Source organism: Herpailurus yagouaroundi, unplaced genomic scaffold, assembly GCF_014898765.1.
Source record: "Herpailurus yagouaroundi ecotype Mexico unplaced genomic scaffold, PumYag 28, whole genome shotgun sequence".
In the NCBI taxonomy this organism is placed as follows: domain Eukaryota; kingdom Metazoa; phylum Chordata; class Mammalia; order Carnivora; family Felidae; genus Herpailurus; species Herpailurus yagouaroundi.
In genome coordinates, this window is record NW_024412376.1 from 136,422,757 (window position 1) to 136,494,845 (window position 72,089).

A 72,089-nucleotide genomic window follows, 5' to 3' on the forward strand; every position below is an offset into this window, starting at 1 on the left:
CCAGCTTTTGAGGTAGGAAGATGAGGATTAAAGGTGGTGAGCTATTCATAAATTTCCTTCAAGAAATATAACAGCTTAGAAATGGTGAATGTAGGGCAAGTAGTTCCATGCAGGAAGCAGATTTGGGTTTATCCTTCTGGATATTTCTACCGTTTGCAATGAATTCTTTAATATAACAGTAATGATAACAACAATAGATGGTAAACATCTGTGCAAACGTTAAATGAATTCACCCGGTTGGAGGTAATGTCTTTGGCTCAAGGGATTTCAAGTAAATTAGGACAAATTAAAATTCTTTTAAATTTTAAAAGATTCTTATTTTGACTACTTACATCTGCTCCTTGAGCCATGGAAGAAAGTATATTTCTTCAAACCTTCCAGGCCACTAATGAGGTCTGAGTTTCACAGTCTTAAACAGCCAAATAAAGAGTAAAAGGATGAAAACATAGCCACCAGCTAGGCGACTTTAAAGCTTTTGTTTACGGAGTGCATTTGTCCTTAATTTAATTAAGTCTCACAACATCTATTAGTTCTCTGGTCTCTAAAATTTGACCTGGAGTGACATATAGGGCAAATGCAAGTATTGTTTTCCAGAAAGTCTCAAGTAAAAGGTGCCTGTCCTTTAACTATTCTCCATAAATAAAATGTCTGGTAAAAAGACCATCACCTTAGCAACTGTCAACTGAATCAGCTTTATGAAGGCAAAGTAAAACTGCAACTAAACCTGCAGAGAGAGCCTGGGTAATTTTTTTTTACCGTTAATGAAAGTGAAATTAAAAAAAAAAAAAAAAAGCCTGACTTCTGACCAGGCTTTGAGAAAAATTAGACTAGGTAAATTTATTTTATTTTTATTTTTGGGACAGAGAGACAGAGCATGAACGGGGGAGGGGCATAGAGAGAGGGAGACACAGAATCGGAAACAGGCTCCAGGCTCTGAGCCATCAGCCCAGAGCCCGACGCCGGGCTCGAACTCACGGACTGCGAGATCGTGACCTGGCTGAAGTCGGACACTTAACCGACTGCGCCACCCAGGCGCCCCTAGACTAGGTAAATTTAAAGGAAACACAGTTTAATTTTAAGAAAAAAAAAAAAGGATTTTTTCCCTGAAAGGCAAAAATTGAAATTGACAATGGTCTACAGTTTCTTTCCATTTATGATTTGGTTGAATATCTATTTTTTCCCCTTGTTAAACTGCTTACACCTCAAAAACCTTTTCCTCTTTCTATAAGTGTCACTGTTAAAGTAGAAGCAGTCAGTGCATTTAGTGAATTCCAGACTGTGGGATTTTGGGGGGTTTTGGTAGTGTTTTGCTCCTTTGATAGGATTGTCATTAGCATGCTCGTGGGTATGTGGGGTTGGGGATTGCCAATCCTTTTACCTACTACAGCTTAAGTATCTAGGACAGGACTTTCAAAGGCAAACCGTAATGATTTTAGAAAAGTATAAACAGTGTGGGTAATTGGCCAATGATCAAATGTTGGTAATAAAAGTATAAATCTAACATATGATTGACTTAAAATAATATTTTTTTGAGTCTCATATTACAGGGGTGATATAGTTCAGATATCAGGGTATGATGGTTAGGAGAAAATGAGGTAGATTCCACCTTAGAATATTGGATATTGTCTAAGAACAAAAAACTACAGTAGGAAACATCAAATCATTTTTTTGCACCCATCCACAAGATATGTATACATGGAAGAAAATCTGAAGGAACTGCCCCCAAACTGTGTTTAACTGTGATCATCTCTGAGTTGTTCTTATTTGGGGGCAATTCTCCATTGTGTTTAGTTTTGGTAGAGTGCCTTGTCTTAGTTGCCTGTAGAAGCTGAAAGGGGAGTGCTTTCTTGCTCACTGCATAGCAACCAGGGTTGTGGTCATATGAACTAGGCTTGGACACTGAAGGCTCCCAGGCTTCCAACTGGAACTTCAAAACTTGGGCGTGTGATACAGAACCTGGCAAGTGAGCGAGGCATCTAAGGTGCTAGGGTGTAAAATTTAAGGAGGCATTCATTTTCAGAGTCATGCAGGGGCCAATCGGCATGACGCTGAGAGTATGTGCCTCCTTAAATTTTGTATGACGCTGAGAGTATGTGCCTCCTTAAATTTTACGCCCTAGCCTCCTGACTTGCCTTCTCAAGTCCCAACTGTGGTATGACACTTGGACAGTCAGAAAGCAGATCATCATAGTGGGGGTGGAGGTGATGACAGTGGAAGAATGGTGGTGGCAGTGGTTATGGTGCTGTTGACGCCAATGGTGGCACCATGTAGATTGGGATGAGGTTGGTTCCAGATCCCCTGGGAAAGACTCCTGGTTCTCCTTCCTTTGGTTTTGTCAGCCCCTTTCAATCCCTCCAATGTGTTCCTTTTGTACTTAAGTGAATCAGAGTTGGTTTCTATTGCTTGCAACCAAGAATCCTGACAGATACAATGCAATTATGAGCAATTTATTTTTTGTTCTTTTTTATCCTTTCCTTTGTTTTTTATTTTTCACATATTTATAACCAGATTCCTTTTTCATGAAAGGCCAAATATTTTCCTAAACTAGTTCTGTCACCAAGTAGACCAAAGTGTATAGGGTGGGCTCCAGACTCAGTTAATTCAGCAATTCAGTGATGTTAATGCCAAGGACCCAGATTCTTTCCATATCTCCACTGTTCCATGGTTAATGTTGGCTTTATCCTCAGGTTAGTGGCAGCCTGGCTATCGCAATTCCAAGAGCTATATGCAGAAATGACAATGCCTAGAGGAAGAAGGGAAATAATTACTTCCTCCGATGCTTTTTCAAGAATGAGAAACAATTTTCCAAGTATTTTCCAGTATTTTCCTTAGACAGTCAGACCCATTCCTAGAACTGGGGTTAGTTTCAGCTGAGGCACATGCTGGTCTAAGGAAGAGGAGAGTAACTGAATACAATTGGAATTCTCTTAAAGATGAAAGGGCCCATGGAGTTTGCAGAGTCCCCTGCAGGGCCCATAATGTCTTTTGTTTACCTTTTGAATGCTTTGTTCACTTTGGGGTGTGTGGCTATAGGCTACAGCTTGAGTGTTAATGTATACGTATTTTCTCAAGCAACTGTTAATCTTATCTTCTGCTACCAGTTTTTAAATGCTGACTAGAGCAGAGTGGAACTGTGCAGCCACTGTGGAGAGCAGTATGGCAGTTCCTCAAAACATCAAATAGAATTATCATATGATAAAGTAATTCCTCTTCTAGGTATTCAAAGGAATTGAATGCAGGATCTCCAAAAGATATATGCACACTTATGTTCATAGCAGCATGATTCACAATAACCAAGAGGGAGCAGCAACCCAAGTGGCCATCGACAGATGAATGGAGAAACAAAATGTGGTTCATACATACAGTTGCACATTAGTTAGCTTTAAAAAAGAAGGGCATTTTGGGGCACCTGGATGGCTCAGTCAGTTAAATGTCTGACTCTTGATTTCAGCTCAGGTCATGATCTCACAGTTCATGAGACTGAGCCCTGGGTTGAGCTCTGTGCCAACAACACAGAGCCTGCTTGGGATTCTCTCTCCCTCCCTCTCTCTCTCCCTCTCTCTATCCTTCCCCCTACTCTCAAAATAAGTAAACAAGCATTAAAAAAAAAAAAAAAGAAGGGTGTTCTGATACAAGCTAAAACGTGGATGAACCTTGAAGACACCTTGAAGTGAAATGAGCCAGTGACAAAGGGAAACATTCTGTATGATTCCACTCCTGTGTAGTACTTAGAGTAGTTGAATTTGTAGGGCCAGAGTAGAATGGCGGTTGCCAAGGGCTAGAGAGAAAGGAGAATGGGGAGTTATTGTTAAATGGGTCCAAGTTTCAGTCTGGCAAGATGAAAAGAGTTCTGTACAGCAATGTGAATGTGCTTAATGTCACTGAACTATACACTTAAAAATGGTTAAAATGGGAAATTTTATGCCATGTATATTTTACCACAATTTAAAAAAACCATAAATTAAAACAAAACATCCCATTGCGAGGGTTAATTTTATGCGTCAATTTGGCAAGGCTATGTATGGCGCCAGTTGTATGGTCAAACACCAGTCTCGGTGTCGCTATGAAGGCATTTTTAGATCTGATTAACATTTAAATCGGTAGCTTTTGGTTCTGTTTCTCTGGGGAAACCTGACTAATACAGCGATGTTTTTTGTTTTTCTGTTTTTGTTTTCATAAACATTATGTGGTATTTACAGAAATTTTATAATTAAACACCTTCCTTTCTTTATGATTAGAGAATGGGAGAAACCTGAAGACCCAAAGTTGGAAATCACAGCAGCCCTGGACCAAATGTCTGTGGGATGGATGGAAGTCGTGCAGGAGTAGATGAGGAAGTGTGTGGGTCGGGAAAACCCCACAGAGCTTTCCCCTTGGCCTGGAATTCCCTTTCCTTACATAGTCCCCTATTGTATTCTTTCTGAAACCACTCAAAACAATAGGCGGTATGACAAGCACTCAAAAAATGTTAGAGGCATTTATTATTATTTTAGGGGAAGATACGTCTTCCCCCATTCATAGTATTTCCTTTTATGTGGAGGCAACTCTGCTAGGGGAATGATCTAGGCTGTACCCGCTTCTCTCTGCTCCCAGATGGCTGTGTTTAGGACAAGAAACAGAGTGTATTAGTCTCTTAGGGCTGCAGTAACAAATGGGCACACAGAGTGCCTTAAAATTATAGAAATGTGTACGTTTACAGTTCTGGACACCAGAAGTCCAAAATCAAGGTGTGGACAGGGTTGGTTCCTTTCTGAGGCTCTGAGGAAGTGTCTGTCCCATGCCTCTTTCCCTGCTTCTGGTGATTGCCTGTAGTCTTTGGTGTTCCTTGGCTTGTCGATGCATCCCACTAGGCTCTGCCTTCATCTTCACATGGCCTTTTCCTATATTTCTTCTGTTGTCCTCTTCTAAGGACAACTGCCGTTTGATTTAGGTCCCACCTAAACCCAGGATGATCTCATCCCAAGATCCTTAACTTAGTTACATCTGCAAAGCTTTTTTTTTTTTTTTTTTTTTTAACAAATGAGGTCACAGTTACAGATTCTGGGTGGGACCACCATTCAACCTACTACATCAACCCTGTGTATTCTAGCCTCTTCATCCCTTTTTCTTCTTGGGGTGAGCCTGCCTGCTAAAGATATGTCTTCTGCTCTGAGTCTCTCATGGACCACACGTTGTAGGTTTTACAAGGGTCTTGCCCTCTGTCAGGAAGTCTGCCTCTGCTGTGCAATCCTGTGACTGCATGGATAAATCTGTGTAATTCTGGGTTCAGAATTGGAAACCTGCTTACCTGCAGCCATAAGCCATATATATGTATATATACATTTTTTGAGAGAAGGTGCAAGTAAGCAAGGGGCAGAGGGGGAGGGAGAAAGAAAGGGGGGGGGGGAGAATCCCAGGAGGGGCAGAGAGAGAGAAGGGGAGTAAGAGAGAGAGAGAAGCAGGGCCTGTGCTCACCCAAGGTGGGGCTCAAGCTCAGCTGATATGGGACTCGAATTCACGGACTGTGAGATCATGACCTAATTCAAAATCAGATGCTTCACAACTGAGCCACCCAGCCTCCCAAGCCTTATTCTTCAATATCAACCATATCAAGTAAAGGTGATAGTTTGGTTTCCCATCTGCCTAATCCCTCTATATTATTTTTCAATTAGTTCAGAATCTAGGAAGGGAAGAAATGTGCCCTTTTCCTGGCTCCCTTGAAAAGTCGATTACTATTACTTAAGGCTCAGCTCAAACGCCACTCAGTTTCTAAACTCTTCCCTCACTCTCACAGGCAAACTCGGCCATCTTTTCTGGGCCTCCACGTTCTTTCGTATTATCTTGTTAGTACTTTTTTCCCATTGGAGTACAGTTGTTCACAGACTGTCTCCCATTCTGCACCTCCTGAACCCCATTCCATTGTGGTCCATGAACATGTGATCAGGATGAGCAAGGACTACGTTTTGCTATGTATGATAGCAAACACACGACATCCTTCCAAGAATACAACACAGAATGCATGGTCAGCCAACATGTATCCTGTTACCCTGCTGTACTCTTGACTTCACTGTCATCTTGGTTTTCTCTGCTGTTAGGCATTGTGCATAAGAAAGAAGACCTCGCTTTCTTTTCTGAAAGTGGGATCCAAAGTATCTTGTACTTCTTGTCAAACCAACATGGGGGCTTTGCCTACTAAGAAAGGGTGCCATTTATACTGCTTTATGTATCTTAAAATTGAGGATTTTTCTTTTGCCTTTGAAAGGTTGGGAAATACAAAAAATGCATACAAATGTAAAACTCGTATATCATCTCACCATGCCAAGCCCCCCTCACCTTGTCTTTCCAGTTTATTCTCTCTCAACTCTGTAAGTGAGTGTATAATTATCTCACTAATAATACTATATAACTTGTGTGTGCTGATTTTTATTTAACATTATATCAATAAGCATTTTCTCTTGCCATGATATATCCTCCAAATTTACGATTCTCTTAGAAGGTTGTATAATATTCCTTCTTATAAATATAATTTGTCCAACTATTTTTTTTCTTTCGGGGGATTCAAGTTGTGTTTAACTTTCAGCTATTTAAAATAACTTTTAAAAGTCTATTTCAAAAATCGATTATAACTGACATTATTTGCAGCAAAGCGGAACAGTTGACATAAACTCAATATGGCAAACAATATACTGTGCTGTACTGGAACACTGTACTGGAGGAGGGTCAAATGATAAGATTGCCAGCCTCAGCTACAACCCTCTTGTGATGCAAGCGGCTGCAGACCGTGCTGTCTGCACATGAGGTAAACCTCAGCCCCGCTTCCTTGGCTACAGCAGATTGAACTGAGAATTGACGCCTGACCCAAAGGCAACCATTCATGGAATATCCAAGTAGCCAATGAAATGGGCTGATGCAAGAGCTCCGCCCCCGGTGGTCAGTTTCCTAGACGTGACCGGCCAGTGGAACAGAACCTCTTTCACGCAATTAGAATTTGGGACGTATTGGGTGTGGGAGAGGGGGAAGTAATGAAACGGTAGGGTGGAAATGGGCAGACACCCTGAGAACCGTCAGAAAGCCCTGTCCACATGGCGCTGGGAGCCACGACAAAACAGGAACAACGGCGTGGAGGAAAAGAAGTGCAGAGAGGGTTTGGCAGCGTGAGCAGAGAAAAGCAGAGGCAGAGCGCAGCTGAGTCACTATACTGGCAGAGCATTAGAGAGGGAGCAACAGATGCCTACTGCTGAAGCAATGTCAAGAAAAACAGGTGGCTGGAGGTATACTGTGTCCTGAACGACATTCCCAGCTCCGCCAGGCAGCTGTTAAAACTGCTTCCTGCTCTTCCCCACTTCCTCCGGTATCCTTGCAATGAACCACGTTAACCCGAGTCACCAGAGCACATCTCTCTTCCTGGCAACCTGAAAAAGCCTGATCAACGCCATGTAATATTCATATCTCTATTATGGCACGTATCAGGTGGCGTTATGATGATTTGTTTTTATGATTCTCCCTGACTACACTCCTTAAGGTCAAGAACTGTGTTCAGTGCCTTCTTAAAACATCCTCAGCAACCGGATAGTATACCAGCACATAGGAGGTGCTGGCGAATCGTTGGATGAATGACTGGAGAAAAGTGTGAGTGTGCATGTGGCCAAAAGAGCCACGGGAAGTTCAGTTAGCATTCCTCTAAAGGAGGTAAGTTTTTGGTTTTTGATTTTGTCTGCCATTCATTTGGGGGTACAAAACCATTTAATGTCATGAATTTTATTTGACACGACGGCTAGGCAAAAATTCCGCTTTAACTTTGTTGTAAATGAGCCACATTAATTTTTTAAATGTATTTATTTACTGAGCATTCATTGAGTCCTGCCTCATATCAGACATTATACTAAGCTCTTAGTATACATTATACTGTGCTATATGAGGAGAAAGCATGCAATGAGACAGAGTCCCAGCCTTATGGAGCTTTTCAGTCTAGGAAGGAAATAATGTCATCCACACCAAGAAAAATAAAATAATGTAGCATGGCTGCAGTGGGGCAAAATACTAGGGAAACGTTGCTGAATGCCATTTTAGAGAAGACACTGGAAAGCTACATAGAAAAGGCTATCTATTGGGGCGCCTGGGTGGCGCAGTCGGTTGAGCGTCCGACTTCAGCCAGGCCACCATCTCGTGGTCTGTGAGTTCGAGCCCCGCGTCAGGCTCTGGGCTGATGGCTCAGAGCCTGGAGCCTGTTTCCGATTCTGTTTCTCCCTCTCTCTCTGCCCCTCCCCCGTTCATGCTCTGTCTCTCTCTGTCCCCCCCCAAAAAATAAATAAATAAACGTTGAAAACAAAAAAAAAGGCTAGCTATTAAGGATGTAGCCGTATCTTTTAAAACAGTGGTTAATAATACTCTCTATATTGTCAGTTTAGTAAGACATGATCATTAAACCAAACTTTTCTTTTCTCTTCTTTTCTTCCTTTCTTTTCTTTTCTCTTTTAATTCCTTTCCTTTCCTTTTTTCTTAAGTTTATTTATTTTGAGAGAGAGAGAGCACAAGCGGAAAAAAAGGCACAGAGAGAGTGAGAGAATCCCAAGCAGGATGCACACCATTAGCACAGAGCCTGACATGGGGCTCCATCCCATGAATCATGAGACCATCACCTGAGCAGAAATCAAGAGTCAGACACTTAACTGACTGAGCCACCCAGGCACCCCAAACCTAACTTTTCAACATTACTTAGAGTATAATAGGTTGTGAGCTCCCAAATTTACTTTTTTTCTGGTAATAGTTATCCCCAGTGTCAGAGCAAGGTGTTATTATTACTATTTCAACTGAGATGAGAAATCAATATTTTCTTCAAAAGGAAACTTTGCAAAATAGGACTCTGATATAAGAGTTACATTACTGGCTGATTTTTTTTTTAATTTTTTTTTTCAACGTTTATTTATTTTTGGGACAGAGAGAGACAGAGCATGAACGGGGGAGGGGCAGAGAGAGAGGGAGACACAGAATCGGAAACAGGCTCCAGGCTCTGAGCCATCAGCCCAGAGCCCGACGCGGGGCTCGAACTCACGGACCGCGAGATCGTGACCTGGCTGAAGTCGGACACTTAACCGACTGCGCCACCCAGGCGCCCCCTTTTTTTTTTTTTTAATGTTGATTTTTGAGAGAGCGCAAGCAGGGGAGGGGCAGAGAGAAGAGGACAGAGGATCGGAAGCAGCTCTGAGCGCTAAAGTCAATGAGCCGGATGTGGGGCTTGAGTTCTCCAACCAGGAGATCACAACCTGGGTTGAAGTCCCTCACACAACCTACCGACTAAGCCACCCAGGCACGCCAATGGCTGATGTTTATTAATAAGCCGAATGTGTCCAATTTGGCAATGTGGGGTTATAATATCACTGTGCTTCCTTGCTGATAACATGTCAGCAGTTTGGTTGAAACTTCAAATTGTGACTCCAATAGCAAAACAACATGTATTTTACTGTATTCAAACTTTGAAGCTTAGTTACTCAGATATTGGAGTTAAAAAAAATGATACTGTTGAATTTATCATCATATATTACACTTATATTTGAGAAGCATCTTCCTGGAGAACACTCAGATTAGCAAAGGAGCCTCTTCATGGTTTCTGAAATTAAACTTTGAAATAGAATTTCCTGTTACTCAAACTTTCGGTCTACTTTCAACTCTGGCACAAATCTAACTGAAGAGTATCCTGGGTGTTCCAGGCATGCTGTCTAAAAAACGGTTACTATTTGCAACCACTCCCTTATGTGAATCAGGATTTTCTCAATACTGTGCAAATAAAATACAGAAGCAAACTGAGTATTAAGACTGATATAAGCCTGTAATTGACATCCCTTATCCCTGATTTAAAGTTTTCACGTTATATTTGTACAACAGAGTCAACTGTGTTGTTTTTACCTGCTGGGCATCCCTCCTTCCTTCTGGTAGCAGCACCTCTGCTTCCCTCTGAGGCACCACCTGCCTCCACACTCAGTCCGTGGGGACCCTGGGCTTACGCAGGACCCCCCAGGGCCGCTCAGTAGGCACCATTGCCAGACCACAGTGACAGGTGAAGGGATAGGCATGTGAGCCAGGCCAGGCCACTGAGGCTTCATTCTGAGACTGTGTTGGGCTCTCATAGGAAGGAGATTGCAACTGTAAGCTCAGAGCTGCTGGGGCCCATCACCGGGAGGAAGCCCTTCTTGAGAATTGAGCAGCCAGTAGAGAGGGTGCTGAACTGCATGACAATGGGCAAAAAGCTTTGATCTCTTCCTTTAGCCTCTCCTGAATCCCAGAACCACTTCGACTCAGGTCATGATCTTGAGTTTGAGCCTCGTGTCAGGCTCTGCGCTGACGGCTCAGACCCTGGAGCCTGCTTCGGATTCTGTCTCTCTCTCTCTCTCTCTCTCTCTCTGACCCTCCCCTGCTTGTGGTCTGTTACTCTCTCTCTCAAAAATAAACATTAAAAATTTTTTTCTTAAAAGTAAATAAATCTTTCTCATGCCCTACTTTTTGTTTCTTCCCTGAGTTAGTTGAGATCGGATTTTCTGTCACTTGCACTCGGAAAAAAATCTTCACTAATGTGCAGGCAATGATCATTTTTCCCATTGGTTAATTTAAGAAGAAGCAAAATGTAATAAAGCTGAGATTATAAAAGTAAGTTTGTACCAATAAATCATCACTTCTCTTGGTTGTATACATTCAGTTTCATGCAGGGATCACTTGACCAAAGTTCTGTTGAACTATAAAAATTTAAAAACAAATGTAAAATGCAAAAATATAACATGTGTACAACCCCCTGGCCTGCAAAACTAAGGTCAAGTCCATGCATAGTAAGTCATTCCAGACCATTTGCCCCCCAGCCTGACCTACCTTTCCAGCCTCAGGCCTTATACCCCCTCCTTGCTGGAATTCTAGCACTCTCTCTAGCTGCCTTTGCCCCTCAGCTCTTCAAAGTCTTGCTTAGCTTGTGTCTGCTCAGAATACCATGCTTTTCTATTGTTGGTTCTTTTACTCCTTCGTTATGGTTCAGTTAAATAGCACCTTTGCAAAGTCTTCCAGAATCTCCCCATGTAAAACGAATTGCTCTTCCTTCTGGTTGGCCGCCATCACAGTCTGACCTATGTTGTTGCGGGGCGTACATAAATGCCTTTGTTCTAATCCAGAGTCTCATGAGCAGGGTCTACTTCTTATTCATATGTGTATCCTTCTTGTTTCAACTCTGGCACCTACTCGATGCTCAATGCATATTTGTCAAATGAAATGTCAATGCTGGGGCTTGGAGTAGCTCATACTCTTATTGCTCTCCTGGGTGCTACAGACCCTTCTCATCTAGGGTTCCGAGGGACCTGTATACACATAGTAGCAGTACCATCAACATTCAAAGTCACCAAATACCATAAATGACCTGTGTGCCACCCATTCAAAGAGTCCCAGTCCAAGGATGACTTTTATTAGCTCTATTTATTGGTCCAAACATAAACTGCTTGGTTTTAATGGGGCCTTGAGCCAAATATAATACTGCACAGATCAAAGAACCTCCAAGGCTATTCATTGCTGTGGATGCCACCATTCTCCATCAATTTGTATTTTGGCTTAGTGGTCTAGTAGTTTTCCCTGACTTGTCTCTATTTATCACAGGAATGGGAGATGCTTATCCAAGGAATTTACAAGTATTTCACAACACATTCAACTGTCAGGAGGCTTGCTTCATATCCAGCCATGCTGGGTGTGTCACCATCTTGGGGCATCACTCATGCTTCGTGTCACCTTCATTGGACTGCTTAATTGACTTGTGTGTTTTAGGCCATCTGAGCTGACAGTGACTTCCCATGCTGCTTTCGTGAATATTAACCACTCTCAACTTAAGTTGGACTTGTTGGGCAGCATGAAATGTCCTGAAACTGTCCTTCTCCTTTTCTGGATGGACTTTCTTGGGGATCAAGCACCCTGCCCCACTACCTGTTGAGGGAAGACTATGACAATGGACACTTTACCCTGTATCACAGTCAAGCCATCCTCATGCTTGGAAGGGAATGCTTGTCTAGCAGAATTCATTTGTCTAACTGGTGGGTAATTGGTTTTGATAGCCCAGTTCCTACTGAATGATTAAGAATGTTTTCTTTGTGAAAACAGCCTTGCCAGAGGAGTAACAATAGACATGCTAGGGTTGTTGGGATGCCCCAGGGCCAGTCCAGACTCATCAACACCAAACTCCTACCTTTGGGGCTGAATTCTGCTGGATTGTCAGTGGGAGTAGGGAGGAGGCAAGGGAGGTGACAAGGTTCTATTCCCTTGGGCATTCCTACTTTGTTGGACAATGCAAGCAACTTGCAGGCTGGAGAACACTATTTGGGACATGTGCTAACATAAGCACCCTGATTTTCCAGTAGTCAACACATCTGAAATCATTTTATTTTCAAATTGATCTTTTTTTGTTGATTTGGCCATCTGTTGGTAACCCTCTCTGGGTTTACCCAGTTACCCCCTTCCTGGCAGTTGTGACCAGGGAAACATTACAGGAATCATAAAATCAAAGAGGGAGAGGGATGCTTAGAGTACATGTGTTGCTTTTTGGGATTAAAACCTAAAACATTCAGAAAAAAAAAAATTTCCCTCCCATTCTCTTTAGATCTTTTGTTGTTGTTTTACTGAAAATGTACAATTACACCTGTTTTAGAATGTGGAATGAAATAACTAAGAAAATATGATCATAAATGGCTACTCTGTGATCTTGGGAATCCATTCAGGGCATTCTATTGTTAAGAAAAGGGCAGGAGTTGGGGGTGCCTGGCTGGCTCCGTCCATAGAGCATGCAACTCTTGATCTTGGGGTTGTGTATTCAAGCCCCACATTGGGTATAGAGGTTATGAAGAAAGAAAGAAAGAAAGAAAGAAAGAAAGAAAGAAAGAAAGAAAGAAAAAGGCAGGAGTGTTGGAGTCTGCTGCGCATGGGTTCGAATCCTATCACTGCCAGGCTGAGAGACAGAATATGTATCCAAGTACACAGTTCCTAAGAGTGTTGTTTTTTGTACTCAAAGAACATTTTAAAATGTGAAACTAAATAAAGAATATTATTCTTGAGCCCTTGCTACGTATATACACTATGCAGGAGTAAACTGCTTACTATCCCCAGAGATTCTACCATCTTTGTAAGAGAAGGCAGTGGTCCGCAGCTCCCTCCTTTGCTTGCGGACTTCCCCTTGTTGCATTTCGATCTTGAGATTGGTGGATGTCTTCCCGTATCCTCAAAGGACTTATGGTTTAGTGGACACTGAGAGTAGCATCCACTTGTTCCTGCAGAGATTTGAAACAAGGGGCTTATTGGCCATCTCACTCAAAAGGCCCTAGACAGAGAGAAGGAGAAGGAGGAAGTCAAGAGATTTGGGAGTTGGAAGGAGATGAGTACTCTCTGTATCTGCCTGGCAGAGGAAAAGCTCCTAAGTGCAGAAAACATAATGACTGCCTTTGTTTGCTGGAAGGTTGCTGGTGTCTCTGGTTTTCAAGTTTTTGCCTGCTTCTATGAAGCAGGCAGAAAGCAAAAGATGTTGGATTCCCTTGAGTCCAGCAATTTGTAGTGCCATGATATTAAAAAATTATTTTCATTTGTTGGAATGCAAATTCAAGAGGGAAATGTGGGATTGTTGCGTAAATGCGTGGTATTTTTAAGCCTGGTAAGTCAAAAGCGTTATAACGTTGTAAGAAAGCCACAAAGTGTGAAACATTTTCATGCTATTAGCCTCATAGAGTCATCTTAATCATGTAATGCGCACTCAAAATATCGCAGGCGTTTCTCCTCCCGCCCCTTTTCCATTTCGAGTCGGGGAGGGCAAAAGAAAAGTCTTTTCCTCCCCTTATGCTTCAAAAAATGTTAGTAGCTACCTTTGTGTAATTGATTTTCATACGGAGGTAAAGGCACGGATTCCGCTTTGGCTTGAATGCCAGCTCCACCTTTTAGTAGAAGCCTCTTAACCTTGCAGTGATGTGGTTTCGTATAAAATGGCGTTTTTGTGAAGATTCAGTGAGGGCATGTGTGAAGTGTTGGCAATGGAAGCCTTCTGTGACTGTAATCCATTCTTCTTCTATTCCATCAGTTCATCCTCACAAACATTTTATGAGGAAGATAAAGCAGGCGTCGTTAATGTCCTGGTGGGGAAGAGAAAGCTCAAAATGACACAGTACCTTTCCTGGGAGCACATATTTCGTAAGTTACAGAAGTGGGATTCAAATTCAAGTGTTCTGGCTTTCCACCACATCTCCCCGAATCTCAGGAAATTCCACATTTTTTATATTCTCCTTAATGCTCAGGGAGTGAATTGAGTTCACCTATTGGCAGAATAGGGCTTCTTCACAAATATGTAATTATTGGTTGAATAGAACTAAGAAGCAGGTTTTTACCTAAAGTAGTATTTGGTCAACATTCCCTGATACGATATCACAGACATTCAAGCATTTTACAAGAATATTTTTCCCTTTTAGAGGCACCTGCTTGGCTTAGTCTGAAGAGTGTGCCGCTCTGGATCTTGGGGTTGTGAGTTCGAGCCCCATGTTGGGTGTAGAGATTACTCAAAAATACAAAAATTGGGGCGCCTGGGTGGCTCAGTCGGTTAAGCATCCGACTTCGCTCAGGTCATGATCTTGCGGTTCATGAGTTCGAGCCCCGCGTCGGGCTCTGTGCTGACAGCTCAGAGCCTGGAGCCTGTTTCAGATTCTGTGTCTCCCTTTCTCTCTCTGCCCCTCCCCCGTTCATGTTCTGTCTCTCTCTGTCTCAAAAATAAATAAATGTTAAAAAAAAATTTTTTTTTTTAAAATACAAAAATTAAAAAAAATATATTTTCCCTTTTAGAGTAACCAAGTGTTTTATTATTATCTTTTAGGTTAGATTAAATAAAGACCACTGGTGCTTGAAACACTATTATGCCAAATCCACCAACTAAGTGTGAACAGGTTCACATGCCCGATGATAGAACACAAAAGCCACATTACAAATGATGCAGTCATTGAAAATGAAGCATTTGTACAATCTGAAAGTATGATTAATCTTGTAGCAGATTGATTTCCATATCTCTTGTCCATAATGTAGTTATTCTCACTTTACATCAAAAAACTGAAGCCTGAATCGCCCTCCTAGGGCCTGAAGAAGAGCATCTACGACAGGAAACTAAACCTTGGAAGACATCTCTTCATTTTGTTGAAACCTTGGAAGCCCTCAAAGGGGGTGGGGAGGTGGGGGGAGTGATGGGGAGTGAGGGAGAAGGAGGTAGTCAAAACCGGCTGCAGCCTGGAAGGACAAAGCTGAGGGACAGGAGCTGCGGGGACAGAGTGCTTGTCAGGAATAGATAAGGTTGCCGTGAGGAAAGTTTGTACTATTTCTTTTAAGTTTTAAGGAAACATTTCCAAGTTGATTTCACAGAATTTTATCACTGGGAGAAAATTTAGAACTTATGAGCCATTTTTTTTTCACTTTTTTTTTTTTTTTTTTTTGGTGGATTGAGACCCAGAAGGATCAGTAGTTTCCCCAATGTCATAGTGCAAGTAAAACATGGCCAAGTCAAGACTAGGTCTTTTGACTCCCTTTTTGATTGAATCCTGAACTTGGTACATTGTTGATACTCCACAAATACTGGAAAGAAGGAAGGAGGGAAGAAGGGAAAGAAAAGGAGGGAAGGAAGGAAGCAAGGAAGGAAGGAAGGAATGGTTTTTTCATTTGTGGACCTCAGTTTTGTACCCCAAATTAAGAAAAAGGCAAAAGACATTGTGGTGGGCTTTGTAGTTGGGCACAGAAATTTAGAAAGCCAAGTTTCTAGTTACGGTACAGATTGAGAAATATCAGAGAAATGACCGCACTTCTTTTTTAATTTTTCCATTTACCAAGGGATAATCATTCATCATCGATGTGTTTGATCAGAAGGTCAGGTTCTGAAGCCAGCCACAAGATGAAGGCCACAGATAATCAAAACTGCCCTTGAAACTCTCTTAGGGAGGAGCCGTGCCAGAAACTGGTATACTGTTTCTCAGCCAACACCTCCCCCCATCCCTGTCTCTCTCTCTCTCTCTCATATAATCAAACTTACAAAAGTTAAATGCATGTAAAATTTGCCTTCACTGTTCTACCTAGTCTACAGGGAAGACTGAACTAAGCACTAATAAAATATTCTAGAATCAAGATCTATATTAAGGGTATTTATTTAATTTGGTGGAGCATCTTAGTTAAAGAAGAGATGACTAGCGTCTAGAATCAGATAATTTTTTATTTATTTATTTATTTATTTTTTGCTGTGGAGGCTTCAAAAGGGGGAATTTTTGTATGAATGTCCCTGAGAAAAGGAAAATGAATTTTATGACTACTGAATTTAGGGAAATTTAAATGCAAAAGGAAATCAATCTCTGCTGCCCTTGCCCTCCTCTCCCCCTCCCTTAAACAACAAAAACAAAATTCCTGGTTTTCTCCAACTTCCTCTTCAAGACTTGATTCAGGCATCAAAGCCTTCTATGGCGACCAGTTTCCTCAACAAACTGCTTGGTGCTCTTTCTGCCTCCCTCTTCCTCTTCCTTTCCCTTCCTCCTACCCACTTCTCCTCCTAAATCTCCATCCCACTCTTGTTTGTGTAGCAGCTCACAGTGGATACAAACCATCGTCTTAGGGAGGCCTTGGTAAAAATTTATTAAAAATTAATCAACTCCCGTAGACACTACAGAGGACTTTGGACAGAGATCTAGCTGATTTCCTGGAGCAGTACCTGGGGAATAATTTTTTTGGCTCCAAAAGGATGATATTTTAAGTTGTTATATATTTGCTGATCTTGGGGAGATTGTTGGAACCATCCAGTGTGCACAGGAAGCTTGGGCTCTTGGCCCAGTCGGCTCAGAGTCTAAATATTTGGAGGATGAATACTTGGAAGTGCATTTAAACATTTAAAGCATTTTATTTGTTTTTCCAGTAAGTTTCATTGTTAGTGTGATATAATTCTGCAGTAAGACTCTATCTGCTGAAGGCATAGGCCTCCTGGACAAGTCCAGGCCCAGGCTCCACCTTGAGTCTTGACTCAAAGCCAGAGGTGTATGTCTACTGGCCAACGTCCATGCCCCTGAAGTGGGTTATTATTACAGTCATTCACCATCAATGCCCATGTTCTAAAGCCATGTTAAGGGTCTGACCCAACTCTCCACTGAAACCAAGAATGGAACTTACACACACACACACACACACACACACACACACACACGCACACACACACACATCATTTTCCAAACCAAATGCTGTAGTGGTTCCTTACTTTTGTCAGTACTGGATCTTTACTACTATTGCCAACTTTCAGCTCTACCCTGATGATCATCTGTGGTCAGTTTTCCTCTCCAGCCTACCAGGCAACATACCTCTGGACTGGTAAATGCTTAGAGAATACAAATTAATATGAACGCATTAGATTATGTAAAATGTAATTAGGGAAGCAAATTTGCTGTAAAAGCAGCCTATGTGTTTATAGAACTCTGAAGCAATTGTAAGCAATTGGAGGATTGTCCATGTTTTTTAGACCCACAGATATACTCTAGAACCTAAATTACATGAATCGTTTGCCCATCCCAATCAAATTATCTAGATAATTGCTAAATACCTACTTTGCTGTGCTATAGAGTCACAAGCTCTTGTTGTCTCAATGGGATGGGAGCGAGCATCGAGTTCATTTCTGAAATTTGAAGTAGAAAGGGGTGGGGTGGGGTGAGTGTGGGTGTGCACCTGGTCTGTTCATTGCCACGGCAAGGTGTCTTAGACAACACGGTAATAACCGTCTTGATAGAATTGGGGATGTGATAGCAACAGTAAAAATTATATTAAACTGGGCCTAATGCCAGACTGTCAGCCTCAGATAAACAAAGTACAAGAGAAACATTTCAAAAGGGACTTTTGTGAATCAAGGAAGCAAAACAGGCCACAGAGGTACTCGCTTGAAGGGACAATGCTTTCACCTCTTTGCAAAAGCTTTGCCCGACCTAATTAAAATGCCCAATCTAATTAAAAATCTAACCGTAATCCCTCTGGAAGCCTCTTGCTCCACCCCTTTCCATTGTCAAGATGCTCAGTAGGGCATCCCACAGCTGAAAACTTATTGAACCGGAGTCTATTTGAGCACACACATATAATTCCTAGCCGACTGAGTTGGAGCAAGGACGCTGGTGATTCGTCCAGTGGATGGTGGTGTCTCACTCAGCAATGATGTATGACGTGGATTCGTACAGAGTGGCCATCTGCCATCGGGGAGGGCGGTAGACAGAATCTGTTCCACTGTGGCAGATGATTCCCCAGTGCTGGCCAGCTGGCTTCAAGTGGACAAAGTTGGACAGGCCAAGTGATGCCCCAGCAACCCTCTGGGGAAATAAGTCAAGGGCTTCTTCCTTATGTGCCTAAATTTATTTCCGTCTTCTTCACTCAAACACGTACCCCACGGAGCTGACATGAAACAATATAATTTGGAATGTGGGGAAGAGAGAGGAGGCATGTGCCCATCATGAGGGCTAGCATTTGCTGGTCTTAATAGGAGAGGTAACACTGAGTTTCCTGGTAGCCTGGGCAAAGAGGAGACCTGATAAATCATAGTTCATGTTATCTGAGAAAAGAAGCAAAATCATTTCTTGGAAGAAATAAAGCTTCTGAACACAGTTGTCAAATCTATTTTTGACATTTGACTTGATAGAGCGGAGAAGATAAATTTTTCAGAGTATATGTAACAAAATGTCAAACTACTTGAATGCTCAGCCTTCTGGCAGGGAAAGGACCAGAACACAATGAATAATGAGAAGTAGGCAGCATTCAGCAGTTCTGAGATTGGTTGATTTAACTTTGCCCTCTAACACTTGCCTCTCAAATTCTATGTCAAAGAAGTATCTGCACCCCTATGTTCATTGCAGCCAAATTTTTTAAAGTGTTTTTTTTTCAGATACAAATTTAACACTGCAATTAAAACCAAGTCTTGAATGTCTTCATATTCAAAACACAGGGCACTTACTTTTCTCTGCATTGTTAGGCAAAAACATAAAAAATATAAATATTTGTTTCTACTCAGGAAGGAAGACAATCAATAGAAATATTTTCTTTTTTAATAGAAATATTTTCTAGGGCGCCTGGGTGGCTCAGTTGGTTAAGCATCTGACTTCAGGTCAGGTCATGATCTCATAGTTCGTGAGTTCAAGTCTCACACTGGGTGAGCTCCAGCCCTACTCAGGGTCAACACAAGCCCCGCTTTGGGTGAGCCCCGCTTCTCTCTCTCTCTCTCTCTCTCTGTCTCTCTGCCTTCTACTCACTTCTGCCCTCTCTCTCCCTCTTTCCAAAAAAAAAAAAGAAATATTTTCTAATTTATTCTTCATTGCATACCCACATATATACTTACTTGCACAAATTCACATTCACCAAAAAGAACCCCCCGCAATAAAAACAAAAATAACAAAATAATCCTTCAAATCATATCTACACTTTGCATTTCAGCAAACAAACAAAGATCCTGGGAGTAAGTGCAAAATGCAAAGCTCATTGAAAGAAAAATGGTGAACAACATTATTAATATACTAAGTATTAATAGATGGTGTTCTCTGCTTCTCTAGAACTTTGGAACCATATTTGTGGCCACATTATTTACAATTACAAAGACATGGAAATAATCTGAGTGTCCATCAATGGGTGAATTGCATGAGAAAATATGGAGTATATATGCAATGGAATATTATTCAGCCATGAGAAAGAAGGAAATCCTGCCATTTGCAACGGCAAATGGACCTGGAGGGCATGATGCTAAGTGACATAAGTCAGACAGAGAAAGACAAATACTGTCTGATGTCCCTTATATGTTGAATCACAAAGGAAGGAAGGGAGGGAAGGAGGAAGGCAGAAAGGGAGGGAGGGAGGGAGAAAAAAGAGAAAGAAAAAACAGAAATTCATAGAAAAAGAGACCAGACTTGTGGTTACTAGAAGCCAGGGATGCTGGGTAGGGAAATTGGAGGAAGGTAGTCAAAAGGTACAAACTTCCAGTTATAAGATAAATAAGTCCTAGGGATGTGATGTACTAAATAATGACTAGAGTTAACATTGCTCTATAGTATGTAGGAAAGTTGTTAATAAAGTCCTAATAGTTGTCATCTCAAGGAAAAAAAAAAAAACCAAACATTTTTTTTTCTTTTTTTCTTTTCTATCTGTAGGAGACGATCAACATGAACTAAACTTATTGTGGCTATCATTTCATGTCAATCAAATCATTACACCATACACCTTGACCTTATACAGTGCTGTATATCTATTCTATACCAATAACACTGAAAAAAAAAACCCAACCTAATAAAATATTGATTTTTTACCTTTTTCTCTTTGTGTATCTGTATTTTCTACAATTTTCCCACAGTGAAGGCAGAGGGCATTGTCATGCAAACGTGCTGGTTCTGAGTATCTTGGACCTGAGATCCTTTCCTCGCCCTTTCTCCCCTGGCTTGGATTCAGGGCGCCTGACGCTCCAGGCTCACGTTCTCAGGCCCCTTGTCAGCCGGCTCCTAACCGGGTTTGGCCCACAGGAGGGTCTGGTGGGCGTGTGGAGAGCAGGAGGAAGGGGAAGTCGGGGTGTTTCTCCCTCTCCCGCTGTACTGAGGTGGCGTCTCTGGCAGCTGCTGCCTCTCTCCCTTGGCTCCAGCTCCCGGCCGGCCGGAAGCCTGTCATAGTCCCAGCTTCCTCTGGGCAATCCCGGGCCCTGGGCTTGGGTGGCACCACCTCCTCCCTTTGTCTCTCCAGCCCAGGAGCGGCGGCAAGTTCCTGCTGTGGCTGGTCTCTGGATTGCCTCACAATCCCTTGTTTGGCTTCTCCATTTCTTTCATCTCCTCGCATTAAATTTCCTCTGTTTTAAATATTCAGAGTGGTTCCTGTCTTCCTAGCTGGGCTCTGACACAAAGAAACAAAAATGTGTTTGAAACACAAGTGAACGGGGCAAAGGATGTGGAAGAATTTGAGTCGGAGAAGGTCAAGAGGCATGTCCAATCGCGGTGCGCCAATTGGAAAGGGCTTCTGGTAACCTAAGGACTTTTTTAGGCACATTTATACACACACACACACACACACACACACACACAGCAGTTTTAGTTAGAGTTGTCGGCGCTGGGAGTAAAGGATAACAGTACGTAAGATCCAGGGGAAAACAAAAACAAAACCAAACCAAAAACTGAACAAACCCAAAGGATTCAGAGTTCTAAGTCATGAATTCAAGTTCCGACGTGTGGCGGGTATTGTGGTCGACTCTGTAGCACCCATTCCACCCCTCCCTCGCGGCATAGCAACCGTGGGGTTGGGAGGAGACCGATCCAATCCCCAGCCCTGGGCAGTGGCCTCGATCGACGTGGTCATTGGCTCACGCATGGATATGTATCCCATCCTAAGCCAATCAGCATGTGGCATTCCCTTGGCCCCTGATGTGATTGGATAAAGAAGTCCTTTCTCCTTAGTGTGGCAGGACCTGAACCGGCTTCAGCATTTGCTACTAAATGGAAAAAGAGCCTGAGGACAAAGCTGACACACAAAAAAAGGGTGAATCCAAGAGAGTCAGAATAAAACAGAGCAGGATTTCTAATCAAACTGTGCCAGAAGCCCACTGCCCCACAAGACTTTTTCTGTTACAGGAATTTCTATAGTTCCTTTAGTGTTGAGTTCATTTTGGCTTGTGTTTTCTGTTACTTGCAGCCAAAAGCATGCCAGTGGATACATAGAAATGTTGTCTCATTGGCTGTGTGTCCTTGGGCCAGTCACTTGATCTTTCTGGTCCTCAGTGTTCTCATTTATAAAATGGAACTAGTAAGACAGTTTACCTCAAGGGATTTTTGTGAGGATTAAGTGAGGTAATAAATGAGAAAGTGCTTTGGCAATTGTAAGCAGTTATTTAAATCTTTTTGTTATCACATAAAATTTTACACATAACACATTATCACACATAATGTGTTTTGCTAATATATGATTTATTTCCATTGTTAACATCGTTTTACCTCCCTCCTACATATACAGAACTTATTTTATCGAGCATATAGTTGTATAATACCTGCTTTATTGCTGTATCGCAAGGGTGCATCAGGATTAATCAGCAATAACCATTATTTCACTCTACGGCTCTAAATCATTTACTTTTGAAGTCCCAGGTGACCCATGGAAGCTCGAGAGGGCTTACCTCAAAACTCTCAGCCACGCGGAAATGAATTGAGTAACCCTTTGTGTGACCCCCCCTCGGCACTCACTTGTAAACGTGCGGTTTTGTCATTGCCGTCTGGAGCGGAGCGTGCAAGCGGGCGCGTGACATTCCGCCCCACGTATAAAAGTTTAGGTGCGTCCGAGAAGGACCAGCTGGTCACTTCTGCCCTTGCATTTTCGTGGAGCTGCTGCCCCGAGGATGTTGGGAACGTGAAGGGTAGTTTAGGCATGAACCTTCAAGAGGGCTGTAAAACCAAGAATTCCCAGGAAAGCAGCACACGGGTGTGTAGATTTTTGTAATAACAAAATATGAAGGGCAATTAATTTATCAAGGCTAATTAGATAAGCTCTCTAACAATTAGGGCAATGAAAATAAAGCCACAAAAGGAGTATGCTTTATGTGTGTTTTCCCTCCAATAATTGGCGTATTTTAGGACAAGACCCAGTGTGGCCTTGTGAACGTGACAGGTCAGGGCAGGCAGGAAGTGACTGGGTCTGAGAACTGGGGCGGGGACAAGCCAAGGGGACCGGAGCTGGTCTTGGTCGCCCAGCACGGCTGGTGTAACTTGCAAATGGACCTCCAGCTCCCCCTTCTCCGTCTGCCTTCCCAGTGAGCCAGCTCTGGTCCCCATCCTGTTTCATTGGTGCTAGTCTCTCTGCCCCCAGGCTCACATCCTCACTGCCCCCAACTCGCCTCTAGTCTTCATCCCGCTGTAATGTTAACAGTCATTTTTAAAAATTATACTATGCTGCCTACCCCCACCCTCCCTTAAAACTTTCACTAGCTCCTTGGGGCGCCTGGGTGGCGCAGTCGGTTGGGCGTCCGACTTCAGCCAGGTCACGATCTCACGGTCCGTGAGTTCGAGCCCCGCGTCGGGCTCTGGGCTGATGGCCCGGAGCCTGGAGCCTGTTTCCGATTCTGTGTCTCCCTCTCTCTCTGCCCCTCCCCCGTTCATGCTCTGTCTCTCTCTGTCCCAAAAATAAATAAACGTTGAAAAAAAAATTAATAAAAAAAAAAACTTTCACTGGCTCCCTATGGCTTGTCCTATAAAGCCCAGCCTCCGAAGCATGGCCAGACATTGTAGGGTGTGACTCCTCTGAACAACCAACCCGGCTTCTCTCCCACCCACCCTTTCTCACCCTCCCCAACTTCCTTCCAAACCAAATCAGAGATGGTCAGAACTCTTTAAGGCCAGTGGTTATCACATTTTTATGGTCATATGAATTACTAGTTTAAATTTTTTTTTCAACGTTTTTATTTATTTTTGGGACAGAGAGAGACAGAGCATGAATGGGGGAGGGCCAGAGAGAGAGGGAGACACAGAATCGGAAACAGGCTCCAGGCTCTGAGCCATCAGCCCAGAGCCTGACGCGGGGCTCGAACTCCCGGACCGCGAGATCGTGACCTGGCTGAAGTCGGACGCTTAACCGACTGCGCCACCCAGGCGCCCCGAATTACTAGTTTAAAATACAGTTTCCTGGGCCACATCCTCACAGGATTATTATCCAGAGGACTGGGCCCGAGAATTTGAAATTTCCTAAGAACTTTGGCCAAGCCAGGTTCCGGTGGCCCTTGGACCGCCTTTGGAGAAACATTGTATGATATCACTTGACACATGGGTAGACCACTTCTTCCCTCCTACATCTGCCTCCACTAGAAGTGCTTGTGCCAGGGGGGAAGGCACTGGGAGGGGGCAGGCTTCAGGTCTTTTGAGCTGTTTCCCCAGGATCTGACACAGTGCTCGGCATGCATGAATCTCCTGATGTGTGCTAAGCGAATAAATGAACCCCAGCAGAACCAGTATCTTGAAAATAAGAAACGGATAGGAATCAGGGACCAGGGCACTCCGGAAATGTTGGAGATGCGAGGGTGCATTGGAGGAGTTGTGAATAAACAACACTGGTCCCTGGGCACCAGGTGGAAGGAGGGTCCTGCTCTGTGGTGGTGGAAGGGAGGGGGTTAACAATGGCATATTAAGGCGGGGAATCTGGCACAAGGAAGGACAATAGGACTGTTAGCCTGGGAGGGGTCTGGAAGACTATACAGTCAGCCTCAGGCTAGAAAAGGGTGGTTTGGTTCTGGGTTCCAGATGATTGCTCTAGAAAGCAGCAGTTGGCAATTTTGTCTGCCAATTAGGTTGACCTGGAGCAGTGTGTTTGGAACCACTTGAAGAAACAAAATTCAGATTTTCACGCTCCAACCCAGAGTCACTGAGTGAGACTGCACATGTGTGGAGGGGACAGCAAAATCTTTATACCAGGCGTTCTGAAACTTTACCATCATGTGTCTGTGTTCGAGGTTTTCCCCCCATAATTATCCTGGTTGTCACCCGGTGGGCCATTTCTATTTAAAGAATCACATTTGTTTTGTTGTTTTTTTAGCTCAAGGAAACGTTTTCTATTATTATTCCTTTGCTTATCTCTTCAGCTCCGCCTCTGTTCTCTTTGTCTGTAACTTCTATTAGGTGGATGATGGAATTTCTGGGTGTAACTTCTAAAATCTCCTGAATCTTATTTTACTATTTTGATTTCTCTTTTCTTTTTTTTTTTTTTTTAATTTTTTAAAATGTTTATTTATTTTTGAGAGAGACAGAGACAGAATGCGAGTGGGTTGGGACAGAGAGAGAGGGAGACACAGAATCTGAAACAGGCTCCAGGCTCTGAGCTGTCAGCACAGAGCCCGATGCGGGGCTCGAACTCTCGAGCTGCGAGATCATGACCTGAGCTGAAGTCGGACCTCAACTGACTGAGCCACCCAGGCGCCCCTCTCTTTTCTTTAGTACAGTGTTCTGGAACAATTTCTCAGCCCACTCTGCTAGCTAAGGGTTACATCCTGCTGGGTCTTTTCTGTTATTCAGCACATCTACTGAGATTTATATTTCGATAATGTATTATTCATTTTTACAATCTCTAAATACTTATCATCACAATAGCCTTTTCTTGCTTAGGGAACATATTATCATTTCTTAGTTCTTTATAATATTCCATGTACAGTACTTCTTTCAAAATTTTCTTCTGCTTATTTTATTTATACTGTTTCTTCAGGTGTTGGTTTTTAGATTTGTTTAGTTTGGTTTTCTTTCATAATTTTGGTTTTCCTCAAATATTTGGTGATTCTGGATTGTGCACGCATTTTTGTATTTGATAACCTTATGTTTCTTCTAGATCAGGGCCAGCAAACTATGACCCATGGGCCAAATCTGGCTGCTGCTTGTTTTGAAAATAAAGGTTTTTTTCAACACAGACACGCTCATTCATTTACATATCATCTTTTATGCCAGGATGGCACTGAACAGTCCACAAAGCCTAGAATATTATCAGGCCCCTTACAAAAATAGTTTACCAGTGCTGCTGGATCTAACCATCACTTTATAGGAAATATAAGTCAGAGAGGAACATAGCAATCAATGTTGATACATCAACCAAAGCAGACTATAAGTTATTTTATAAGATGAAAGACGCAGTTTCTTCACAAATAAATTACATAAAAATGAAAAAGGAAAAGAAAATTAATGTGAATTAAACAGTATTTAATAGAAATATCAGCCAAAAGGAATGTGTGACCCTTGTTTGGATCCTAATTTGAATAGGTGAAACATAAAGCACATTCTGAAATACTGGGGGGTTGGGGGGGGAATTTGAACATGAACTAGGGTTTCTGATTTTTACTTATATGAAACAAATGACCTTATCACTTAACGGTATAAAACAACCACCACGTTATGTTCGTAGGTTCCGTGGATCAGAAATTTGGACAGGGCACAGAAGAGACGTCTTCTCTCCTCCACCATGTCTGGAGCTTTGACTGGGAAGCCTTGAAAGGCTGGGCTCAGCTGGAGATGAGCGGACACGTACAGACGGCCCATCATGCGGCTGAATTCTGAGAGGGGCCATCTTGAGAGGGAGTTTCTAGATTAAATACTGCAAGAGGACCAGGTGGGATTAGGAGACCTTTCTGACCTGGCCTTCGGAGCCGGGCAGCATTTCCACTGTCATAGTCCATCGCTCCAGTGAGTGACTAAAGCCGGGCCTGGAGTCAAGAGGAGGAGATTTAGACTCCCGCTCGGGATGGGGGCCTGGCAAGTTCATCCTGCAGAAGATGGGAGCCGTTGCTGCATTGTGTTTGGAAAATACAATCTGCCACAACTGGCTGTTAGCTGATATTAATGTTATTGCCTTTTTTCTCCGGGGGTTGGTAATGTTTCCATGGATTTGTTTTTTAAAAAGTTCTCTATAGGTTAGAGTCACACGGTATTTTTTTTTTCATTTGTTTTACATTTATTTATGTTTGAGAGACAGAGAGACAGAGCACAAGTGGGGAGGGGCAGAGAGAGAAGGAAACAGAATCCGAAGCAGGCTCCAGGCCCTGAGCTGTCAGCACAGAGCCGGACGTGGGGCTCGAACTCACAAACCGTGAGATCATGACCTGAGCTGAAGTTGGACGCTCAACCAACTGAGCCACCCAGGCGCCCCAAGACTCACACAATATTTATGAGCGAATGATATGGTACTTGGGATTTGCTTCAAAATACTCCAGAAAGAAAAAAAAGAAGAAGAAGAAGAAGGGTATTGGTGTTAGTGCCATACATATAACAGGAATGACAGAATGTTTGTGGTTGTTGAAGCCAGAAGCCAGGCAGTGAGTACAGTTTGTTTGTAGCATTCTCTTTAATTTGTGTATGTTTGAAATTTTCCTATGTGACAAAAAGGAAGAAAAATCTGGTTTTGCCTGTTTCTGGATGTTCTCTCTTTCTACCTTTGGCAGTTGGGGGTGAGTCAGTGCCTTGGTGCTGAGTGGGGAACACCATTCACTCATCCTCCAGGGCTAGGGGCTCCCTGTTCCTTCTGGGTATTGCCAACACCCTGAGGCCTTTTCCTGCCTCTTCCATCTAAGTGCTTACCCTCACTGTTCTAGCCTGAGGCAACAACCCTACAGGCCTACTTCTTGGCACACTTTAGTGGTGGGAGGCACCTACCAGCCTGGTGACCTCGACTGGGTTATTATGATCTCCCCATGTCTGCCCCAGAGCTCCCTCCCTTTCATTGCATCTGTTTCCTCTGGGTCTGGAGCAAGCCACTCCTAGAGGCAGGAGGATCTCCCCCGAACGTGGTTTCAGCTATAATTTGCTTTGTCAATTCAGTCTTCTCTGCTTTCCATATTTCAAGGGTTACTTAAAAGTTCTGATTTGATAGTAGCATGCTCATTAGAGCATTATTAAGGTTTGAACTTACCTCCCCCCCACCCTCTCCATTTCCCCCAAGCCTCACTCACCTGTCAGTTTTTAGAGATATTGGTCGGAATGGAAAAATATTCATGAGCACTGAGTTGGCCATTTTGATTCGTATTCCAAGCTTTTTTTTTTTCTTTGAATTTATTTATTTTGAAAGAGAGAGCGTGCATGAGTGGAGATGGGGCAGAGAGAGAGAATCCCAAGCAGGCTCTGCACTGTCAGTGAGATCATGACCTGAGCCAAAATCAAGAGTCTGGACATTGAACTGACTGAGCCACCAAGGAGCTCCTCCCCAAATCCCCAAGCTTTTGTAATTCATTATAACCAAACTACTTATCTATCTATATAATTTTGCATCTTGTGGGTTTTAAAATCTTACATTAGAATTAAATATATTCTATTTTATTAAAAATTATTTGCAGGGGTGCCTGGGTGGCTCAGTTGGTTAAGCATCTGACACTTGATCCCAGCTCAGGTCATGATCTCATGGTATGTGGGACTGAGTCCTGCATCAGGCTCTGTGCCCACAGCGTGGACCCTGCTTGGGATTTCCTCTCTCTCTCTCTTTGTCTAATCTGTTATTAAACCCAAGTTCTTAATTTTGATCATTGTATTATAATTTTTATTTATTTGATTTTCAAATCTGCAGTGTCATTTTTGTAGTTTATAGATTTTTGCTAAAACTTTAAAACTTGTCTTTTATCTTTTGAACACAGTAAACATAGTTTTTTTAATTATCTGTATTATATCTGTTTGAATCTGGAATATCTCTGTGTCTGTTTCTGTTGTCTATTATTTCTGCTGGTTCTTGCTCATAGTGTTTCGTCTTTTTGTGTGACTAGTTACTTTTGATTGTGTTCTAAACATCATATTTTAAAAATTTGCAGAAATCATATGAGGTCTGAAATAGTATTATCTTCATCATGAGACAAATTTTTTTGTTTGGTTTTTGGGTTTTTTTGTTTGTTTGTTTGTTTGCATCACATGAGTGTATTAAACAATCTGCAATCACCTCGATCAAGTATGTATTAACAGAAATTTGTTCCCCCATGGATGATATGAAACTGGGCAGAAGTCTGTGTGAGGACTGATTTACTTCCAGTTTACCTTTCCCCCAGGGTATGTAGTCCTTCGGGGTCCTAACTCCAAGTAGGGGTGGACGATGTACTTTATCAGAGAACTGGGATGGCCTTGTTTGATTTTTTTCCCTCCTCATCCCTGAGAGGCTGTCAGTAACACACTCATCGTCTCAGCCTTATTTTCCAAGTTGGCGAATGTTTCTTCCACAGAAGTGGCACCCGTGCCAGACTCACTTCTCTGGATTCATGTCTTCTTCTGGATCTCAGTACTTGAAGTAGAAGTTGCTCTTTCTGATCAACTCAAGATAAGCTTTACTGTGCCAAAAGAAAATTAAACCTCCCTATGAAACCTCTTTATGGGAACTCCCTATGCAAAGGATTCCAAACCTGGCTGATTAACAGAATCACTTGAGGAGCCTTTAAAGTGACCCAGTCCTGGGAGATGTGTTCCTTGGCAGGTGAGGACTTTCTCAGGCTCTGTGACCATAAGTGGTTTTAAGATAATCTCCAGACTCCCAATGTCCACAGATACTTTTTCCTAAGAAATCACTTGTGTGTATGTATCCCCTTTTTTACAGAGCCCTTTCCTACTAATAGCTACCTGGGCAGACACTGAAACCAAACTAGCCAATTGAGGTACACAGTCCTCTTGGCTTGAGTGGTTTCAGTATGTCAACGTAACTGAATCAAGAAAAATCAGAATCTTGTGTTGGATTTGTTTTCAAAAGCCCCCAGGAAAGATTTGTACCTTCCACTGTGGTTACCAAGGCAGGGAGATTTGGGTCTAGTTTTGCTGATGGCTGTCTGTCTCATAGATAAAGGAAGGAAGAGAGAGAAACATTTCTGACAACACGATGAAGGCTCTGGATATTGTGCTGGACACTAGCTGTACCCCTGGACTTTGTAGTTAACCGAGCCAATACATATTCTTTCTGGTTCAGCTAATTTGAGCTGAGTTTGTATTACTGGCAAACAACGAATACTCTGTCTCTCCATTCTAGAGAGACTCTCCATTCTAGAGTCCATCCATGGAGAGAGGTCTCTCCGTTCTGTGACGAGGCAGGTTGTCAGACAAGAACTCAGGCCCAGGGGAAGAAGGCAGATGCTTAGCTGTGAAACCTGGGGTATCATCTGGTCTGGTAGGACCAGAAGATAATATTGGACCGGGAACACCAAATAGAGCCAGCACATGGACTGACCATCCTCGTTCTGCACTTGTAGAAGACATCAGTGACCAATCACTGCTTTCTTTCCTACAATGTCAAGACAAACCATTGCAACCTTACTCTTCTTAACACACAGCTCCAGGCCACCACTATCATTGATTTGACTTTGTGTGTATTTCCCATTCTGGACTAAATACCTGAAGACTGAGATGCATTTGTCTAGGACCTAGGGTTGAGCTTGGAGGTTAGCCCAGTTTTATTTGGGATTTCTTCCTTGTGGATATTTTCAGAGTGCTGACTAGTCAATTTATTATTACTGAAAATATTACGAATATGAATAATGGTAAATTATTGTGATTTATTTTTATACATTTTAAATACTTTACATGTAACTGTGATTCCTGACTTCATAGCTTTCCATTGGTATCTTTGTTTCTCTTAGTTGTTCCAGAATAATGATATTTTTGGTTGGTTCTGAGCATTGTCAAACACTGCTATTTTGGGAGTTGTCTCTCTGTCATTTAAGAGAATACCCAGGAGATCTTGGAGCTGACACAATGGCACGTCACTGGGCAGTTACAGATTTTCCTCTCTCAGTAGAACAATGCTTCCTTTTGCTAACTGCCTTAATTTCCTGCCTGTATCAATCAAAAATCAATGATAATAGCCTATTCTGTGGATTTTCATTTAACCTTTTATGTTTAAGTGTAACGTTTCCCCACAATCAGCCAACAGATGTCCTACTCAAGTGATTCAAGTACAATTGCTAAGAGAATTTATAACAAATAGTTTTATGGGCTTTAGCGATCAGTCAGGAGAGCCAAATACCATTTAAACCTCTACCTATTTCCAACTCTTCGGAAAATCCATTGCATATTACAAAAGGAATGTCAATCATGTTATTGTTGTAGAAATAGTAACCCTTTTGTCTCAGGATCTTAACTTACCCATAGGTCAAATTTAAGATGTCTTAGAAGAAATAGGAAAATCATCCAATACTTTTAAAAATGATGATATATCAGAAAGATCACCATAAAATGTCCAATGGCAGGGTTGAAAGTGCATTCACGTTGACCAATTACATTAGTTCCTAGACCATCAACATCAGGTCTAATAGCTAACATTTATTTAGCATTTACTTGTGCCAGATAATGTACAAAGTGCTTTACTTGCATTATTAGATTTCATCCTAGCATAAGAAGCATATATGTTTATTCATCCTATTTTACAAATTAGCAAACTGAGAGGTAACTTACCCAGTATTATAACTATTAACTAATTAATCAATGCACAGCCTGCATTCATATCTGATTTGTATGAGTCCAGAGACTGTTTAGATGAAGTACGACTCTAAACGCTCGCCTATATATTCATTAGGATCAGAGGCAAGACAGAGGAGCAGAAAAATTCAAAAGGATAGCAGGTTATTTTATCCATTCCCTTGTGTTTAGGGGGTCTGAAGAGAGTCAGTCCAAAGCTGGTTTGGCATTCCACAGTATTAGGGATTCCAGCTTCAATTATCTTGTTGTTCTGCCAATGGGTGGCTTCTATTTCTGGAGTCACTTTCTGGCTCAGTATAGCTGCTGGAGCACCAGTCATCACATCTGCATTCTAGGAAGTAGGAATTCACATACTAGTTCTATTTTATACCTTTGGTTTGAAGTTAGTCATGAGGTCACACCAAGCTTCAAGGAAGCCTACAATAGGTAGTCCTCATTCTGGGCAGCAGTGTGCTCGGCTGAAACTGGGAAGGGGGGGGAAATAAATATGGAAAGGTGTTCAACAGCACTCTCTACTGATGTCATATTTTCTGCTGCTTTTCCGTAGTTTTTGTGACTAGAAGAATCTTACATTTTTGCATCCAGTGATGGTAACATCATTATTTTATTTTTTTTATTTTTATTTTTTATTAAAAAAAATTTTTTTTCAACGTTTATTTATTTTTGGGACAGAGAGAGACAGAGCATGAACGGGGGAGGGGCAGAGAGAGAGGGAGACACAAAATCGGAAACAGGCTCCAGGCTCTGAGCCATCAGCCCAGAGCCTGACGTGGGGCTCGAACTCCCAGACCGCGAGATCGTGACCTGGCTGAAGTCGGACGCTCAACCGACTGCACCACCCAGGCGCCCCAGTAACATCATTATTTTAAAACATCAACTCAGAAGAATTTCACGGAAATGTTGCCTATATACAGTCATTTCACAAATTAGACCCCTGAATCTAACATCAATAAAGCAGAAGTTTGGCATCATCATTTGTCTGCCACACTGAGGTCAGTCCTGCCTTTAATACTAACATGAGAAGAGGATTTTGCTATCAAGGAATATTCTTACTGGCGTGCTTTTATGCTGTCTTGGTAATGATTTTCTTGCTTAACTATTAACTACAAGCCATGAGAGAACAAGTTCCCTAGCTTCTGGTTCTCTCCTTTATACTGTGGCAAAATCTAAGCTGGAATGTGTATAAATTCATTTGTACAATAAAAAATTCCATGTGCTGTTGTGGGTATCTCATTAGTAACACTAATACTCTTATAATTCTATGCTCTTGTTTACTCGTCAAAGGTTTTACGTGCATGCCATTGCTTACATACTCATCCCTGGGAATATAAATGTACATAATCATAGAAGTCCTGAAGGAATGGTGGAGCATTTTTTTCATCTGACAAAGTATTCAGTAAGTCCTCAATCTATTCTAGGCACTGGTTAGACGTGCAGAGAAGAGATTGGATAAAGAACACGTCTTTTCATTGCTTCGGTTCAAGACCAACTCAGAGATAAAATAAAGGAGTAGAGCAAATGAAGATGAAAATTACTGGTGAAGGCTGGGTTAGGATGTGGCTTAGGTATAGGGCGATAGTGGGCTTCCTAATACTGGATCCTCAAGTTGGGCAATCTTCACAGCCAATCTCAGGCAGCACTAATAACCAGGTGGTCAACACAAGGCCTGCCCCTGTAACACCTGCGAGACAAAGGAGCAAGCTAATAGACTGGATTAGGAGAGATTTGCTTTACCTCGTAGAGGGAGGCTGCAGCTATACCAAGGGGTGTGTCTCCCCATGAAGATGTCAGGAATGAGTAATAAGGTTCTCTTGTCTATCTCTGCCCCCACAGAGATCAATCTAGAATCACAGGGGAGGCTCCCTATAATCTGCAGAGGAATTTTTCCCTGTCTCTTCAGCTTTTTTCTTCACCATCTCCAGTTCCTCTGATGAAGGCAGAGGCTTCCTAGAAGCGGAAGTCCTCTCTTTTGCCTTCCGGTACATCAGCTCTGTGGCTCTCTCTACTGGTCAGCTGACCAATCCCCTTCCACCATCCTTCTCCCCGACCACCTTCCAGGGAGAGGTGGCCATGTGACATTTTTGGTTTTGGATGAAATGTAGGTGAAAGTTCCTGGGGAGCATGCCATTCCCAATCTAAAAGGCAGAGCTATTCTAAAAGAGAAAATATTTTTGGTTCTTTGTTCTTCTTTTATCTTCCTGCCTGGAGTATGAAGATGGGGCCCAGAGGAGCAGTAGCCATCTTGCCGTGAGAAGACAACACATTCAGGGATGAAAAAGGACCACCTGCTAAGAATGCAGCACTGCTGGAAAGTTCTTGGATCCCTGATGACATTGTGGAGTGCCTTAATGGGATCAGGATCATTTGTCTCAAAGATCCATAAATGAGGTGTGGTTCTTGTTGTGTGCTGTAGTCTGAGTGCTTGTGTCCCCTAGATTCATGGGCTGGAATCCAAACCCCAAGGTGATGGTATTAGGGGCTGGGACCTTTGGAAAGTGAATGGGATTAGCATTCTTATGAAACAAGTCCTAGAAACTAGCTCTATTGCCCCTTTCCCCATGTGAGGACACAATGAAAAGCCAGCTATCTATGACCTAGGAAGCTTATTCTCACAAGACACCGAATCTTGAACATTTCAGCCTCCAGAACTGTAAGAAATCAGTTTCCATTGTTTATAAGTCACTTAGTCTATGGCATTTTGTTATAGCCGCCCAAAGGGACTAAGGCACTGTGTATCAAAACCCTAAAATATTGAATTTTGGTTATCAGGAGCTATAGTTTATGTATATTGTGTATATTAACTATACTATAAAGCTATACTTTATGTATATTATGTGTATTAACACATATTAAAGATTAAATGGTGGGGCACCTGGGTGTCTCAGTCCATTGGGTGTCCGACTTCAGCTCAGGTCATGATCTCACAATTCACAATTCGTGGATTTGAGCCCCGCGTCGGACTCTGTGCTGACAGCTCAGAGCCTGGAGCCTGCTTCAGATTCGGTGTCTCCCTCTTTCTCTGCCCCTCCCCTGCTGGTGCTGTCTGTCTCTCTCAAAAATAAATAAACAAAAAAAAAATTTTTTAAGATAAAAAAAAAAAAAAGTTAAATGGGAGTGTGGGAGGGAACGGGCTGGAAGACTGAGAACAGGTTGAAGAATGGACCTCTGTATCCAGCACCTCACTATTCCTAATGTCCAAGCTAGAAGGGAACTCAGGGAGCTTCTAATCCAGGGGTTCTCAGACTGTGTCTTCCCAGGAGTGCTTCTAGGGGGATATAGGAAAGGTGAGTAGAGGGGCTCCAGCCCCATCCTGGTTTTGCCAAGGACACCTTCACTTTGCCCTGTGCTCTCCCCTGGAATTCCTTGTCACAATTAATTCACATTGTCAAATGAAGTTTAAAACTACGTGTTTAGTCAAAATTAAGTTTAAAAACCACTTATCTTTCCCAATATACTTATTTTATTAAAAGGGAAGGTGACATCCAGCAAAGTTCCAATGACTTGATCAAGTGACAGACTACAACTGAGTTCCCCAATACCCTCCCTTTCTGTTCCCAGTATATTGTTATTCCTGACTCCATGCTTGATTTCCATAGATTATGAAAGAGGGAATTTCCTCCAAATTTTCATCTCTGCAAGGCCGGATTTCTTTGGAACAGCTTCCTACCTATAAGACTCATAAAAGGTATGATTCAAGGCTACTAACTCCAGTCACAGAGGAAAAGGACATAATGCAAGTGAGAATTCCAGGGGTAGATGGTCTTTAGGTTCTATTTGATCAGGGTTATCATTCCGTAAGTTCAGCTCCCCGTAGGCTAACCCAGTCTGGTTTCTGACATGGTGGTTGTCTGAGGGGACAAGCATGAAGATCCTGAAATCATGAAATAATCTTGACCTTTGCTGTGATCAGCCCACCTATGAACCAATAACTGTAGCAAGCTGTCCTTGTCTCTAAGGACAGCTGTCTTGTGTTCCTGATGACTACTGAATGTTCTCTTTACCATGCCTGTGCTTATTCACAGTTTAAAAATATCTCTTTAACTTAATTATCTTGTATGATCTTGTGACAAATTTCCTTATTTTTTCCATTCTTCCTTTTCTGGTGAAGCATTACCTGAGATGTTTTCTTCCTAGTGTCTTATGACTGTGGGCTTCCGTATCATGTTTCCTTGGTGCTGGCTTCGTCCAACCTGAAAATCTGAGTGGAATTGCAAAGGGCTCGCACCTTTCACCATCAAAGTGATCTGGAGAGTGGTCTGTTCATTTTCTCTAATCGATGGGGTTGAGTGGATGTTCTCTGCAGCATTTCTTGCCTGTCTGTGGAGATAACTGGTATGTGAGACTGGGGTCTAAGAAAAGGTGGCAAGCATCATAGTGAGCTGAGGTTGCTCAGGGACGCTAATGTCACCAGATCTCTCTGGCTTCAAACACTGCATTTGCAGCCACTCGACTTCCTCATCCAGGAGTGGAGAATTGGGACTGGTGCTGTGGGTTATGTCCCAGACTCTGAATTTTTGGAACATCCCTGTGCTTTGGATTTGGCCTGCCTGGGTTAGCAGCAAATCCCTTAAATCAGTGTGACCTGCATCTTTGTTCCTAAGAACAATGAAAGAGAATAAAGTTACCTTGGGATAAAGGAGCCCCAAAACATGAGTGGGGGATGATGGGAGACCAGAAAAATTAAAAAAAAAAAAAGGTGGGGGGATGAGAGTGAGGCCTCTTCAGAAGATTTAGGAGTGGAAGGCCTGGATCCTGGACAGAGAGTTCTTGCTCCCAAAGGTATACAGTAGGACGATAACGGAGATAGTTGGGGGCTTCTCTGAGATTTTGAAGATGATCTCAGTCAAAACACTCTTGTAATTTTATTTGCAGAGGTAGTTATAGCTTCACTTATAATGTTATTTACAGAAAGGTAATTAAACAATATATCAAAAGAAGAAAAATGCCATTTGAGCAATGGTTTTTATGGCAGCATATATCTATATCTATATCTATATCTATATCTATATCTACATATATATAACTGTACATGATAGTATATCTGCTATAACAGTAAAAATGAAAAGCGTTTCAGAGAATTGACAAAAATAAACCAAGATATCAATACAATGAATATTACATATCACGGTAAGAAACAGGTATTATGACTCTAGAATTGTGTTGGCCAATCCTAGCGTCACTAGCTTTACATGGATGTTTACATTTGCATTTAAATGGATTAAGATTAAATACGAAATTCAGTTCCTCAGTTACTCTTGTCCCACTTCAAGTGCTCAAGGGGCACATGCGCCTGGTGGCTACCATCAAAATGCAGGTTTTGAACACTGTCATTTTCTTAGGAAGTTCTACTGGAAAGTTCTATTGAAGTTCTATCATAGAAAGTGCTGCTCTAGAAAGCTGGAAGTGTTTATACACGACTGTCCAAGTGAACCAAAAGTAGCCAGAGAAACATGTGCTCTGATTATACCAACAGAAAAATGATATGCATGCGTGGATACGGATCAGTCAAGACAAGGAAGCATTACAATCATTTCTCCCAGGGAAATAAATGCAGCAGGTGGGTTTAAAGGTTACCTTTGAGAGTGGTCTAGAGTTCAATTTCTAATGCAAGGAATTGATGAAAACTCCCTTTGGAAAACCAATCGTACCTGCTTCTCCTGAACTAGACACAGAGAAGCCGGAGAGGTGGCGTCAGGAGACGGAAGAGTAAGGGTCTTAAGTTGACTTCGTGATGTCGTGAAAGTCACTGTGATGTCTGGAAGTCACTGCAAATCTGCTGGCTGGCCTCTGTCATCACACAACCTCCCAGGTCTCTTCCAGCTTAGAGGAACGTTTGTGCTCATCCCCTTCCAGGGGCCCATTACCCCGGGCCTCAGGGGGCCATAGGAATGGAGAGACAGGAGGAAGTTATCAGGTGGTGGGGGAGTTTAGCAGAGTCTGGTGATAACTGCAGATCCCAGGGACAACGGAGGAGAAGTAGAAGGGATTCCTAAGGATGGAGAAGCTGGTCAGTGACAAGCAGAGGGATCTGTATTCTAGACACTGAAGGGCTGTAAGAAAAAAATGTGTCTGTTTTTATGAAATGCTAGAGATGACTTGGAACAGAACCTAAGTGAAACTGCAAGCGCAGCTGAGAAAATCCCAGTTCTGTCTGGTTCCTCAGAAGCTCCACCCCCTCCTCTTCCGGCTGGCTCTCCAGTTACAAGTGCCTCACCAGACACCCTCCCGTTGGCTCCTTGGTAACACTCCCGAGTAGGGCCATTCTTCCCTTGGTTCGACTACTTCTATGTCAGATCCTAAAATGAGACTTCTTGAAAATCACTTATTCTTGAACATTTCCTGTCTGAATTGATTTTACAGTTGTAACATTTTATCTAAATCATTTCACACTTCTTTTTAGAGTTCGAAGATATGTAGCGTTTAATCCCATCTCCCTCCTTATGTATTTTTCTGTTAAGCATCACATGGAGAAATGCTTCTACTAAGTAACTGATGTTATCATCTACCTTTATGATTTTTTGATGCATAATAACTACTCATTCACATGCCTTTAATATGTCTCATGTACACTATGGTGTGCTTTCCTGTGTGTACTTTTATTGTACATTTAAACAAAGCAAACTGCCTGTAAAACCCTTTAATGGTGCAAAAACTATGCATGAGTTGGTGTGTTTCCATGTGTGTATATGATCTACACATTCATCGAATAATGATGAGCCACTTACAAAATGCTATGTGCTATGGGAGATCAAAGTTGAAAACGCATAGTCTTATCTGCCAAGAAGCTTGTGATCCAGTGGACATGTGCTTTGGTCATTTCTGGACCGCCCCAAATTAGAAAAAATATTGGGTTCCAAAAGTATATTTTAATGCCAATGGTTCAGAACCCAAAGTTTTTTTTCCTTATAAAATGTATATATGTTTAATAGTTTTCAAGTTCAGTCTCCCTAAAATGACTTAATAATATACCCTGGGTATAATTACTGTTAGTGTAATTTAATTCAATCTATCAATACATTTACTGCCTACCTTGTAAGAAATGAGAATACAAAGATGAATAAGATACATTTCTTGGGGGCACCTGGGTGACTCCTTCAGTTGAGCCTCCAACTCTTGGTTTCAGCTCAGGTCATGATCTCATGGTTTTGTGAGTTGGAGCCCACATCCAGCTCTGCACTGGCAGCATGGAGCCTGCTTGGGATTCTCTCTCTCTCCCTCTCTTTCTCTCTGCCCTCCCCCACTTGCACTGTCTCTGTCTCTCTCAAAATAAATAAATAAAACTTAAAACAAACAAAAAAAAGACATATTTCTTGCTCTCCAGCAGCCCATAGTCTGAGTAGGGAAGGCACACCAATAAACTTGTAACCACCAGTATGCACAATGGATGCCAAATAAGTCCCAGGAAGCTTTCATAGAGAGCACTGGTTCCCACCCTACTGAGCATGTGGGCACTTTTGTTAAGGGACAAACCAGTAGCCTGGAACACATTTTCCACTGACAGAGCTGTGGGGGTAGAAGAGGAAGGATCTGTCCCCCCTACTCTTCTGATCTGCTGCTCAGACTGTGAAGAAGTATCAGCTTCCATGGTAGGAAGACAGTGGTCCGGAGCAAAGTCCAAACGACTTGTCAAACCAGGACTTCCTGCTAATGCAACCCTGCAGGCTAACTTCCTGTTTTTGCCTTACTCTTCATCAGGAACCAGGAAGGAGAGGCTGTCTTTCTTCCAGAGACAACATTGTTGATTTCTTTCCTTTCCTGGCCCACTGTGCAACTAAGAGAAGACTGAGAGACCCGTAAGAGCGTCTCACTGCCTTTTGGATAAAATCCAAACTCCTTTCAGGGCTGGCCCTCATCTGTTTCTGTCTTGCCCTCAGCCACCCACAGCCATGTTCTCTTTGCTATAGCCATGTACACTCCTCGCATTTCCTCAAGCGTGTCGCACTCTCCAGGATGTTCTCACAACCTGAGCCGAAATCAAGAGTCAGACGCCTAAGTGAACCACCCAGATGTCCCTCCAGTCTTTTATTTATACTCTTCCTTTGGCCAAAAACACTTTTTCTTCTACTCTTGGACTGGCTGAATCCAAGTCATTCATCCATCCTCAGCTTAGGGAGTTTTTCACTGACCTGAGATGAGTGAACTCCCTGGTGACGCACTACTTCCCTTATCTTAGTCCTCATCAAACTTCATATGATCCTTCCCTCCACTCCTTTCATCTGTAAGCTCCAGAGAGAGGGCACAGACCACATCTCTTCGGTTCACCATTGTGGCCCAGGGCCTGGCCCATAATTTGGTGGGCTTTACGAGCGTGCAGCCTGTGTAGTTACAAAGGGCCTCATGCTCAGAAAAGGTGAGCTTATTCCTTGGTTTAATGATTTGTATTTGTTGTTTTTTAAATCCTTAATAACTGGGGACAAGGGGCACCACATCTTCGTTTTGCACATTTCACAAATTATGAAACCGATCCCATGTGGAAGAATAAATGAATTAATGAATATATATTCATCTTCACAATTTGTTGAACCAAGGAAATTAAGGCTTCTGAAGTCCTAATTTCAAGAAAGAAAAAGTATTTTAGGAAGAAATTGTAATGCATAATGCAGACATCTTTATGATGTATTTTGCTATTTTTCACATATTGCTTGTTTATACGAGGAAAGAGAAGCAATGCCTGAAAGATATGCACTCTCTGTTCGGTGAGATGTATTTTCATTTAAAATTACTTTTTATTCAACCACAATGTTTATGAATTAGAAAAAAAGAAAACTGAGTCCAGAATGATTTACTTTGTCTTGTGCCTGATTCATTATAATTGGAAAGGTGGGAATAACTTCTTTAAAAAGAAAGACAAAGGAGCAAGAAAAATTCTGTAGAGAGTGGATGCTACCTAGATTTCTACTTCTTTAGGGTGCATAAACATCAGCGGGAATATTTGAGTAGTAAAAGCAATACAAAAGAGGATGAATCCCAAAGGAAAAAGATGCACGTGTGACGTTGCATTCACAAGGACGCCATTCAAGAGACACTGTGTCTGGGCTTTGAACTTTTATGGTCTATGAAGGACCTCTGATAAGCTTTGTGAGGGCAGCTGGGAAGTCCTCTAGTTCTTTTATTAAGGATCCTCTGAATCTTCATCACTACCTCTAGCAGCCGTTGGTTGTCATCCATATGTTTGACTGATTGAAGACAAGGCAGCTCTTCGGAGGAAGGGGTGTGGGAATGTGGATTCCAACAGGGGTGGGGTGGGGCTGGAGTGATAATACCATTTGAGGAAGCTGATTTCTTCTCACTCCTATAGATCCAGAGGATCAGCTCTAGGTCCCGTTAAGCCAATCACTTGCTGTGTGACCGTAATGATTTCCTGTCTCCAGATCTTGGCTTCCTCGTGTATAAAGCCAGAGGTGGATAAAGGCTTCACATTACCTCCCACCTACCGTTCCCGTACCCTGAGACTCCACTGAGGGACATTCTTTTCCCTGTCCCTGGGAGTTTGGAACTTCACCCTGATCCATCTGTTGGGTTCATCCTCACCAGATCCCTGTTTGCTTCTTCCAGACCCTGTATTCTTTCTTGTACATACTGTTGTTTTTGTCCCTGTATCCTACTGAATATTCTCCCTTCACCCTCCAACTTTCATGATTTATCTGCCTAATGCCTACTCACCCTTCAAGAAGTTAAATCCCATCCTGGCTAAAACTCTCTCGAGCTTCACCCTCCATTCACAGGCTACACACTCCTGTCCACAGGCACCCATGTGTGCTCAGAGCCTTCTGTTTCTGTCTGTTCCATCTCTCACCCCACTGGATAATTATTGCCTATTTTCTTGTTTGTTTGCTCCAGGAGTCCCAGAGTTCTTTGAGCACCTGGATGTTGCCTCTTCAAAATCTAGCACAACGACTGGGACATAGTGGGTATTTAATCAATGTTTGTAGAATAAATGACTGAATGAACCAGGGAAGGAATGAACGAAGACCTCATTAACATCCTGCTGTCTTTTATTTTCATTTTTTTTAACGTTTATTTATTTGAAAGAGAGAGAGAGTGAGTGGGGGAGGGCAGAGAGAGAGGGAGAGAGAATCTCAAGCAGGCTCCACCACTGTCAACACAGAGCCCATCTTGGGGCTCAATGTCATGAACCATGAAATCATGACCTGAGCCGAAATCAAGACTCAGACACTTAACCGATTGAGCCACCCAGGTGCCCCTTTCCCTTTGTCTTTTAGAAAACACGACTGCACTTAATGGGCCTCCTGGAAACACAGTGCCTTGATGAAGGAGGGTCAGGTGGTAGAGGCCGAACTGGTAGGAAAAAAGCATCTCTTTTCTTTTTTTTAAATGTAAGCCTCACGTCCAGTGCAGAGCCCAACATGGGGCTTGAACTCACAACCCTGATATCGAGACCTGAGCTGAGATCAAGAGTCAGACGCTCCACTGATCGAGCCACCCGGGTGCCCTCAAAAGTGGGTCTCTTTGCCACTCAGCTGACCTTGCTGCTTAGTTGAGGTCCAGGTGGCCCAGCCCACAGCATAATTGTGTGAGTGGCACCAGGAAGCATCAGGAAATGTCTTTTGGTTTTGTTGCCCTACCCACATCTACCAATTAGCCTCACCCTGTCTAAATGATATTGGCAGTAGGGAGTAGTTGGCAGAAGAGAAGAGGAGCAGTTCTTCCCTCTTACTGTCACTCCTGCGAAGTTGCCACAACTCCTGCCTCAGAGATACCCAGGAGTGTTCAGCGGAGACCCGGTCCCAGGCTTGGCTCCGAGAGTGACCAGCTGATGGAAGTCATGTACTCAACAAACACTCATGCGGCAGGTGCTGTGTTGGTGCTGGCACAGGTATGTAGAGAGCCAGATACTACCCTTGGCCTCAAGAAGCTAATAGTCTGCTGGGGGACCCCAGCATACAGAACTTTATAGTGGAATAACAAATTAGGTAAATTTGTGTTTCCTCCCATCAGGATGTAAATAGCTAAATAAGCCCAAATCTCTGTTTGTATGGCAATGCAATGTCAGGCTGATATTAGGAATTCTTTAATTAATGAAGCCTTTTTTATATACAGAATCTTTAACCCTTATGGAAAGCTCATGAAGTAAGTAGAATCGTCTTCTTTTCAGATAAGAAGTTAAGCAATTTGCTACAGGTCACCCAATTTTCCAGAGTGTCTTGGAATCAGGACCATTTAGATCATTCTCCTAACTCTACTCTGGGATCTTCAATCCTTCAAAAGCATTGGCACTCGGGAAGCTGAGTCGAAAGCACGACAGTTTGTGAGGTACCTTTGAAATAATCAAGAAGATGACTAAAGTCAACATATTTAAGTCATATGTGTGTGTTTCATTCTTTGAAAGCTAGATGTCCATGGAGGGCATGCGACATATAGGAGCAAGTCTGGGCATGAGGGGGAAGCTACAGCCCCGGGTCAGGGAGTGTTGGTGAGACAAGATGTGAGGCTGCTCCAGATATAGGGAGTGATCTGGAGTGCTACTCTGGATATGGAAGCCAGACTGGGAAAGAGACCAAGTGGCTTAAGGCATAAGTGGTCAAAGGACAGTGGGTACCCAGCCATGTCTAGACCAGCTTTGGCACCAACTGGCATCAGTGAGTATAATTTAACAATTGGGAGTCAGCCAGGACACTAGACCGGGTGGCCCATAGCATTGCAGCTGGTGTGGTTGAGGCCAAGGTCGAAACTGAACCCAGACCTGCCTGACCCTCCTCCCCAACAAAGAGTGGGCAATAGCACTCTAAAGGGCTCCAGAACACCCAGGGTGCGTACCAATGCTTGACTTTATGGCTGAGTTATGGGGTCCTATGCACCATGATGTGTCTGAAGCCGCTAACCTCTTGCCCCAACCAGAAACTGAGGCATGTCTGGGCCTGCAAGTGGATGGAGCCAATAGGAGACCTAGCCCAGGCTAGGCAAACGCCAGGGGAAAAAGGAAGGGCCTGATAGTAAGTGTGGTAACTTGCAATTAAGTGGAAGAGTAAATGACTCAGAATACCGCATTCCTCAACCATTCTGAAATGAGTTTACTGTAATTCCAGATAAAAACAAAACTTTCAGAGCGGATACTTAGAGACTTGAGGCAAGGTTGGTTTATTTTTTTCTACAGTTTCAATATAATTCAGCACTTTCACTTTGCGAAGATAGATCTGGACTTTACGTGGTCTGCAGAATGCTGATTCAACATCAGGGTAAACCAGTGGTGCAATCGTGACATGAAACAAGACTGGTGGTTGTCAGGGTTTTTAAATCTCCTTCCTTGGGCTATCCCACGATCTCAGAAAGCTCTGCCTTTATCAGAAATTAGGGCCCTTGCTGAAACAGAGGTCTGGAAATGGAACCCGTTTTTAAGAGGATTTGCTCCTCAGCTTATAAGGGGTGGAGTAGAGCACTGCTTTACTTCAGTCTTCCCCTGCTGTCCTCCAGTACAAATGACAATGGAATGGCTGATGAAAAAAGTAATGGGGAAGGAAGAAGGGTGAAAAGAGGAAGAGCGATGGGGGAAGAGGGAGGGTCCACAAGGAAGGTTCACTTTGACATCCTTGGAAGCACTTGGTTCATTTCCAAAACTCCAACTTGAGGTACTCCCGGAAAAGAAAAAGGCTTGGGTTCTTCCAAATGTCTGATTGGGTGACTTTTATCTGGCTTGATTTTACCATTCCTTTGCAATCAAACCGTGGATTTAATTCTTTCTCAGGTGAAACACAGAGACGAAAGTTCTACCCTCTTCTCCAAAACACAATGCAGCAGCTGCCCCCTTACCCCCACCACACTTCAAAGCACCAAACTGATGTTGTCAACATACTTATCGTAAGTCAAATCTGCTGTGCACACCAGTAAACAGTGCTAGTAAGCCAGGTGTAACCAAATCAGATTTTTCAGCCTTGACTTCCAATGGTGAGAACAACTATGCGCTGACAGATGGGAAAAATGATGAGGCATGGGTGCCAGGCCCTTACCCTCTCAGAAGATGGAGAACACTGTTGAAGTCTGGGATAAGGATGAACCTGTGATCAGTAATAATCCGGTGGTCCTGAGGGACAGGAGAAACCAGGTGACATCACATTTTGGAATTCCACAGGGTGGTCTCAGGGTGGTCCTGGTGGGTTCTCTGCATTTTCTCTACAAGAGTGGATATGAACTCTGGCACAGATAAAAAGAGAAGGTATGAGGGGCGCCTGGGTGGCTCAGCTGGTTAAGGGTCCGACTTCCACTCAGGTCACGATCTCATGGTTCGTGAGTTCCAGCCCTCGTCAGGCTCTGTGCTGACAGCTTAGAGCCTGGAGCCTGCTTGAAGTTCTGTGTCTCTCCCTCTCTCAGCCCCTCCCTGCTTTCTCTCTCTCTCTCTCTCTCTCTCTCTCTCTCTCAAAAATAAACATTAAAAAAAATTAAAAAAAAAAAAAGAGAGAGAGAGAGAGAGAGAGAAGGTGTGAGAAATGACCTGTACCTGGCTGATGGGAGCTGAGCCCTGGTTGAAGCCTCAGGCAACAACTCCCAGTCTGAGCCTTGATTCTGGACTTCCCATGAATGTACTAGCACAAGAACCTAGAGAAAGCATGTCATAGCCTGTAAGCGGGCGCTAGCTTTCTGTCCGGTGTAAAATTGTCTGCAAGATCCAACCTGTGTTCTGGACAGATGGAGAGTAACTGGAACCATATAGAATAAGTGGAATTATAGGATAAGTGGAATTGTAGGTGATTTCGATTTCCTTAAAAACTTTTGATCGTTTCAAATTTCACCCCAACCACTGAATCAAGAACCTCACATTTTAAATCAAATCATTGATCTGAGCCTTTTCTTTCAAGGGTTGAAAAATTGTATCAAAAGCATATTTTGGGGGAGACCATCTTCTTCGGTAAGTTTATCAAATGATCCTGGGGGCTTACCTAGTACTTTAAAAATGAGGAAGGAGGCCATTTGTCATTCGTTGATGATCACCATCCTTCTTGCTACTGATCTTGAGCTGTCTTTGGGACACTGAACACCAGATGGTCTCACTTCACGGTGGCCCTCTGTGCTGCGTGCAAGCTTTATCACAGACATTCTCCTAGGGTTTGAGGCTGTGGCATGTAGGGTCCAAGCATTCTAGTGTCTCTGTGTCTGGGATGCTGTGTGCAAGGGAGGCAAAAGTTTCAAGATAACTCCAAACCTCCACCCCCCTTTATAAGGCTGGGAAATCAACCTCCAGGGTTTTGGTCTTTGCCTCGTTGCTACGGTTTGAATGTTTGTGTGCCCCTCGAATTCCTATGCTGAAATTGTAATGCCTAACGTGATGGCGTTAGGAGGTAGGGCCTTTGGAAGGTCATGAGGGTGGACCCCTCATGAGTGGGATTATTGTTCTTATAAAAGTGACCCCACAGAATTCCCTTGCTCCTTCTACCGCGTGAAGACACAGGGAGAAGTTGGCAGTCTGCAGCACCCCACCATGCTGGTACTCTGATCTTGGATTTCTAGCCTCTAAAACCGAGAAATAAAGGTTTGTTGTTTATAAGCCACCCAGGCCAAGACTGCGACATCCTTCTAACTGGGCTCCTCGACATTAGCTCCTGTTTCTTCGGCTCTGGGCCAGTGCAGTGTAAATCCTTCTCTTCAGCCCTGTATTGGTTTGCCTGGGCTGTTACCACAAAATGTCACAAGCTGGGTGGCTTAAACAACAGAACCTTATTGTTTCGCAGCTCTGAAAGCCAGAAGTCTTGAGATCGAGGTGGGGTTGGTTCCTTCTGCAGGCTGTAAGGGAGAGATCTGTTCCAGACCTCTCTCCTTGGCTGGTAGTTGACTTTCATGCTGTGTCTCTTCCTTCTGTGCATAACTCTGTGTCAAAAAATTTCCTCTTTTTATAAGGACATCAGTCATATTAGAATGGGGCCCACCCCAACATTCTCACTGTAACTTGATTTCTTCTGTAAAGACCTGCTTTCCAAAGAAGGTCATAGTCTTCGGTACTGGGAGTTAGAATTTCAACATACAAAGTTTTAGGGGGAAACCATTCAACTCATAACACGCCTAAACATAAGACAGGGGGGTGGGTGAAACTGAAAACTCAGACTTTTTAGGAGCTAAACTTTACTTTTTAAGAACAGTTTTATGTGACAGGAAAATTGAAAAGGTAGGACAAAATTTCCACATGCCCCCTCACCTATTTTCCCCTAGTTAATATCACACATTCTGATGGTGCATTTGTTAGTTAACGAAAACAATATTGATACATTATCATTAACCAAAGTGCATCGTTCACTCAGATTTCTCTGGTTTATGCCCTTTTTCTATTCCAGGATCTCCCCAAGGATGTCACCTTACATTTACTTGTCATGTCTGCTTAGGCTCCTCTTGGTTGTGACGGTATCTCAGACTTTCCTTGTGTTTGATCACTTTTGATGACAGTTTTGAGGTGAACAGATTAAGTATTTTTCAGGATATCCCTCTATTGGAATTTGTCCAGTGTCTGATGTTTTGTTCCATAATTAGACTGGGGTTATGCACCTTTAGAGGTAGATCACAGAGGTAAAGTGCCATTCTTGTTACGTTGTGTCAAGAGTACATCCTATTAACACGATTTGTCACTGTTGGTATTGACCTTGACAGCCCAGTGGAGGTTGTGTTTGTCAGCTTCATCACTGGGTAGTTGTTCTTCCCTCCCTCTCCCTCCTCTACCTTTTGGAAAGACGTCTCTTTGTACCACCTACACGTACGGAGTGGAGATTTATGTGTTCCTTCTTCAAAAGTGGAGTACCTACATAAATTATTTGCAATTTTTCTGCAGAGGCAATTTCTGTCTTCTCCCTATTTATCCAGTCATTGGTTTATATCGATATGGATGCATGGATATTTATTTTATACCTCGGGTTATAATCCAATACTACTTTATTTTGTTGCTCAAAGTCTTCTGGCTTTGGCCATTGGGAGCTCATTCCACTCGTCGTGTGGAGTCATAGTCACCTACTGGCCACTGATACCCTCCCTCGGCATTGACCGCAGCTGCTGCTTCCAGCTGTTTGTCTTAGCTCCTCCCGGTATCCGTTTCTGTTCTGTCTTACTTTCCAGTGCCTCACCCTCCCCATACCCAGCTTTGGGTCTCCCTCATTTGAGCCCCTGAGGGGCAAGTGTACCCCAATCACCGCCATATCCCCTCAATCATTACCTTTCTCCATGAGGAAACCCTTCAGTCTCCTTAAATAGCATTTCCATAGCATATTCCACAATACGATCTGTGAAAATAGAACTCCAAGGTCGAGTTATGTGATCTCCATCTCTTTCAGATTCTTGACTCCTATTAACATATTATAGACATGTTGCCAGTAAGGAAACCAGTTTTGCTCTGCAAATATGCCCACGGAGCTGTTTTTGCCATTGTTGCTGCCATTGTGCCGCAATGCCCACGGGGGGGGGGGGGGGGAGACACTGCCCTTACTACTGGGAGGCAGTGCCCTACAGTGGCTAAGCGCTTTGATATGGAACCACGTTGCCTCTTACTAGACACGTGACCCTATGTGAGTTACTCGATCTCATGTTCATCTGTAAAATCAAGCTGATCATAATATATCGCTTGATAAGGGCAAAATACAGTCATTGAGGCAAGGTGCTTAGAATAATAACTAGAATATTATATCCATTCAATAAGTGACAGTTGTTATTATTATTTTTCTTATGCTCTTCTGGGCCACCTTCAGTTCTGTAGTGTGCAATGTCTTCAAAGTACTCTGCCTTGGCAATAACTAACGTCCCGGGACTGGCAATCCTGTGCGAACATTTTAGCTAATTTCCCTATAATTTATGATCTTATAAGTGTATACAGTAAAGCCCCTTTGTCACATTTTTGCTCACTTATGCAACCTGAAGAGGTTTCCCTGCATTTTTTTTAGTCACTCAAATATTGCCTCAGTTAAAAAAAAAAAAAATCTATGGTGGTTGGGGAAAAAGTCAGCTTGCACCTCTCCCACAAAACAGATGGGAAATGATTCAGAACAAGACAGTCACTAGAGGTACAAATAGTGCCCTTTCTTTCGGGAAAAAGAATGACTTCTTTTTTTGTACTTATGCCAATGTCTGGGATAAAATTAAATTAGTCTTTGTTTATTTCCTCTTTCCCACATTATCTTCAACTGTCTGAGGACTCTGCCTACTCTAAGTCAGCATCCACCTGGTGGAGGTTGTAGCTGAAAGGAGCAAAAACACTTCTCTTAGAAACAAAGAAAAAAACAAAGAAAGACAAAATCTCCAAAACAATAAATTTGAAAACCTGCCTCGTTCCTAACTACAAAGTCACACGACAATATATTCTTTTATAGATAAGGCTTAAGTCCCCAGTGACTATCAGCCCAACCTCAGGACACTTGTCAGTTTTCATTTACACACACACACACACATACACACATACGTCATTGTCTTGTATTTGCTTTCATGTAATTTGCATACCATTTTATTTTTCAGCCTATGGTCTGACTGAAAAATATCTTCCATATATTGACTTCAGTGATTCGCATGTTAGCCTTTATCATTCACAGCTGTAACTTCTTCCAGTAAAAACACACTCCAAGTATACATAATTAATACCATTAATTAATACCACAGATAGTGACAACCTTTGCTCATTAGATTGCTTAGGTCAGTGGTTCTCAAACTTGCTACATATTAGACTCACTTGGGAAGCTTGTACAACTCTTAATGCCCAGGCTTCACCCCGCGCCAATGAAATCAGAATCTTGGGAGTGGGGAGGGGGGTGCCGGAGTTAGTAGTGTAAAAAGGTGACCAGGGATTTCCAACGTGCAGCCAAGTTTGAGAACCTGAGCTTTAGGAGATGTCTGGATCCAGTCTCCACAAGCCTGATTCTTGGAGACTCCTCATTTGAATCTACATATAGAGAAGTTCTGAGCTGGGTCTGCCCAAGCAGATCAGGGGAATCGGCCCTTTACCTCTGGTCACCATCAACTCTGGTCTTTTTGTCTCAGCACAAAAAGAAGAGCTGAGAAATAGCTTTTTATTGTCACTTCTTTAAAAAAAAAATTTTATGTTAATTTATTTTTGAGAGACAGAGAGAGACAGGTCATGAGCGGGGAAGGGGCAGAGAGAGAGGGAGGCACAGAATCTAAAGTAGGCTCCGGGCTCTGAGCTGTCAGCACAGAGCCTGATCATGGTGCTTGAACTCACAGACTATGAGATCATGACCTGAGCCGAAGTCGGACACTTAACCGAATGAGCCACCCAGGCGCCCCTGTCTTTTCTTTTCAGATATTTTGGAAATATTGTAACAGTTTCCATCTGACCTATCAATAAAACTTTGGGGAATAACTGGGGATCCGTATGGAGGGTCTTCCAGAACCCTGGGATTAGTCCACAGAATTACTCATTTAGATGCTGTGTTGGTGACAATACCAGACATCACAAATAGCACTAAAGTATGGAACTATGGATGCCCAGTTTATATAGGAAATAAAGGGGAAATGACTTAAAACATTATGGGAGGCATTACAGTGAAGAACAAAAGCAAGGACATGAGTTTAGACAAACTCACGTTGAAATACGGCCCCACCAGTGATCCGTAATCTTGGTCAAATTACTTAATCCTTTTGAGGCTGTTTCCTCATATATAAAACGAGCATAATATTTCATATCCAAATATTTGTCGTGATGACTGGTGAAAATTTTCTGAAAGTCCCTAACAGTTATTGACACATAGAGGCATTTGACAAATGCTATTTGGTATTTCAATTCCAAAGACTAAAAATAATCCAATACCCAGTTGTTGGGTGGTCTAAACATGATTTAAGTATTGATTCCTGCCCCCCACATTTGCGTTCCACAATTTTAAGAGAGGTGAAGTGATCCACAGGGACAGGAAATAGATTCTCTACCTCAGAGGTGCTTAACAGCAGAAGGGAGTAGGCAGACGTGAAATATTTAAGTTCTATCTGTCTTCACTACACCTGGTTCTAACATGCACTAATTTCAATTTACCAGAGTTTACATAAATAGCGCCAGATCTCAACAACACATGACAAATTTTTTTTTTAACATTTATTTATTTTTGAGAGACAGAGTGTGAGCAGGGGAGGGGCAGAGAGAGAGGGAGACACAGAATCCGAAGCAGGGTCCAGGCTCTGAGCTGTCAACACAGAGCCCAATGTGGGGCTTGAACCCACAGACTGGGAGATCATGACCTGAGCCGATGTCAGATGCTTAACTGACGGAGCCATCCATGCGCCCCATCAACAACACATTTTCATGTCAGCTGCTAGGCTGTGTTAACTATGAGCGATTGTATAAACAAGCAATTGTTTGCTAGTCCTTCATTCCACAAATCCCTACATAAGTAACACGTACAATATGATCATGAAGGGTCACGTCACTTCTTTCTAAATCTGCTGGTCACCAAGCCTCTGTTGTTAGGTTCACACGCAGACAGCAAAGCCTGTAGTTGTATTGCTTCCCTGTCTCTCGGTGAGCAACTTGGGTGAAATTTTCCAAAAATGCACAACCAAAAGAAGGAATTGGCCAACAAAGGAGAAAGCGTAACAAGGAAACAAAACGAGATAATGTTGGGATTGAATTCTAAGTGAACATAAACAGAAGAAATAGCTGAATGTAAGAGGTTCTGGATCTGCAGCCAGAGAAACTTAGTGAAGGTGAACTTATTGCCATAAATGAGGAAATGTTTGTGATAATAAAGATAGACGAAGATATCCCTGAGGAAGCAACACTTTACACAAAAGGAATCTGCAGGTATCTTTTGCAACACTGAAAGTGCAAAGGAGAAAACGTGAGAAACTGACCCAGACTTAGAAAGAGTGTGACAATTTCCCTCAGCCTAGAAAAGAATGCTTGTTCCACCTCATAAATTGTATGATGAGGGGAGAGGCTCTGAGCACAGGGCTCTTGATGAGTTTTTGGCCAAGAGTGAAAACACTTCAATCTGCAAATGTTTCTCATGTTTTAAATTTCCATCTACTGGGGCACCTGGGTGGCTGAGTCGGTTAAGCTTCCAACTTCAGGTCATGATCTCACAGTTCACGAGTTCGAGCCCCTCGTCGGGCTCTGTGCTAACAGCTCGGAGCCTGGAGCCTGCTTCGGATTCTGTGTCTCCCTCTCTCTCTGCCCCTCCCCTGCTCGCGCTCTGTCTCTCTTTCTCCCTCAAAATAAATACACATGAAAAAAAATTAAAAAGTTACCATCTACCAAACGAATATTACTTTCACTATTTTTTCATAACCCTGTATGAATTGACAGTAAGAATTTTTAACATTTTGACAAAAAAAATTTAAATATCACAAACCAACGTAATTTCCCCCATTGATTATTACCATTGACTAGCACGCTTTCAGTTTGCATGGTAGATTTTATGGTCCCACGTTACCATGAAAAGCCTGCACTTCCAAGAGGTATGAAAGAGAACTTGTAGTTGAGTGCGATTAAGTGCAGGGAACAGGAAACTTGGTTCCTCCCTCTGCTACTTCTGGAGAAAGCAAACGCGAACACCTGTGCCTCTCCAAAAGCCACATGGGAGAGGAACCTTACTTGGAAAAAGCCCTAAATGGAAAACTATTTAGATTTGTTCTGAAGCTTAATCCTTTCCTAAGAATTTTTTTTTTTAAGTCTGTGCTATGAATTATTGCATCTGCTTCCATAGAACCTTTCACTTCCTGAGTCGCAGGCAGGATTTGGTGACAGTCCATGCGTAAAGCACTTGCATCGCGCCTGGTAGATAGTCGGTGTTCAACAAATTTTCATAATTATTATCGTGAATCTTGTCTTTGGACTCGAGGGTGACAAGTGTCCCAGTTTGCCCAGGACTGAGGTGTTTCCTGGAATGCAGGATTTTCAGTGCTGAAGTTAGGACAGACTCAGGCAATCCAAGATGGTTGGTCACTTTATTTGACTCTCTCGGCTCTGGGCCGGACAAAATACTGAAGTTACTGTAAGAAATTCTCTTGGGATTTAGAAAGTAATTAGAAGAGAGAAAAATCCCTCATGCGTAGTTTCTAGATTCGAACTTTAGGTTAGAAAAGGGACGGTAGCCCATGCTTCAATACTGCACAGGATGCTCTATAATCCATCCCAGGTAGATTTTCTTTTAAGCTTATAAGGAAAGAAAATAAATAACATATTCAGTTGATAAATATCATGCACCAATCACTCTGCAGAAGCTGAGGGAAGAACTGGTTCAATAAGACTCATTTCCTAGTGTATAGAAGCTTACATTTTAGAAAGGGAGACCACCAGTTACATGTACCTCGAATGACCAAGAAACCACCCTTTACAGAGAGCTGACACTGTGCAAGGTGCTTTAGACAACTGGTCTCATTTAGTCTTCCTGAAAACCCCAACAAGGTAGTATTATTTCATTTTACAGATGAGGAAACTGATGTTCAGAGAGTTTGCGTTGTGCAAAGTCACAAAACTAGTCGCTATTATAACTGATCTCAGGACCAGGTTTGTAGTGGCTGAGAGCATGGGCTCTGGAGTCAACAAATCTGCACTTGAATCCTGATTTTCACTGACTTGCTCTGTGGCAAATGCCAGTGAGCTGCTGTTTCTTCCTCCACAAAAATGGGACTGATGATAACATCCACTTTTGAGGGTCATAAAGATTAAATGAGGAATGCACTTAGCATGTGCTTGATACATAGTAAATGTTCAACAAAAATTTATCATCATCACCATCATACCCAAACCCACGTATTTTCCCTCTAACGGGGGGGCCTCTTCCTTTTCTGGGGACATCCTGGAAGAAAGGAGAATCAACGAACTGCTTCAAGAGTTCAGGTGTGAGGACAATGTTTCAATCTGTGATGATCAATAAAGACCTCTTGCAACATTGGAACTTTATCTTCATGGGTGGATGGATGCTTCATAGGTTGAGGTTAGGGCAGGGAGCATATACCAGGCTGAGGGAAGGATTTTAGCTGAGGCAAAGAATCAACAAAGCATCATCAATCTGGGGAACCGTATCTATTGGTGGTTAGAGGACAGGTTTCTTGTAAGGAAACAGGTGGAGACAAGGCAGGAAAGAGTGAAAGCCTGGGGCGCCTGGGTGGCTCAGTCAGTTAAGCAACCAATTTTGGCTCAGGTCATGATCTCATGGTTTGTGCGTTCGAGCCCCGCATCCTGCCCTGTGCTGACAGCTCAGAGCCTGGAGCCTGCTGGGGATCCTGTGTCTCTCTTTCTGTCTATGCTCCTTCCCCACTCGTGCTGTCTTTCAAAAAAAAAAAAAAAAAAAAGAGTGAAATCCTCACAACTCAGGGGATGTTTTCTGGAAGCATTTTGTGAACTTTTCTTTCATAAGCTGCTCTCACTTAGGTCGACAACTGCTTCACCTGGGCTTGCTCCTTCCTGGGGCTGCTCCCCTTGACCCTGCCAATTGCTGAGTCATCTTCATCCCTCTGACACAATGTGCTGGAACCATGGTAGCTGTGCTCCCACTCTCCCAGGGCATTCTCAGATAAGCTCCCAAGCCCTGTTGACAGGCTGGGGGTGGGGGTGGGTGTGGGGCCCAGGCTGAAAGAGAGCCACAGTGGATTAGACTGTCTGGAGAAGGAAGGGAAAGAGAGCCCTTGTTTCTCAAGATGGATGAGTTACACGTGTCTTGTCTTTTTCTAGAGGGTTGAAGCAAATTAAAACAAAACAAAACAAAAACAGAACTGCCCATGGTATGCATTTCTCAGAAGCTCTGTTTCTGGAAAGATGGTTCTCAGTGATCATAGGAAACTTAGAAGGAAGAGCTGTAACAGAAAGGGGGGATACCTGGGAGACATCTCTGGGAAGAATAGAAGGGAAGGAAAAAATGCAGTGTCATGACCTAGAGGACAAGAGGTGGCCTCCCGAGGCACCTGGGTGGCTCAGTCGGTTGAGCTTCCAACTTTAGCTCGGCTCAGGTCATGATCTCACAGTCTGTGAGTTTGAGCCCCGCATCGGGCTCTGTGCTGATGGCTCAGAGCCTGGAGCCTGCTTCCAATTCTGTGTCTCCCTCTCTCTCTGCCCCTTCCCTGCTCATGCTCTGTCTCTCTCTGTCTCAAAAATAAATAAAAACATTAAGAAAAAAAAAATTAAAAAAAAAAAAAAAGAAGTGGCCTCCCACTGATGTAGGCAGAAATAAATTGCTCTGCCTGGAGGGTGTTACAGGCTAAACTGCATCCCCGTCATATTTGTATGTTGAAGATGTAACTGTATTGGAGAGAGGGGTCTTTAAAGAGGTGATTAAGTTTAAATGAGGTCATTGGGATGGGCCCTAATCCGATGTAACTGTTATTCTTATAAAACAAGGAGACTAGGACAAGTGCACAGAGGAAAGACCTTGTGAAGATGAAAATAAATTTTCTCCCCCAGTGTGGGCCCAACAACCTGTGTAAGCTGTGTGTGGCTCCTCCCGGGGCAGCCCCGAAGCAGGGCTCAGCATTGCATCCTCTCCCTCAATGTGAGCGAACCATCTAGATTCACTGAGGATTGGACGGTGAGGAGGCCCCGGGGTTGGGGGGGAGGGGATCCCATCACACACCAAACAGTAAACAACGTCATCAGTGACCCATTGAGAGTCTGTCTCTTAGGCCTCCCCACCCTGGATCTTCTCTCAACATTTTCCTCAAGTAGACCGGGATCTCCCCCCCTAGTTTATGCAGCATAATTCAGCATGATTGGTTTTGCCCATCAATTGTAGGGCCACCAATGCACAGCTCCTGGAGGCTCAGTCTCCCTGCTGACTTCCCAAAGCCTTGTCTCAAAAAAAGTTCAACTTTCCTAGGAGCATATTCTGCTGCTAAGGAAACTACCTTCCTTTTCTGTATGTTTATATCTTCTAGTGGGCAAGTCTGTACCACCTTTGACTCATCTCTCAGACTTTTCTCTGTGAGAAGTGCGGGAAGAGAAAACAGGACAAAAGACATGGCTTTAGCTTGTGGCTCATGGGGAGGGGTTCCTGCTTGGCCAGCCTGGGATGAAGAGGGGCTCAGACAGGAAGGGCAGCGACCATCCTGGAATCTAAACAGCTGAGTAAGGAAACAGGATCCCAAGAAGAGTCCATCTGGGGAAGAAGAGGGGAGGTTGGCCATGAATCTGAGGAAGGAAGAGATAGTGTAAAGATGCTGAGGTGGGAACAAGCTGGCAGCTTAAGGGGACCAAGAAGGCCAGGGAGTGAGCAATGGCAGTGAGCACAGGGGGCGGAGAGGAGAGATAGGCAGGGGCGTGTAAGGGGGCTCATCACCTCATCACCTCCGGTCCCTAAACCCGTCCTATGCCTCTGAACCACATTGCTCAGTCATGTCCCCTGAAAGCATCCCCTTCCACTACCCCTACTTCCTCCTCTTGAAGTAACTTCACTCTCAGGGAGGATCTCTCTATTTCCTGGTGAAATCTAAGGGTGTTGTTTGTTTGTTTCTATTTTGCTATAAACACTCCCTTAGATCTGATTTTCAAAGTTGTATTCACATAGCCAGGAGTAACCACAAGTCTTCTGAGTCTCTCACAGAGGGGTCTCTGGACTTCCTGTGGATGTGTGCTCAAAAACTTTCCATATGGATCCCACCATCTCCCCACACCATCGTGTGTACCTTTGTGGGCCAATAGGCATTCTGCCACAGAGAGACTTCTGTGGCTTTGAGGTCTCCTATAATCCCTTATACCAGACCCTTGCAAACTTTCCACTAATTTGCTGCTTCTCTACCCCTGGGGTTGGCTGGGTCTGCAGTGCTGCTGCATAGGGAATCTGCAACTCAACGTCTCCCTTGTGGTCCTTGCCTTGTATTTTCTCCCACTTGCTGTGTCCACTTGCTGGACACTCAGTGCCACAAAGGGACTCTAGGTGCCAAGTAAACCTACAGCAGCAGGTGAGGCTGGGGCTAGGGACTGGGATTCTCTGCAGTGGGTCTCCTTCCACCTTCCAAGACAGTATCTGATTTCTCAAGGATTGGGATGTATCCATCGAGGCCAGCTTACACATCATCCTTCCACCTGGATTTTATGAGCGAGTTTCTTGGAGAAAGTGCTCTTAACGTCACATACTCTAGCGCTTGTGGATGACTTTCAAAGGCAGTCATGCCAAAGCCAGGGTCATTCAGAGCTCCCCTCAGTCCAGCATGGTAGATTTGAGAAAGTTTTGTGATGGAGCCAGTTGCCAGTTCAGCCTCCTCTCTCTCCAGCAGTCAGGTTGAGGGTGCCCACATGGCTCTCTTCTCAGAGATTGGTACAATCTGAGCTGAAGCTGGTTCCTCCGCCTTAAAAGCCCTGGGTGGGACTCAGAACCATAGCCCAAGTATGGTTGACTTCTCACAGGAAACCCTGGTTTTGCCTCAAGCCAACCACATATTTGTCAACACATTTTCATATTTCTAAAATGAAATATAGAGTAATGTATAAGACATAGAGTAATGTAGATTATACTGAGAATTTATTTTTTTTTTTAATTTTTTTTTTCAACGTTTTTATTTATTTTTGGGACAGAGAGAAACAGAGCATGAACGGGGGAGGGGCAGAGAGAGAGGGAGACACAGAATCGGAAACAGGCTCCAGGCTCTGAGCCATCAGCCCAGAGCCCGACGCGGGGCTCGAACTCACGGACCGCGAGATCGTGACCTGGCCGAAGTCGGACGCTTAACCGACTGCGCCACCCAGGCGCCCCTATACTGAGAATTTAATGAGGAGAAGAAGAAAAGAGTCTACATCTTAATATGATCCCTACCCACCTGTCTCCCCCGAAAAAGAGTTTACCTTGCAGCAAACAACAAAACTCTACTGACCACTGAGGCTTTCCACACTTCCAGCCAATTAGTTCCCTCTTCAGCCATCAGCTGCTTGGTGTCCCCACCCCAACTCCCCAGTCCTCTCTCTGAATACTTTTTCCCATGTGTATTCTGCAGTTGTTTGATGTAGAAATTCCTTCATGTCAATGAAGCCAAATTGGTGGTTAGTGCTGTTCAAATTTTCTGCAGGCTTGTTAGAATCATTTTCAAGGTGTCTTTGCTCCCTATACCCACACCGTCTCTGTTGCTTCCAAGTTCTTCTTCCATCTGTCTGGTTGGGCCGTTAGTCTTTGGTCTCTGCCTTTCACATCAGTTTTGCTCAAATGTCTGATGATCTTTGATTGTCTATTTATAGTTAAGAGTGAGGCCCTAGGAAGGTGATGAAAGCTTTGTGTGTCTGCACAGGATTTATTGATTTGTAGGCTTTACCAAAAGTGACTAAGTGGGACTCACATGGGGGTACTCATCCATATATGTATTTCTATGTCTTTTCTACTGAAAGTTCTAGTTCTCTGGGAGTCAAGAGGAGAAAGACAGGTAAGGGTCTGACTGTACAGTGTGCATTTAACCCCCTCAATGTAGCAAGGAGCTATCTATTGCTTTCCTCTGTCCTCAATAGAAATTTCCTATTTGGTTTCTCTGGAGAATAAACCCAGGGCATAAGGCAGCTTCTTAGTTCTTCTGGGGAAAAGTAGGAATCTGGGTATCTGCTTACTCTTCTTCAAGGTTTTGGACCAATCCTGCTATTTCCAGCCCTACCTGTCACTGCGTGATTTCGAACCAGAGCTTCCAGTTTCTGAGTCTCTCCAGGGTGCTATGTTATGAATGGGTGTGCTTTTAGTAACACCATCCTCTGACCCAAGAGAACTAGATTTCAGCTTTCCTCTCTTTTTCACATTCTTCACTTTCTTCACCTCTTTAAATTGGATGTCTAGAAAAAATAATTCATCAATGGGTGATGAAGAGCGGGGGAGAAAGAGGGACTTTGGAAGGTTTACAAAGGAATTGGCATTTTGACCAAGTCTTAAAGAGTCAGTGGATTTTGATTATTGTAGGATTGGCTGGAGTATTAGAATGTAGGAAAGAAAAGTCTAGGTCAATGAAAGCACATGCGCATATGAGGAGCAAAGTAACTCAGGTTAAGTGGTTTCTTGAAGGCAGCCACCACTTCGCAATCAGCTTTCCATAGGCAAAAGTTTGGGCATCTCTGGCCCATTTTTGTCTTGTCTCCTGTATTTTTGTCTTTTTTCATTTTGATCTTTTAGAACACTTTAACTGTCAACTTAACGAGACTTAGAGATGGAGCAGTTAGAAATGCACTTGTTTAATCCAAGATTTCTCAACCTTGGCACCATTGACATTTGGAGCCAGAGGACTCTTGGAGGGAAGGAGCTGCCATGTGCTTTGTGGGGTGTTGAGCAGCCTCCTTGGCTTCTGCCCATTAGATGCCAATAGCTCCTATCCCCAGTTGTGACAACCAAAAATGTCTCCAGCCATTGCCATATACGCCTTGCTAGAGGGGTGGTTTGGAGGGAGCGGTAGTTGTCTAGTTGAGAACCACTGGTCTTGCCCATTGCTTTTTATTAGACGTCTAGAAAAATAGATTCATCAGTGGATGGTGCACAGAGGGATGTAAAGGGGGCTTTGGAAGGCTTACAAAGGAACTGGCATTTTAACCAAGTCTTGAAAAATGAGTTGAAGTTTGAAGGTGGAAGATTGGCTAGAGCATTAGAATCTGGGAAAGGAAATTCTAGGTCAAAGAAACCACATGGACAAATGGGAGCAAAGTGATTTATGTTAAATGGTTTTCTGTAGCCTCAGTGTGGAGTGTCTGTAGCAAGGGAAGAGTCTGTAAAGGTAGGAGGCAGATTACGAAGGTCTTGACTGCAAAGATATGGAGGGTAGACCTTATCCGGCAGTGATCACATCTTTGATTTTGAACAATGACTCTAACCCTAGACAGTGAGACCCGAGTGCTCGCAGATGAGTTAGGTGACCACCGCAGGTGTCAGGGGTGAGGACCCCTGACCCGGGCACTGGGAATTGCAGATAGAATCTTCCAGGGTCTTCATTTCTGCCACAGTTAATTAAAGGACCTGAAGGGGAGCCAGAGGATGAGCAGTGGGATTAATGAAGCTCTCTGACATACACATTTGCATATTAAAAGAAAGAACTGTGTTCATTCAAGGAAAGTACCTTACCAGTGGGAATTTCAGGACGTTGATACCCCTACAACCACACCCATGAGGCAACTTTATTGGTATGTTGTCAGCCCAGAGTCCAATTATAGCAATTGCCTGTAACAAATAGCACTGATGCTTGAGGTTAAAAAGGGAACTAATGCTTCCTAATGAAGACCGTTTAAATTTGCATTTGAAGGCAAGGTGGTCCACAGAAGGGCTGAAATGCCTTCAGAGGGAACATCACTGCTGTCACCCTTGACACCTCAGCTCCTAATCTTAGTAAGAGAACCGGAACTACCCTTTTATCTCAGGTCTGCTTGGAAGATCAAGCCAACCTGGCTTCTTGACAGCTACTGCTTTTTTTTTTTTTTTTTTTTAAGGTCATTGTAGAAACGGTTTCTGAATTACTTTGCTTTACAAGTAGCAACGTCATTTAAAGCAAAGCAAAGAGTAGTTAGAAATTAGTCAGAGATTTTGGAATTTGGGGGTTAAAGAGGCAACATTTACAGAGGTGGCCTCCCTAGAGGTAACCTTGCAAACAACTTGACCCCCTCCCCACTTTCAAGTTCTCCCCGCTACCCCATCCTCCTCATTAGTGAAATGATGCGGGAAGTTCTAGTAAAAAGTGAACACTTCCTGATTTGAGTAAAATGAGAAAAAAGTACAGAAAGGAAATACGGTTTTGAGAGCAAAGGGGGGAATTGACTAAATGTGAAATCCTTAGAGACTATATTAACTCGGGAGTCTCCCTGTTGCACTCCGTGCCACCGAAGGTTCTTGGAGACAAGGTAGGGAGATCCTCACGCCAGGCAGTAGAGTGAGTCGGGTTGGATTTAAGTGTCTCCAGGCGACACCTTCAGCTGAGGTTTTATTTTCAGGCTTGGTTTCCCACTGGGAGGTGTATCATGCAATTGACTGCCACGAGGTTAGAAACTTGTTTTATCAATGAAGAAAATGACAGCGAAGTCTGAAGATTCTGGAAGCACAAATAATGCTAGCAGTAACTTGCTGCTTGAGAGGATAAACAGCAGCTAGTGGAGAATATGTGTTCATTTAATTTCATATTATCTCCTCTGAATTATACAGGATGAGAGCCGGATACATTTTAACAAATGATTCTCCACCCAAGCCTGTTCTCCTTGCATGCAAAATGCCCAAGACAGTTGGTAAGAGAAAAAAAAAAGAAAGAAAGAAGAAGGAAAGGAAGAAAGAAAGAAAGAAAGAAAGAAAGAAAGAAAGAAAAGGTGATTTTCTACATTTTTTTAGTCCTTGTCTGAAGAGTTCGTCTTTTCTTTCAGCTTGGTTTTTATTTTGGTGCACTATGCCATAGCAATGGTACAATGCCCCACTGGTTGTGGGTGGGTGGAGATACGACAGCGTACATCTGAAAATTGCCCAACGCAAATTGATGGTCAGCATGAAAAGGGATTACGTCCCTTGAAATGTCTGTTTGCAGTAACAGTTTGCCTATCAGGTAGGGTGCTGTTTTCTGAAAGCTGCTAATGAATAAGTAAACCTTATACAGATTTGACTTGGGAAGAAAACAAATGTTGGTAATGTTGGTAACAAATGCTATTTTAATGTTCCTCCCATTGCTCAGAAGGAGGGGAATCATTGGTTAAATAAAAGCCATAGGGTAAAAACCTAAATTTCTACATGGACTCAGTCCATGATTGCTAATCATCACTAGGCTTTTAGCTGGGTGGAGGACCATGTCTTTCATAGATACATTGAGAGGAGCGATGTTGCTAACTAAGTAGTCAATTTCTTTTTGTTCTTTTTTTTAAAGGTGATTCTTTTTTTTTTTTTTTAAGTTTTTGTTATTGTTGTTCTTGTTGTTCTTGGTTCTTGTTTTAGTAATCTCTATGTCCAACATGGGGCTCAAACTCACAACCTTGAGATCGAGAGTCACATGCTCTTCCAACTAAGCTGGCCAGGCACCCATCTTTTTGTTCTTTTAAAATTTTGTACATGTTGGGCACCTGGGTAGCTCAGTCAGTTAAGCATCTGACTTCAGCTCAGGTCACAATCTCCTGGTTGGTGAGTTGGAGTCCCACATGGGGTGAGCTCGTGTCCTGCATGGGGTGGGCATGAGCCCCGCTTCTTTCTCTCCCTTCCTCTCTCTCTCTCTCTCTCTCTCTCTCTGCTGCTCACTCACTTGTGCCCTCCCCCAGAAATAAATAAATAAATAAATAAACAAACAAATAAATAAAATTCTCTATATGTTATTTGTTTACTAAATCAGTAAATCTTTTGAACTGTTTTCTTGTTCCTGTGATATCATGGGGTGTCTGATCGGGACTAGATCTTGACCTCTTGCAACATGGAAAACTGTCATTTGGTAGATTAAAAGCACTTTATGGCTGTTGGGTGGAGCCTGCAATCCGTCTTCGGTAAAGATTGGTTTGGGGGGCAGCTACTTTGTGGGACTCTTTGGCAGGCCCAGATACTGATATGATAGACATTAATGATGTCTAGCACTTAGGTTGTGCTCACCATGTGCCAGGCACACTTCTAAGTGCCTTATACATATGTTAATATGTATAACATGGCCCTGTGTTGTGATATCCCCATCTTCTAGATGATGAGAGCAAGGCACAGAGGTATTAAATACGTCGATTGGCAGTACATGGTAGAGCCAGGATTCAAAGCCAGACTGATGCCAAAGTCTGCACTCCTAATACCATGCCTCCTCTTAAGTTAATGATGTCAGGGCAGACAAGGATGTTGCCAGTCAGGGGGATATGCACCAATGAGGACAAGCGTGTGGCCTATGGACTCCCAGAGATTCCCAGAAATAAGTGGGCAAGGGTGAAACATGGGGAAGAGAACCCGGAGCTCTGTGTTTAAGTAAGATGGTGATTCAGACTACTATGGAAGCATTGAGGACTGGAGGAGTTAAGAATATCTGAGTTACATATTTTTGTAGTCTCAAATCTGAACTCTGTTACTTATTTCTAAGCTGTAATCACAGGAGGTGATCAGTGTAAGGGAAAGGATACAACTAATTATTTATCTGCTTATTCAATAAATATTTAGTGAGTGTCTACTGTCCTGTCTCTATCAGATAGCCACATGAGGCAGAAGACACTAGAGCACTCCTCTGAAGGGATAAGCGGCCCTGAGCTCACTTCTCAGTGAGTGCCAGTAGCTCAAGTGTGGCTCGCCTTTCTCTCTCCTCTCTGCTGAAACTTGTGTCCAGAGCATTCTCGTGAGTTCTGAGCATGGCTGCCCGAATAGTGAGTCATGGTCCCTGACAGAAGTAGGAGATGCCAAGGGAACCCACAAAGCTGAGGGGACCCTGCCCCTGGAGTGCAAGGAGGTGGGAGGGACTCGGGAAGCACTTATTAGAAAACCTCCCCTCCCCCACTACAGGTCTCAACACCTTACTGAGGGGTTGTTTCCTCTTTATTTATCCTCCATGGTGCAAATGTTCACATGTTTTACTCCAGAAATATTACTAGGTTTGATTATGTGGACCCGCTCAGTCCCACCAGGTGTGAAAAGGTATGATATGTGCGCTAGAGGACTCTGCCGAATGCCTTTTGTTCACCCAGACCCATGCTCCACCCTTCTTCACCTTGCTCTGGCCCTGGGAGATGGGCTGTGTGGATTCTTCAGTGGCCACCTCTTGCCCTCCAGCTTCTGGTTGGGATCGGGCAATGGGAGGCAGCAGCTGAGGTCAGAGACAGCAGGAGAGAGAGGCGGAGATACTCATTCCCCTGGCTGCCCTACTACTGGGCCATGAGGTGATGGTGGCTCAGTTCCTCCATGAAAGACCACAGCTTTTGCCACACAGCCTCTCCTCTCCAGCCTCTCCTGGAAGCACAGTTACAGTCTTGTTTGGATTCCAGTAAGCCCTACCTCCTCTATCCCCTCAGACCTATGAATTACCGATGTGATGGAATACTTAAAATATAAGATACAATTACAGCACAGAAGGCATCATCTAAAAATTCTCTAGGTTGTTGAGAATGGTGGAATAAGAGGAATTACGGCTTGGAACGTGAAGATAGTAATTCACTGTGTTCAGAAGAAAAAGGGAAGAAAGGAAGGGAGATCCAATTAAGTTCAGAGAATGATCATTGATTGAACATCTATTACAAGCCAAGACCACTCACGTGCATCATCTTGCTCATTTCAACCAAGAGCCCTGCAAACTGTCCTATTATTTGAATACCATTAGAGATTAGGGACTTGGCTGTGCTCATGCAGCTAGGGACCATTGCTAGTTAAGTGGCAGAGCCTGCCCTTGACTGTGCACCTCAGGAAGGGATAACAATTAGTGCTTCTGCACTAGGCATCTCCCGGGGCACTGTTGGACCAGAGGAAAGGGGCACAGGAAAAAGGAGGCTGGGATATCACCGACAATGGTGGATTCCAGATACTGGATCCTTTCCTATTCTGGCAGAGGGTAAGCCAGCAGGAAGGGGCCCAGGGAGGTCAGTTCTGGTGGGAGTGGCGGGGGGATGAAAAAGTGCAGAAAATGAGCAAACGCTGAAAGCTAACCTCAAGCATATCCATGTAAAGTTTCCTTTGGTTCACCCTGCTTACTTTCCACTGTATCAAACAAGTAAAAGAGGGGCGCCTGGGTGGCGCAGTCGGTCAAGCGTCCGACTTCAGCCAGGTCACGATCTCGCGGTCCGGGAGTTCGAGCCCCGCGTCAGGCTCTGAGCCATGTCAGGCTCTGGGCTGATGGCTCAGAGCCTGGAGCCTGTTTCCGATTCTGTGTCTCCCTCTCTCTCTGCCCCTCCCCCGTTCATGCTCTGTCTCTCTCTGTCCCAAAAATAAATAAACGTTGAAAAAAAAAATTAAAAAAAAAAAAACAACAAGTAAAAGAGAAGGTCTTTATTTAGGTCCTTTGTTTAAGGGAAACCATGAATGGGAGTACCGTCATCCCTATGGATACCTGGGAATGCCATGCAAACGTTATTTTATAGAAGCTTCATACTGAGAGGGTCTTAATTGGGACACCATTATCCTTTAAAATCAACTGTCGAAGAGTGGTCTTGTATTTTCAAGAAGGAATTAGCAAACGCTTCTTCCATTAAGAATTCATACTGTTCGGGGTGCCTGGGTGACGCAGTCGGTTAAGCAACTGACTCTTCGGTTCAGCTCAGGTCATGAGCTCCCGGTTTCCTGAGTTCCAGACCTGGATGGGGCTCTGTGCTCACCATGCAGAGCCTGCTTGGGATTCTCTGTCTTCTCCCTCTCTCTCTGCCCCCGCCCCCCCATGCTGTCTCTGTCTCTAAATAAATAAAGAAACTTGGACAAATTCTTTAAAAATAAAAGAATTCATACTGTTCTTCTGACAATAACCCCTGGGGCTGGAACTGTAGATAAGAGCACAGCTTTACGATCAGGCAGAACTGGGTTCAAATTCGATCTCATCTATGAAGTTAGGGAATAGGTTGGCTACATAAGAGAAACTCAAAATAACAGAGGCTTCTGCCACAAAGAAGTCTGTTTCTCCTTCCTTAATAGCCTGAGGTAGGTGGCCTAGAAATGGTATAGGTATTCTACACAAGGAGGCTGTCAGGAACCAGCTCCTTCCATCTCGTTCCACCGTCCGTAGGACCACACCTTCAAATGTAAGGCACAAGATGTCTCACAGCTTCATCAACATTCCAAGCAGCAGCATGGAGGAAGAGGAGACAGGTGGGGACTCTACTTCCCTTTAAAGGCAAGTCTGGGAAGTTACTGATATTCCACCACTTCCCCTCATGCCTCATTGGTCAGATCTTAGTCTCATGTCTGTTTCCAGCTTCAAGGGAGGCTGGCAAATGAAGTCTCTATTTGAAAAGGCAACGTGCCCAGAAAATCAGAGGTCCTGTCACTATGGGACCAGCTGTGCGACTTCAAGCTAGTCAATGAACTTCCGTGTCTCAGTTTCTGCATCTGTGAAACGGGAATAATAAAAGTCTACTTCAACAGAGGTGATGCGATGATCAAAGAGGAATGTGTTTAAGCACTCAATAAAGAGCGCTGTAATTATTACTGGTTTACTGAGGCTGGGAGCGCTTCTGGTGTCACCTGCCTCGCTTGCCAGGATTCAGATCCTGCCACTCCTTTTCAGTGTAAGCTCATGTTTGAATCCTTTAAAGGCCTTTCTGGTCAGGGTTTAGTGACCAAAAAAATTACTTACCAGAAATGAAAAGCAAAAAGTACATTCCACGTTATTCCTAGGAGAAAAGGAGCTGGCAGTTGCTTTGATTTCTTTCCCCATTCACCAGCTCGTAGAACAAGGATCGGGGTGGGAGACGGGGGAGAGGAGAGAGCGTGGCTCCACCTTCCGCTGCCCAATCATGCCCAAGGCTTACCTTTCATCTCGCAAACCCTGGGATCCACTTGCAAGCTCAGGTATGCCAACTCCCCACACAGAGCTTTTGCTTCCGTTCAGCACAGCCTGGCCCCTGTCCAGCCCACCACAGAGCCTGCCACAGTTAGCTGGAAGTTAAGAAAGAATTATGATTAGACAATAATTGTTTTTACAATTGTCCAGACTGCCTTTTACTGGCTTTGTTTCTCGAGGCTGGGTGATAATGCAGGTGCTAAATCGGACAGGAGGGAGAAGCTTCTTCCTTCCAGAAGTATGGCTTAGACCCTTGTTTGAGATTGCATTTGCACTACGATGTGGCTGATCCGTTTTAAAAGACCCTATAAAATATCTGGAGTTAAGAGAAGCTACCCGAGCCTCTCTGAGGGGTAATTAGGGCTGTGGCTTATAAAATACCAGCCCTCCATGCAGATGTCCTAAAAGGCACTCTTGTTTTCAGGTAGCCACAGTTTTGCTGCACAGCTTCAATTCCAAGTCAGCGATCGGCTGATTGCTTGTAGTCTACTCAGTGCCAGGCTCTCCCATAGCCCTGGGGTCTCCCACCTTCCTGGGGTGGCTTTGTTGGTCTGCTTTTGTAGGTGAGCCGTCTAAGCACTTAGCACAGTTCGACCTCAGAGTTCCGTTGGCAATTCTTACTGCATTTCGGGACATTGTTTCCTTGCCCTGTTCCTCCTCATGGAAAGAATTATCTCCTTAACTTCATCACTACATCTGGCAGCAAAGACTGAGAGCCCAAGGCAGTTAAAAACATGCATATATTTTAAATTGACAGGGGCTCCAAGTTCTTCTTTTTGGCTATAAATCATCAAAGAATTCCTCAGCTGGAAGGGTTCCATTCTTAACACACAAAGATGCTAATGAAAGATGTTATAAGTCAATAGCTTTTCTTATTTCCATCTCTCTTTTCTTCCCTCCCCCTCCCTCCCCCTCCCTTCCTTCCCTTCCTTCCTTCCTTCTTCCTCCCTTCCTTCCTCCCTTCCCCCCTTCCCTTTCCCTCCTCCCCTCCCTCCCTTCCTTCCTTCATTTCTCACTTTTTCTTTGCTTTCCTTCTTTCTTTGGGTGTACATAAATCACTGTGATTGCAATAAACAACCCAAAGGTTTGGGGGTTTTAGTGAACTAAGGTTTACTGATCATAGCTAATTACTAGTGTGTCCTCACTACAGTAAACTTATTTGTTGCCCTCTGCACAGTTAAGGGAACCAAGATGAATTCAACTCCACACTCTGGTTATCCACAACGAGGACCTATCCCTTGACACGCATCACTTAGAGCAACAACTTTGGTTTTCCAAATTGATTCAGTGTCTCTCAATTCCATCTGGGTAATAGAAGTTGTAATGTAAAACAAAGGCAAACTCTGGTTTCTGCAGAGTAAAAGGGGCTTGTGCAAAATTGAAACCATTCCTTTTCAATGTAGTTTATTTTCTGACAACAGTTTTAGGAATCTCCATTTGTGATACAAGGAAAGCTAGCACAAGGCAGCGAAGATTTCCCCCCCAAAATCCTTTAATCTTTTTATGTTGATTCTTTGCCACTTAAACCTAAGGGAATAACTTGGCTTAAGTATAATTGCGATGCATTACCATAACCTGTTGCTAGGTGTGGTCTCAAAACAGGTTTTATTTCCTATGTATGCCCTTTGATAATAAAATAACATGACCCTTCTAGTAATTAGTAATGCTTTTCAACAATCACTCATAGAAGGAATTGGCATAACCCTGCAAGTCTAGTTATGTTTCGAATAAGTATTTGTTCATAGATACAGGGACGATGTTATAGGCTTGCAGAAATAGTATACTTACCAACAGAGAAACCAATAAAACCCCAGTTGGAAAGCGTCTCATTCTGCTGTTGGATTCAAAAGCAAATGCCTAGAAAAGAGCAATCTGTCTTTTCAATGTTTTGCTTATTAAAGAAAAATGTCTTATTTCCTCAAAGAAATGAGAAACATTAAACACAACATAAAGATTCTGGGTAACTCGAAAGAACTGCAAAACAGCTCTTCTAAACTCACAGAAATTGGCTTTAACTATTTTCTTTTTTATTCTAGAAAAAAGAAGACCATTTGCTATGAAGTGGCAAAATAACCCATGCGGTATTATTCAAGGAACAGGGAGAATCAATTTAGTTGATTTTAATATTGAAAAGTTTGCAGGAAATGCTCATAATTTAAATTGAAGTGAAAGAAAGCAAAATATTATCAGCCCTTTTTTGTAAAAACCAGAAAAATGTGTATTAAAAATTTGACAAAATAGACACTAAAATGTTAGTCTTTGTTTTTTCTGGATGCTGCAATCACTTTTTAAAAATTTTTAAAATCTTTATTTATTTTTGAGAGATCGAGAGACAGAATCTGAAGCAGGCTCCAAGCTCCGGGCTGTCAGCACAGAGCCTGACATGGGGCTCGAACCCACGAACTGTGAGATCACGGCCTGAGCCAAAGGTGGATGCTTAACCAGCTGAGCCACCCAGGCACCCCTGGATATGGCAATCATTTACGGGTGATACTGACTTTCTTCGTTGTTCTGTGCCACTTTCCATCCCCATGATGATTAGGTTATATATTTTAAGAGATAAGTATTATTTTAAGAAAACAGATTAAAATAATGCAAGGCCTTCTTACCAATAGAAATAAAATAGAAAAAAAAGAAAAAAGAAAAACTTGTTGCTTTGGGAAAGTGAAACTTGGAATATTTTTTTTCTTTCTGTATTCCAAGAGTTAGCAAACTTTTCCATGAAGGTTCAGGTAACAAATATTTTATGCTTTGTGGGCCATATAGTATGTTACAGCAACTGGGCCCAGCCATTAGAGTACAAAAGTAGACATACACAATACATAAATGAAAGGGCACAGCCAAGTTCTAAAACAACTTCACTTTTTGACACCAACATTTGAATTTAATATGTTATAAAACATTATTCTTCTTTTGATTTTTTTTTTCTCCACCATTTAAACACGTAAAAACCGTTCACAGCTTGTGGGTCACACAGAAACACCTTCAGGCCTTCCTTTGCCAACCATTGCTCTATTTCATTATTTTATGTTTTCCAAAAAAATGTAGAATAGATGCATTATTTTTTCCCCTGTTTTCCTACCTTAATAATTATAATAACATCAAAAGGTTTAAAAGTAAATGCATATACTCAGGTTGCTCATATGACAGGAGTTTATTCCCATGGGTAGGAACCCAGTTGGGTCCTGCCGGTCCAAGTGAAATCCGGGGCCTGTGTGGTCAAGGTCAACACTAGGTTAGAATTTAAGTCACAGCTGGTGTGGCTTCACCGTGCTGATGAAAGGGAAGAGGTTGTTGTTACCCAACAAACCTGGCCACGTCAGAGCCATCAGAAGCCACTCCACTCAAGGTATCTGGCAACGTTTTCAGTGACATTTCCTGAAGCTTCATCAGGACCTCAGCGTGGAGGAAACAATAATTGTCCTGTGGTCACCACGAGGGCTGAACCGGGGGCACTTTCCCCACTTGTATGAGTCAGAAGTAACCCCACAATGGTACCTCACTGGTTCAAAGAGGATGTTGTTTATAGGAGAGGGGATATACGAAGCCAGAGGCCAGCGCGGTTCAACGTCAGTAATTTTGTGGTCCTTCTAAGTGACTGTTGTTGTAGGCTGCGGTGATTTGGGGGCGGGAGGGAGTAGAGTTAGACCCTAGTTGTTTGTTTTTCAAGTGTTGACAGACTGTTTTGTTGAAGGCTTGCTGATTCCCGGAGTCTTTTGCTATTGTTACTTCTGTTGTATTTAAAAAAATAAAAGACTCCCCCCCCCCCCACCCTTTAACAGCTTCGTTACCTAAATCAGTAGAAAACAGACAAATCTTGGCAAGATCACAAGTACCTGAGGAGAGAGGGACAGTGGCTATCTTGTGTGAGACTGCAAATGCTGTGAACCCAGCAGAGAGGATGGATCAGGGAAGGCAGAGCGTGTACTTCAAATCACCCATCAATAAATCTATCACAAAGCACCCGTGAAACACCTATTGCGTTCTAGATCTCTACCAGCCCCCTGGAACATTCTATTTGCCATCCGTACTTATGATCAGACAGTTACAATATGCTTCCAGGGCAGATGAGAGGTCAGTGGAAAAGTACAGGGAACTTTTTTTCTTTTTTTAATACTACTTTGCAACATACGGAAGACTCGAAATTTTGCTTTTCAGAAGGGGACTTTATTCAGGTGACATTATAGAACTCATTAATATCCCTTATTTGTGTAACAAATTGTTGCTTCCTAGTCCGTGTTAAAAGAACAACAACATGTCTATAGGTTTCCTACTTTGCTTAGTAGAGAAAGGTCCCACTGTACAAAGGCACACCTTATAAGGTTTTGAACAGAAGGATGAGTCTGAATCATTTGCTGTGGGAGGAGTCCTGACTTCAGAATTCCTGAGGTCCTGGGAGTGATTTGTATTAGAGCTTCTCTGCAGCTGGTCTCCCGACAGTCATCAGAACAATTTGCATATCCCAGAAGGCCATCCAAACACCCCCTTGGCAGGAGACTGGGCTGAAGTGTGACCCCAGTGGCCCGGAGAGCTGGAAGCATCATAAACGCCCTCCCTGTTTGACAGATTAGCTCTTTCATTCCATATTAAACCAGCAAGAGCTATGGGTAATCACCGTAGGGAAAGCAGTGGATTTAGGTGATCAGGCCCTTCCAGGATGTGAGCACAGGTGGGGTTGGTGGGTGGGCACTACGATATGAACGACACTTTACACTTGGTCCTCTTGTGAGGGTGCCTGGGTGGCTCAGTCGGTTAAATGTCAAACCTCAGCTCAGGTCACTGTTTGTGGGCTCAAGCCCCACAACTGGCTCAGAGCCTGGAGCCTGCTTCAGGCTCTGTTTCTCCCTCTCTCTCTGCCCCTCTCCTGCTCACACTGTATCTCTCAAAAATGAATAAATGTTAAAAAAAAAAAATTAAACTTTGTCTTCTTGCCGACTGAGCATTGTCTCTTGCTGACTGACAGAGAACAACAGTTCTCAGGGATGAAGGACATTTCAGCTTTGAGCTACATGTTTTTTCTTGAGGCCAAAACAATTTATAGGTGCATATCTCTGGAATTGTAAACTGGAAAATTTGACCTGCTTGGCAGAAATGAATCTTACAGTCTTTTCAGGGATATTTCGTTTTCTTATAATGTAAGGTGCCCCTGTATTATTATTCCCATTTTAATGAATCTCATGCTTTCTGACATTTTTTAATTCTATGAAAAGTAACTGTAAAGAGGTGGTCAAGAAGAAGGATTGGAGTGTGTGTGTTATTGTGTGTGTGAACGAATGACAGCTGCTGCCTTGTAACAGGTAAAATACAGAATCTGTGAATCAGATAGGCACAGGTTAAAATCCTAACCAACTCCAGCATTTATTAACTAACTGATTTGGAGCAAATTAGATGACCTCATTTTTCATCTGTAAAGTGGGTATAATCCTAAAACATGTGATGGAATTCATGCTCGCTTCCATAGTTCTAGAAGTTCTATGACTTTTGATTGTTTTATCCATTTGACTAGTGAATCTTCATACCTGTTAACTTCCATTTCAGGGCTCCAGATTTCAAAATATGTATAGATCTTATGTCACAAGGATTGAGATGGGGAGTCCAGACCCATGCTTCATGGACATGAAGCCATGTTGCACATCCCACATCACGGTTCTTGAATTGGTCATTTTCGATGTCTAATAATGTCTAATGTCACGATACCTTGGAGTTATGAAAGTTATACTTATTTGCCAAATTAAATGAATATGAAAGAGTACACATTGTTTGAAACTTATTTCCATGTAGGAGGGGGCCCAGGAGGTGAATCCTGGACAAGAGTTCTGGGTGTCCAGACTGAAGAGACAAGGAGCCCATACAGAGAGTGAAGGAAATCTGGAAGTCACTGTTGAGACGTAAAGCCAGAACTGAGAAGACAAGCAGACAGTCCACCTGAAGTGTTACTCAAAAGTAGCTGAACAGAGCTATGGACGCATGAAAATAGGATCAATGGAAAACCTTAGGACAAAGTAAGAGGTTTGACATGGAGATAGGAAAGAGGCCCCAGAAAACTCCTTGAGATGTTAGGAAGTCTCTGCAGGACACCTGTACAAGGAGGATCGGGTGGAGAGCTGAGGCAAGGGAAGCATAGAGAGTGACACACTGAGTCACACACACGCTTGCACACACACTACAGCCACTGTACTAGATTCTATTGGGTCCAAAGAGCTCTTCAAAAACATTTGTTTCTCAGGGGGCCTGGTTGGCTCAGTCGGTTAAGTGACTGAGTCTTGATTTTGTCTCAGATCATGATCGCGAAGTTCGCGAGATGGAGCCCCTTGTTGGGCTCTGTGCTGACAGCATGGAGCTTGTTTGGGATTCTCTCTTTCTCTGCCCCCTCCCCTCTATCTCAAAATAAAATGAGTAAACATTAAAAAAAAAAAAATGTTTCTAGGGGCCTGAGAACTGGGAGCCTGGGTGGCTCAGTCGGTTAAGCGTCTGACTTCAACTCAGGTCATGATCTCATGGTTCGTGGGTTTGAGCCCCTCGTTGGGCTCTGCTGACAGAATGGAGCCTGGAGCCTGCTTCAAGTTCTGTGTCTCCCTCTCTCTCTTCCTCTCCCCCACTCACGCTGTCTCTCTCTCTCAAAAAAAAAAAAAAAAAATAGCAGAATTCTACTACTTAACACACTAAAATGGTGGTTCTAGACTTTGGCAGCCCATGAGAATCATGAGGGGTTTTATTAAAATGCTGACATCAGAGCCCAAACCCACAATAACTGAATGGAATTCGGTGGGGTGGATCCCAGATATGGATGTTTTTGAAAAAGCTTCCCTGATGATCCTCCTGCCCATCTAGTTTGAGAACCACTGTCCGAAAAACATTTTAAATTTAACTTATTTTTAATCATCTGATTGTTACTTATATTAA

The 72,089-nt window shown here is 43.1% G+C and overlaps 2 long non-coding RNA genes across 3 annotated transcripts; one reads left to right on the forward strand and one right to left on the reverse strand.

Annotated features, from left to right (window-relative positions):
* Positions 1–6,309: 6,309 nt before the first annotated feature.
* On the forward strand, positions 6,310–20,311 carry LOC121036998 (uncharacterized). Of its 2 annotated transcripts, none has more exons than XR_005793563.1 (3): positions 6,310–7,668; positions 14,057–14,166; positions 20,151–20,311. It is a non-coding gene; the product is annotated as an uncharacterized LOC121036998 (long non-coding RNA). The 2 variants fall into 2 exon arrangements; XR_005793564.1 differs by lacking the exon at positions 20,151–20,311 and adding an exon at positions 14,840–15,187.
* On the reverse strand, positions 13,889–20,675 carry LOC121037004 (uncharacterized). The gene is made up of 2 exons (XR_005793566.1): positions 20,307–20,675; positions 13,889–14,108 (listed from the first exon to the last, which is right to left on the reverse strand). It is a non-coding gene; the product is annotated as an uncharacterized LOC121037004 (long non-coding RNA).
* Between the last annotated feature and the right edge of the window lie 51,414 nt (positions 20,676–72,089).